Genomic DNA, 72,089 nt, shown 5'->3' on the forward strand with positions numbered 1-72,089 from the left:
ACTCCTTTGTTTCAGCAGATAGGTTCATGAATTTTGAATACGCATATTTGCTTAGTGTTTTTTGAGCTCCTAATAAACTAGCTCAGAGAAAGAACACATGACCAGCTTTGAAGTAGATCCCATATCTGCTGGATTGTACTGATTTACACTGTTTGCTATATGCATTACTCTGCTCTCGCTGTATTATTTTATGTTTACGTAACACTGTTTACTGCACTGGGTGTCTAATTTCATGCTTTGTTTCAGATTTCTCTTATACTAGCACTCTCATGTTACACGTGAGATGTCAGGTTGTTGATTTCACTGTGTAAGGTGCTCTGAGGATCAGTGAGAAAGGTGGACAAGAAAAACCAACACTGGGTTTGTCTAGTGTCAGCAGAAGGTGCCAACACTCAACAGAACTTTCCTACTTTTACCTCTCCCCAGCAGTCCATTCTGACTGTTTACTCTCAGGGTTGCAGGTCCCTGTGGACAGAGCCCCATGAGCTGTGAGGCAGGAATGCGAAGAGAAAAGGGGCAAGATTGCATGACTACGACAAGTGGAAGAGGCAAAAGGGAGGGTGAAGAGGAGTGAAACTGCCATTTCTTCCTCTTTATTTCATAGGTTTGTGATTTGGCCATCATACCACCACAGCCTCCCAATCTGCATGACTATTAACTAGCGATATCCAGGTGGGACTTGGGGATCCCCCAAGATGACACTTCATCGACAAACTAGACAGCAGTTCTACTGGAGAAAATGGATGATTTGGAGAGTGAACTCTAAGGCATTAAACCCCACTGAGGTCACTGTCCTCCCCAAATCTCCAAGAGTTTCCCAACCTGGAATTGGCAACCCTATCCCTAATGGTGGCTAGAGGGGACCTGGCAACCTAATTATTAACTGACTTGGTCATGCAACCCTAGGAATAAATATTCCCAGAGTTGAAAAAGAATGCCTACTAGGGGGAAGAGAATGCAGGAAGGATCTATGATCTTTGTAACTGTGGAGATCTGACTAAACATTAGTTAGACCAATATTCAGACTGTATAAAATCGATTCTTTTGTCAAATAAATATGCCAAATTCATTGTGATTCTTAGAATGGAAGCAGCAAGTTGCAGCCAACTTTTGTCCACAATTATTTTACTTGTTTAAAAAAAATCTAAACTTTTTTAAAATGAAGGATTTGTATTAAATTCAGACCTTAGCCAAACATTGCATTCAAATGAAGAATTTAACATGTTAGTTTTAAAATGACATTTTTCAAGATGTATTGCAGAGTTACTATATACATCCTAAGCTTATTTGGTACAATAGGCTATTACATTGCAGTAAATTATGACCATTAGTCAAAACGGGGGTTTCCAGGTACCCCCTGGCAGGTACCCTTGGACAACTGGCAGGGGAGGGGCAGGTGGGGGTTGTCTTAGCAGTCTCACCAATGACATAGTTGGGCAATAACTCTATAATACAACTGTTTTTACCATAGAGTTTTGCCCAAATACCAGAGCTTCACTCCTGTCGTCAGTGATGTGATAGCACCACTTCTGGTAATGACATCAATGCACTGACAGCATTCAGGCCTAGGTCTCAATTTATGCCTGTAAGATCCCTGCTGACTGACTACCCAGTGCTGGGGGAGGCGTCCCAAAGTGGGGAGCTCCTGCCCCCAGACAGAAGAGAATATTTTTGCTCAGTAATTATTCTTTCCCTTGTTTCAAGGATGTTGTAGGCACTTGAGCCACAATCTAGCACAAACTCTTCTTTACTGTGTTATTGCCCTTAACATGATTTTGCTTTATATCTTTGCACTTGAAGAGAAAGTCAGAGAAGTCAGTTTATTTTACAGTTGCTCCTTCCTATGGTCACTAGAGACCATCATGCAAGGCTGCTTAGTCTGTGCTCTTCAATCTTACTTTAATTGCAAACTAGATAGGTTTTAACCATTACAAATTAATATGTACTCTTGTTCAGCAAAGACATGAAATATATTAAAAACTTGCTTTAAAGTTGCTGATTTATTTCAATATAATCACTCTAATGCTGCTTCAAATTACAAGTTAATATTCTGTAACACCCTGGAAAAATATATGATTGACAGAAAACTGAAGCCCATTTTCTGGAAAGACACCTTGTCTATCAAAGTTCAAATCAACCACACTTATGTTTGGAGCCACTGCAAACATCCAAAGCTAAGATCAGTATGAAGATGGACCATAAGTGTTTGGATATTAAAGTTTATTCCCTCCCAAAAAACACACACATAGTTTCCACAGTTAGCAGACCTCCTTTAAATATCATTAAAGAAGAACAACAGTGTGGTAAGGGTCCACTGAAATAAGTGGGCTTAAACTGTAAGTGCATAGGGCTGAACTGTAAACAACACAAACTGGAAGTCTGGTCTTCCCAGTTCTTGGGACGACTAAAAGGACTTCACACATGCATGAAATTGGCTCCCATTACATTAAGCAACATTAACTGCAGAAAAGATTGCATTTTCCATTCTACCAGCAATACATCTTGGAAAGATTTACACAAATAAAATGTGGTTTTAAATCATTGGAATTTTTAGTCAGCAACATGATATTTGAACAGAGAGGGAAGTCTTCTTCCTGTTCTTCCTCCAGAGCACATGCTTTTATAGATTGCCAAAAGAATAAATAGAACAGCTGCTCACTAATGTGGCTTAAAAGTTCCTCCAGAACTTGCAAACCTAAGGCATCAATGTATTCTCATGAAATGACAAACCTCAGTGGATCATGTACAGCCTCAGCCATATAAAGCCAGCTCAGTCAAGTCAAAGTCCCTTTGGGCCTGCTGTGGATGCTTGACTTCCCCAAATACGTTGAACATACAAGCCCAAGGCTGAATGCAAGATTGCTGAGATCAGGGCTATTCTAGGGCAGACAAGTTATGTACTGCTGATAGGGGAGGATTAATGAGCTGGTCTGCTCATCTGTTGCAATTAGAAACAACATTTGAGCTACTCTGGTGCTATTTCTACGCTGAGAATCTGAACTGTAGCTTATCAGAGCCCTGGCCACTTGTAGAAGTCTTCTGGATAAATGAGGACTGGTTATATAGGATAATAAAACCTGGGGCAGTATCACACAGACTGCTCTTCTTTTAGGAGATGGCAAAGGAATATTTGCTCACAGGCAGCAGTTTTCATAAAGGGTGGAATCCGTATTAGTGAAATGTCAACCTAGTTTTAATGAAGCTGAGCTGGTTCAAGTTTTACATTCATAAAGTAAGATCCTAGTCCAGCTTCTATTACTATTAGTGATAGAAAGTGCCATCAAGTTGCAGACAACTTGCAGCTACTGCATACGATTTTCAAGAAAATAGATGAACAGATGTGGGCCGAATCCCCGCTGAAAATTAAATACAGATACAACCAGGTTTCAAAAGAAACAGCACCTTTTCATTGAGGTTTCACCCTCCTCACCGCGGCGTGTGTGTGATGAGGACAGCCATCTCAATCACACTTTCAAACAGTGCAGCAATCCCCACTACCGCACGATCAAACGCACGATCTGCTCAGTGGCTCTTCCTTCCTCGTCCTGATTGGCTGTCATGCCGTGTTGGGGCAGGAACTTTTTTTTGTATGAAAAAAAATATGCTAACATTGAAGTGAGTACTGTTCTTTTGTGCACACATTTAAGCGAGTAATGTTCTCTCGTGCACACATTTCAGCGGAAAAATGGGTCACAAAAGAACATACAAACAGGGATGGAAAAGGAGGGGGAAGAAGCAAATTGTTCTTTCCATTCTCTTTAGTTTGGAGAGAAGATGTCTGAGGCGGGATATGATTGAAGTCTATAAAATTATGTATGGGATAGAAAATGTTAACAGAGAGAATTTTTTCTCTCTCACAATATTAAAACCAGGGTGGCATACATTGAAAATGCTGGGGGGAAGAATTAGGACTAATAAAAGGAAACATTTCTTCACGCAATGTGTGATTGGTGTTTGGAATATGCCCCAAGTTTGCTTGGGAGGGGCAAATGCTGTGGGAACCCAGTTGAAGGTGAACCTGATGCCCACAGAATGAGTGCCCAGCCATCCAAACTTTAGCAAAGTTGGCTGGTTCCTTTCAGGAGACTCACACCGGCAGCCCTGCAGGAAATTAGATGCCCATACTCAGAACACCACCACCCCCAAATCTCCAGCACAGAGCCAGCTGGGTATAATATCAGGCTGCACATATTTTTGAAGATAGAGGCACCAGACTTTCAAGGTGGCTCCAGGAGGCCCTCCTGGTAATAGCACCCAGGCTTGGTGAACTTTGCTTCTGGGGGCCGTGGGGGAGTGTTAGGGTAAATTGATTACATGAAAATGTATTAATGTATGGACTGCTATCTTGTGCAGATTTCTGTGATGGAAGCTCAACAAATGACCTCATGCTACCTAACAGGACTGTTGTAATAGCCCTGGCCCTTGTGGAGGCCAGCCTGATTGCTTTAGGGCCAGGGATCACCAGACAGACATGACTGTGGTGTCAACCCCTTATAGTATGATCCTATGCAGAATTATTCCAAACTAAGCCCACTGACATCAGTAGGGTTAATCTGAAGTAGCGCAGGGTTGCAGTGTTAACTGGATAAATTCTTCATCTGTGGTTTACATGAGGCTACCAGAACAGTTCACTACATACCACCAATCCATTTTGAGTAATAGCTGAAGAAATCAAAAGCACACACACACAGGGCAATTTCCAAAACAGTTTTCATTTTTATAATCAAACTTTTTTTTTACATGAACAGAAACACACCGGTATTTTGTGCGAAAAAATATTTTAAATAAATTTTGCTTATTTTTGATCTTTGTACATTCTGATATACATATGTAACAAGGTTTATGGCACTATAACCAGAATCAGAAAAGGGGGAAAAATAATTGCTTTTGTTGCATTCCTTCTTTGAAATCAAGCCAGCCCACTTTTGCACTTGAAAAAAATATTACTGGGCAGCCAGCTATCACTGGTTTATTCTCTCTCTTCCCCTTAACTGTTATTGCACAAGAAGCCAGTAAAGGCATATGGCATAAAATGGTCAAGTCCCTTGGTGTTAAAACTGCCTTACACACCCACCCTCCCGTAAATAGAAAAATAGTACCAGAAGATGAAACAACAAATAAAAAGATTCTGTAGTCAGGAGGGTGAGAAGTGCTTTTGCAGATAGTTTAAGCTGCTCTGATCTTCTTTGCACTGGCAAGCATTTTGCTTAGGTTTTCTTTAGCAAAGCCTTTGCAAACTCAAGGCCCATGGATTTAGTTGTCTTTTTGCTTTTGTTTTGGCTGGTTGTATTCTGTTTTCTCCAAACATAGTTGTCTTCGGTCTATGAACCTGCACAGACTACTTAGTCATAATCTCTACAAGTAACTAAATCACCAAAAAGGGAAGGGGGGGGGGGGAGGAAACTACAGTCCAGTTTGTCTCTCTCACACATAGACTTCTTTTAAAAACTGGTTTCTGTTCTCTAAGTATCCCTCCTTCAGTCATTTTTGGAGAAGGAATTTGCTATGGCATTCTGCTCAACATTGTGAAGTTCTTGTATTTTTAAAAACCTTTTCCCCCCAAAAAAAGGTTTGTTCAGAGTTTATCATAGAATAGCCCCCCTCCCCAAGTAAAGCTAAAAAGGAAAACCCAGGCCTCCCAATCTGTGTCAAGTGAAGAATATAATAGTCTGTCATGCGATTCCTTGTTGTCACACAACTGTCTCCACCCCGATTAGCTTTGGCGTAAGAATTCGTGGTGTGACTCCATTGTTTAGATCTTCTTCAAACTCCAATAATTGCCCCATAAAATTAAGATTAGGAGAAATGATTGGTCGCTTGCCTTTGACAAATTTATAGGCATCAGTCATGGTCATTCGCGTGTGCTTCATTAGGTAAGCAATGACGATGGTGGCAGAGCGGGACACGCCAGCCTGGCAGTGAATAAGAAGACCTTTCCCACACTGGTGAGCTTCCTCTGAAAAGGACGGAAATAAGTGTCATCATTCCCTTCACATGAATGGAGGTTTTCAAAAGAATTCAAGATATGCAATATTACAGTGCTTCCCATAACACAAGCAGCCAACTTCTATTCATTTGTTTCATTTACAGCAAACACAATACCAAAAAAAGTGTCTACATATCATCTGAACACAAATTTGTTTCACTCCTACTTCCTAGAAAGTTAAGATTCACAACTGCATAAATTCATATACTGTGCTGAGATATTAATTTATTGTTACTGTTTGGTTAATGTATTGATATATTGCTAATGTATTGAATTATTAATGTATTGATATAGTGCTGCTGTTGTTGTAACTGACTAACGCTAGGTTTGATGTGTTAAGTCGCCATCTGAAACTTTTTTATTTTACAGTTTTATGTATGTTATTTTATAAGTTTGTATTCTATTTAATGTATACTGTTATATTATGTTGTTTGCTGCCCTGAGCTTTACGGGGATAAGCAGGGTATACATCTAAAAATGAATTAATTAATGAATTAATTAATGGTTTTCATAGTTTCAATGACAAAACTGCCAAGAGTCTGTTCAGAAGTCTCCTTTTCCATGCCTTCAGATTATTCTTGCTACATTTCCACAGAAATACATTAGGAAAGTGGTGTTGACAAGCAAATGGAACATCCAAAAATGATTCTGGGTTCCTACACTTTCCATTGATAGGAGGAAAAGATATTGAGACTTGAGCTAGATTATGTATTCTTCAGCATTCATTCAGATGACCCAAAGTAAATTTAGGCCACCATCTTGAACACTGAATAAGCCAAGGGAGCAAAGCTATGTACTGTAACCAATCTCAAGATCAAATTTCAAAAACAACATAGTAGGCCTATAGAAAGATCCATTATATTCTACATAATGCACAGTGGGGTATAGCTTGGAATTCTACTGAATTTTCAAGTCTGATGTATTTAAATAGAGCGTTTCAAGAAGTCTCAATCTAGATTTTAAATATGACTAAGACTCTCTCATCATCTACTGGATTTGGCCGTGCAGTCGCAGAGGACACTGATAGGCACAACTTAACAGAACTATATATTTTGAAGTTCATTCTAGCAACAGTAGACCTTACCTTGAGCACATTTTGGCATAGCTGGACTACAAAAATCACAGAGGATGCACCTAGACATCATGCCCAAATTAACAGCACAAACAGAATTTTGTACATTGCCTGGTAAATGTGCAGTGTTTCCAAGATACAACTGTCACAGTTTTCAGTGAATGTAGATAAATGCACAAATGAGAACTATGCAAAACATTTGGGGGATAAGGGATGCAGTGCTTCATTTATACTGCCAAAAGTGGCCTGCCTTTCTTGCATGCATTTCATTGAACTCACATTGCACTATGCTGTAAAAAAAAGCCATTCAAATTTGTTCACGAAGAACAGGTATATCGTATAAGCTGGCAGAAAGAACAAAAATGAGAGCTGCATTACAGATTCAAGATTAGTTATATAAGATGACTTGAGATGTGGGCTGTTCTGCATATTAGAGGAGCAACTGACCCAACTCTCCTCCCCAACCTTTCTGAGGTGGGAAAGGAAGAGCTCCTTCTCATTATTTGAACCTGCTGACATGGCTCATGGCCCTTATCTCTAGGCTAGCTACAAATTCCATGACATCACTGCAGCCAGATTTGTGACCTTTTATGCTTATGGCAGTCTAACCCGCAGTTTGAAATTTTGTCTGAAGATGTTGGCCATTCTATCGCCTGCGGTTTAGAGGGTGCTTCGGCTGGCAGTTGCTGGGCTCCGACCAATGACACACCTAACAGAAAGCACACCTGGGTTTGCCACAAAATGTGAATTCAACAGCAAGTGGTAGCCAAGCCATGGTTGCCTGATGTATGTACCTTAAAAAGTGATGTAAAAAAATTGTGACCTGGCATAGCTATCATCACCTTTTGCGTGTGTGTATGCTTTCTCAGCGAAGATTTCTGAGGACTTAGAATAGTCAGCATTTACTTTTGCAAAGGCTGTGACTATACACATTGTTTCTGCATACAGACATTCTATCTTTGTTTTAACCTTCATAAAACCCAGCAGTGGAAGAAATAATCTATTTAAGACAGTCCAGATCTTTTCAGATCCAATTTAAACTGTCCCCAGGGCAAAGCTAAGTCCTGATTAGTTACTTAACAGAATATTTATCCTACTAAGAAGTCAAGATGAAGACATATTTGTTTATCCAACCAACTCTCAGGCATAGCTCTAGACTGAAGTTATCAAAATAAAGGGAAAAAAGCATTTAGCAATAGGATCACTTCCAGTACACAGCCCTAAGTGGTCTCTGCAGTGGGAAGACACAGTGTACAAAGAAGTGGTCAACCTGGCACTAGACAATTATTTAAATTCTGACCTCCATTTCACCGTCCTCCCATAGTAGGAAGAAAAGTGAGGTTCCATTAATCCCTGTGCATGTCTCAAACTGTATTTCTGCATGTATACTAGAAAGGTACAGATGCAAACTGAATTTGAAAAGGGTACTGTCACTGAATAGCATGAACAGTTGTCCTAGATGGGAGTTTGTATTGATTGTACAAAAACTATTTCTGGTTTTGGTGGGTTTTCCGGGCTGTGTGGCTGTGGTCTGGTGGATTTTGTTCCTAACGTTTTGCCTGCATCTGTGGCTGGCATCTTCAGAGGTGTATCACAGAGGGAAGTCTGTTTCACACTTTGTCTAAGTGAGAAGGGGAGGTTTAGTGGGGTATATTGTCTATGTCCCAGGGTGGGGAACCATCACCGCCCAGAGCCCTACGGGGGTGGAGCGGTCAATAAATCCAATAAATCCAATAAATCCAATAGATAGATAGATAGATAGATAGATAGATAGATAGATAGATAGATAGATAGATAGATAGATAGATAGATAGATAGATAGATAGATAGATAGATAGATAGATAGATAGATAGATAGATAGATTATTTCATTCCACAAGAATTAGAATGCCCCAGTGTCAGTCATGCTGGCTTCTTGTTGGCACAACTCAGCTGATTATGAATCCCTATCACCAAGTTCAGGTGCGCTCACCATTAACTAACTATTCAAATGGTCCTTTCATTTACAACTCCAATGTCAACCCACCACTATAACTCTCATTCTAATACATCAAACTTTAATGGCACATAGAAGCATACTATCACTTGCTTTATTAATCCCTGACTGCTTTCATATTACTCAAGCTGAATCGAGATACATTTAGCTAGTGTTCCTTGGGTGGACAGCTCATGAATTGAGCAAAATCCTTCAAATTCATTTCTGGTGGGGTAAAGTTACAAAAGTGTGCCACTCTGACAACTATATTCAACATGGACACAACTGGGGATTATTTCTTTCGTGCATTTTTATCCTTCTTTTTGTCCAAGGAGCTCAAGCAGTGCTGGATTTAGACAAAGAAATGTCCCAGGCTATTCCACTTGAGGGACCCTTTCCAATCTCCCACCCTCGTGACTAAAGACAGAAGAGTGTTTTAAACAAAATTGAGTAAAACTGAAGATGATGCCAGGGGTTTAAAATTCCACAATTCACAATTCCTCCTCTAAAGGACGTAAGATATTCTTGTTATATACCATAGTTATTGGGGGGGAGTGTTAAAATTATTATTATTATTATTATTATTATTATTATTATTATTATTATTATTATTATTATTATATTGATACAAAAACAGTTATACACAGCAAACAAGATCAAAATGCTGGATTTTGTATTACATCACACGTTGGACACTTCCCAAGCATCTAGGACTGTGTGATGTATCGACGAATGATGCATGCAGATTGAGGTAGGGTGTTTTCCTCTTTGTAGCTGACATGCAGTGATTTTGTCAGTTTGGATTGTTTTTAAGTGCAATCCAAGGTTATCTTTAGGCACTGCATCACTACTACTACTACTACTACTTCACTACTACTACCACTACTACTACTACCACTACTATCAATGCATCTAACACTATGAAAAACTTTTACCATAAGCAAATTTTGTAAACATATATTATACACCTTGGCTGGAGGCTGCCTATCTTTTGAGGTCCTAGGCTTCAGCCTGCCATTAAGCCTAGGAAAGTCAGGAATCCCATGCCTTCAGATAATGAGACCATATTCTATCAGTTCTACGGCCAATCAATACGCTGACAGAGGCTGATGGGAATTGTAGTTCCTGAACATCTGGAGAGCCGCAGGTTCCCTACCCCTGCTATAGGTAAATTCAGCACTGAGCACAGGGTAACATACATCGGTCTCCCCACCTCCATTCATCCTCACAACAGCACAGTGAGGTATGGTAGGCTGAAAGAAAGTGACTGGCTCAAGATCACCCAGTTACATTTCATGGCAAGTGGGTATTTGAAGCCAAGAGACCCTGGTCCTAACACAACATTCTAATAACTACACCACGCTGGGGCTGTATATTCTAAGAGGTTTCTTTGTTTCTTCTCTGAAACAAATACTACCAATAACTGGTATTCATTAGAATACCAGAATGTGAAGGCTGGAGAGCTACATACATCCAACTTCAGAATCTCTAGAAAATGCTACAAAATCGATTTCCAAAAATAAAGTAGAGTGTACCATGGACTTAAGTTGCTCTTGGCATTGCACTTCATAGATTGTCCCTGCCTGAGAATGACACTCATGACTCAGAAGTATACAATATTCCTGCATAATATAGGGATGGAAAAGACTTTCAGAAATAGAGGAATTAACTGATTCCAAATCCCTAACTATTTATAAACCATCCAGCTTCCCCAGAATTCACCTCCACCTAGAGTGGCTTGAGATCTGCCAGTTCTCTCTGTTCCCCCTTTCCTATTAACAGTTTTAGTGAAAAATGGTATGAGGAAAGCTAGTGTGTGTATAAAGTGATGTTAAGTCACAGCTGATGTATGACAACACTGTATAAGATTTTCAAGACAAGAGACTATTAAAGGTGATGTGCAATCACCTTCCCACAACTGAAGTTCAAGGGGACAGCTTTGGCCAAGCCACATCGAAGTTTGCTGATAAAAACTTGTAGAAGTGTCAGTTTTCAAAAATTCTTCCTGACACATTATCCAAAAGAAAAAAAGCAATATTACAGTCCTCAGAGTTCCATCTGTAGAAGAGCAGCTAGGCATGCTCAGAATTAATCTTGATTGCTTACTGTGAAGGTTCCTTCTGCTCTAAAGAAGGGAGGGAATCTTCAAATGTGGGTTATTTCCATTGGTCACTCGGGGAGGCAGGACTAAGCTTCTGCTTCTTATCCCCATTAGGCTATTGCTAGCCAGTTTAAAACTTTCCAAGCTATAGAGGTTAATGAGAACATAACTCTTGTCACTTAGAATCCAATTATATAACTATTAGAAACTATATAGATCTCTCTGTTTATAGAAGCAGAGGACTGTTTGGGATAATATAGCAGGAGAGAAATTGTCTGTGATTTTGCTAGCGTGCAGTGGCTGCTTTCACTTCTCTCCTGCTGTTTTCTCTGATGTGAAGTTTGTCCAGCAGTGGCGTAGCAGCTAAGAGCAGGTGCACGCTGATCTGAAGGAACCAGGTTTGATTCCCAGCTCTGCCGCTTGAATTGTGGAGGCTTATCTGGGGAATTCAGATTAGCCTGCATACTCCCACACATTTCAGCTGGGCAACCTTGGGCTAGTCACAGCTTTCTGGAGCTCTCTCAGCCCCACCCACCTCACAGGGTGTTTGTTGTGAGGGGGGAAGGGAAATGAGATTGTCAGCCCCTCTCTCCTACAGGAGAGGAAGGGGGGATATAAATTCAAACTCTTCTTCTTCTTCTTTGGTCCTTGTTGCTGTTTATTCATTAGTCTTTTCACAGTATACATAAGCCAGATGCCCTCCCTTCCTCAGAACAGGAGGAACCTTCATGGTAAGTAATCAAGGTTCATTCTGCTCTTGACTGAATAATTGAGGTTCCATAACTTGTCTCTTTTCAGGATGATGTCATGTTGGAAAGGGCAGAGGAACCCCTGTAAGTAGTGGCCTGGCATAGAGGCATGCCCACTGATCGGAATCTATGCAAGTGATCATCAGGTCCTGAAGGCATTTCATGCTGGTAGGGGCTGATGGGAATTGTAGTTCCTGAACATCTGGAGAGCCGCAGGTTCCCTACCCCTGCTTTAGATAAAAAAAATCCCCTTAGGCTTAGACCCTTCGCCTTTGTTCCCTTCTGAGCTGCCTGACTGTCAGTTTGAGGGCAGTTACAGCTTTTGTTCTCCCCTTTGAAAAGTCTGGTGGGCTGTTCTGCTGATGGTTCTTCCTCCTCCAATGAGGAAAATTCTGTCTCCTCCTTTTCATCCTCTGAGAAGGAAGAGATACAGTGAGCTGTTTCTTCGGGCCCCTGGTAGGATCCTGATGAGGCAGCCTTTCTGGCTGCCTTGGTGGGCCAGCATTGTAAATGTCTTCTATGGGTGGCAAAATCCTCTTCTGAGTCTAATATTTCTGATGTTATAGGCAAGAGAGACCTATGGCCGCCTATGACAGGATTGGATGGTGCATAGCTGGCCTGGGTGGGGGTGTAGCATTTCCTCCGCTGCCCTCGGTATTAACTGGGAGAGATCTCAAGGACAAGATGGCAGCCTGACTCCAAATTGGGAAGGGAGTGCTGGTACTCTACCCCTAGGAGGTGATCTGGTGCTCCCCATTAAGGATGAGGCTTTCTAGGGCTCTGACAAGCCATTGTTGCCTCTCAGGGCTGAATTGGAGGGGCGCCCTTACCACAACAGCTTTTTTTGCAGCTGTTTTAGCCTGCGCTACTTCCTGCTTTCATTTTCATGATTCATCTTGCCACATTTCCTTGAGCTGCACATGGTCGCCTCTTGGCTAACAAGTTGTGCTCCAGCTGCTGTGCCTGCAGCAGACCCAGATTTGTATCCTCCTCTGAAAAGAATCCCTCTTCAGGGCTTTCAGCCTTCCCGTGTTCCTGTGCCATGTTGCCTGGCTCCACGGGAGAAACGGTGGAAACAAGAAGGGGATTTGAGGAATGAAAAAGTACTAAGATTAGGATAGGTTTTTTTTTTTAATAGGCAAGCTTAGGTGTCAAAGTAAGTTTGAGAAGGGAAAAAAGCAGAACAGCAATGGAAAGAGAATGATTATCTAGAGGCTGAAGGAAGTGCTCACTAAGCTGCTCTTCCTATGTGAGGCAAGAAACTAAAGTGGCTAGCAACAGCCCAACAAGGAGAACATAAGAACTAGCCTGCTGGATCAGACCAGAGTCCATCTAGTCCAGCATTCTGCTACTTGCAGTGGCCCACCAGGTGCCTTTGGGAGCTCATGTGCAGGATGTGAAAGCAGTGGCCTTCTGCTGCTGCTCCTGCTCCTGAGCACCTGGTCTGCTAAGGCATTTGCAATCTGAGATCAAGGAGGATCAAGATTGGTAGCCATAGATCGACTTCTCCTCCATAAATCTATCCAAGCCCTTTTTAAAGCTATCCAGGTTAGTGGCCATCACCACCTCCTGTGGCAGCATATTCCAAACACCAATCACACATTGTGTGAAGAAGTGTTTCCTTTTATTAGTCCTAATTCTTCCCCCCAGCATTTTCAATGTATGCCCCCTGGTTCTAGTATTGTGAGAAAGAGAGAAAAATTTCTCTCTGTCAACATTTTCTCCCCCATGCATAATTTTATAGACTTCAATCATATCCCCCCTCAGATGTCTCCTCTCCAAACTAAAGAGTCCCAAACGCTGCAGCCTCTCCTCATAAGGAAGGTGCTCCAACCCTTCAATCATCCTCGTTGCCCTTCTCTGCACTTTTTCTATCTCTTCGATATCCTTTTTGAGATGTGGCGACCAGAACTGAACACAGTACTCCAAGTGCGGTTGCACCATGGCTTTATATAAGGGCATGACAATCCTTGCAGTTTTATTATCAACTCCTTTCCTAATTATCCCCAGCATAGAGTTTGCCTTTTTCACAGCTGCCATGCATTGAGTTGACATTCCCATGGAACTATCAACTAAGACGCCCAAATCCCTTTCCTGGTCTGTGACTGATAGCACTGAACCTTGTAGTCTGTATGTGAAGTTTGGATTTTTTGCTCCTATGTGCATCACTTTGCATTTTGCTACATTGAACTGCATTTGCCATTTCTTAGCCCACTCACCTAATTTATCAAGGTCCGCTTGGAGCTCTTCGCAATCCTTTATGGTTCTCACCACCCTACATAATTTGGTATCATCTACAAACTTGGCCACCACGCTACCCACCCCTACTTCCAGGTCATTTATGAATAGGTTAAAGAGCACTGGTCCCAATACGGATCCTTGGGGGACACCACTCCTTACATCTCTCCATTGTGAGAACTTCCCATTTATACCCACCCTTTGTTTCCTGTTCCTCAACCAGTTTTTAATCCATAGGAGGACTTCCCCTCTTATTCCTTCATTGCTGAGTTTTCTCAACAGTCTCTGGTGAGAAACTTTGTCAAAAGCCTTTTGGAAATCCAAGTAGACAATGTCCACTGGTTCCCCCTTATCCACATGCCTGTTTACATCCTCAAAGAACTCTAGTAAGTTTGTAAGACAGGACTTGCCTCTGCAAAAGCCATGCTGACTCTTCCTCAGCAGGTCTTGCTTTTCTACATGTTTAACAATTTTATCTTTAATGATAGATTCGACTAATTTACCAGGAACAGATGTCAAACTGACTAGCCTGTAATTTCCTGTGTCCCCCCTAGATCCTTTCTTAAAGATTGGTGTGACATTGGCCATCTTCCAGTCTTCAGGGATGGAGGCAGATTTCAGGGATAAGTTGCATATTAATGTGAGAAGATCAGCAATTTCATGCTTGAACTCTTTAAGAACTCTTGGATGAATGCAATCAGGGCCAAGGAATTGGTAGCATTTAGTTTATCAATGGCTGCCAGAACGTCTTCTTTGTCTACTACTATCTTCACTAATTCCTCGGATTCACCTCCTAAGAAGGTGAAGGAGGATAAAAAGGAGCTTAGTCCTGCTTCCCTGAGCAGCCCATGGGAATAACCCATGCCTGAAGATGGCCTCCCTCTCAGAGCAAGAATACATCGTTACGAAGATCTGAAAAACTATGAGCATCAGATGTTTGCCACTGCCAATCAACAATGTGTTCAGTTTGGGAAAGTAAAAAGTAGAAGTTGACAGATGAGTTAGGTGGCAACCGTAGAGAATTGCCTCACATTTGGTCTTTCTGAACTTCAAGGACTACTTATAGACAGCCAGGGCTTCAAAAAAACTTGAAAAGACCCAACATATTCCTAATGGAGATGGGCCAGTTTTCTTCATTACTGCTCACTATGAGATTCATAACTATCAAATGGCAGGATTACAGGAAGAATGGATAATTAATTCAGCAATCAAAGCCACACAGAATCGCAAGCAATAGAACAAGTTTAAAGAAAGTTAGATTTGTGTATACTGATTGCATTTACTTAACATAGAGATTTTTATAATGAACTTGGCTGGTGTACAACTGCAGCTGGAGAACACACTGTACCTGTACCAAAGTGCTTTTATTCTAAAATTGTTTATCCTCAAGTACTTTTTATTCTAAAACTGTTTATCCTCAAGTTGCGTAAAACAGAGTCACATTGCTAGTGTGCTTTAATTAATCTTAACAACAAAAAGGGAAAAGTAATTCGGGTAAAGTCTATCTACTTATCTCCTTTTAGTTGTAGAGTTGCTACTCTATTTTCAAAATGTCTCTTCATAAATTAAACTAGAAATGTAGGAGACAAATGTCATGGTATCTTCACAAAGTCTTTGGGACAGAGTGGGCTACAAATTTTGAACAGTCATGGGGGTCAAGAGCTAGCTCCTTGGGCTCAGATAATCAGCTCTACCCTCTGAAGACGCCAGCCACAGATGCAGGCGAAACGTCAGGAGAGAATGCTGCTAGAACACGGCCATACAGCCCGGAAACCACACAGCACCCCAATCAGCTCTATACCTGTCAACTTTGCATTAAATGCAGTTAAGCCATGAAATCAGAAATTATAGCAGTTTATTAGGAAAGAGAATCTCCAGCAGAGATAATTACCAATGAACTCAAAAGCCTCTTCGAAGTACTGCCTGAGATTCTGCTTGTTGCTGTCTGTGGCAGGGAGTCGTTTGTAGTTGAACAAACCTTTCTCATAATGATAGAGGGGCAGGTGAGTGGTTACATTGATTATATAGCCTATGTTCAACCTCTGCATCTTCTCCAAGTCCTGAGCATCATGCTCATTTCCAAGGAACAGGAAAGGCAAGATGGGAGTGAGCTCAGCATTTTCGATGTCTGGAGTGGTGGGGATTGACTGAGGTAGCGTAGATGTCACTGCCATGGCACCACCTCCTCCTCCTCCTCCTTCAGAGCACTCTTGGAGTTGGAGGGAGTTGTCACAGAGGTTTTCATGGTTCTGTTTAAAACTGCTGAGTCCACCTGCATTGGAAGGAAATTAGAGACTTTTTCAGAAATATGACCAAGATCTAAACTGTGGAACATTCACAATGCAATGAGCACCTAAGCTTACAGAAGCTGCAGTTCTCAATATACTTCCTCCAGAGCAATCCAGCTAAAACTTGCAGGGTCGCACATACTACACTTAGAACTATTTACTCACCACTTACTCTCACTTTTGTTGGCAATAACAAACAGGAGACAGAGTTCAAATGGACTATTTTGTGCAGCTGCTGTGAAGCAGATACAAAGTTAGCATGGACAAATGCATATATTATTTGTTACATAATTAAGAACATAATTACTACCATCTCCTAAACCATACCACACAATTTTCCAAGGACAATTTCCCAGGGAATAATTAATTACTTTGATTATCTAAAACAGATTGCTTCAATGTGTATGGCAACATATCCTTTATCTATAAACTTTGCTAAATATTTTCAGTATTTGTCTCTACAAACTAAAAAAAAAACTTATTCCACGAATACATATATAGTTATTTTACACAAGTAATTTAAGTCCTCTCGCTTCCTGGATAAGATTTCTGGTTTCAGATGGGGACAGGGGAGAACACCCAGCTTATAAGGTTGAGAGGACCATACAGCATTTTGCTTTCATCTTGAGGAAACAATTATATTTTCCTTTACTTATTTAAATGAAATCTTGTATAACAAATTGTTCACAATGCTTCGAAGAGCCTAAAAAATATTCCAGGACAGAATAATTTGAAGAAGGAAGGCGCAATGAAACAAAGAAGATACATGATCTCACATGCTATTTTGTTTTCCAAAGACACTTCAGGATTTTTCAGATTATTTTCTAAACTGATAGTCCAACAACAATAACAACCAAAAACTGGAGAGATGCTTAGAAAACTTTTCTACACCTCGCTCCCAAGATGACATCAGCTCAGACTCCCCCACCTGCCTGGTTTCCATGGCAATTACACAAAGACATACAATGACATCAGCTTGGCATGACATCAGCTTTTTGAGTGCAAACAATGCAAGAAGAGCTACTTTGTTTGAGGCCTTTTGGTACAACTATATTCCTAGGAGCCAGTGATGTAATGCTAACAGGTGGTTGGGCCTGCTTCTGCTCTGTATACATATAAGATTACAACTTAAGCTTTTACTAAATGCATATGGAATAGTGCATTCAATCAGAGAAGAGTATCTAATGTGAACTGCGCAAAAAAGAGTCAAGAATGAGATATTTTATAGAAAGTGGCATGATCTGGCTATTGAGAAAGAAAGTTGTCATACTATAAACACTATTTATTCTGCTGAAAGGCAGAGGTTAAAATGGCAACACAGAAATAGTTATGATTACAGACCAAGTTCTTCATATTGGTAGACATTTATTTAGTCTATGAAAAAAGGAAGATAGATAGATTCAGACTGTCTCAATAATATGATATCAATTTTACCTTTTAATCAGATATTATTATTATTATTATTAACAATAATAACAATAATAACAATAATAACAATAATAACAATAATAATAATAATAATAATAATAATAATAATAATAATAATAATAATATTTATAAACCGCCCTCCCCCGGAGGGCTCAGGGCGGTGAACAAAACAGATAGATAGAGCACAAATATGTGTTGCCCCACTGAAAACACCCAGTGTTCTATAATTTAAAAGGGGGGATTGGGTATTATAAGTAAAAAAGAGACTGAATTAACCATTTTGAATACCATGAATGCGTGGTTTTGATAAGAGAAAAGTTTTCATGAGTCTATTATATGACCAGCAAAAACATCCCAAAAAATCAAACTCTAGAAATAACACAAAAAAGCTTTTTTGACCTCGTTATATAAATAATTTCAAAAAAATTAAAAGGAACAGGCATAACCTAATTCCTTAAACCCCCACCCCCACTCAAAATTATTGTTACTGTCTCCAAGGTGGAGAAAGTCATTATTCATTACATAAGAGACACAGGCATCAATAGGTTTCAAGGTTGGCCATAGTCAAAGCAGAAAGCAAGCTTCTTTTTCATAACTCCCCAATGCCCTTTCTATATACTTGGTCATTAATTTAAGGTCTCCTATTTTTTTCCTTTTTTTAATAGTAGTGATATTCTTTCCTCTCAAACACTCACAGCTGAGACTGTGCCTTTACTAGCTGGATTACAGACAAAATTCAATCAATGCACACTCTCATGCACAAGACAGAAACATACATGTGGAATTTCTGCATGCTGCCCAAATGCTATAGACACAATCAATTTGTCGGGGGGGGGGGGGGGGGGGGGAAGAGAGAGAAATAGTGAAGCTGGAATTGCACTTAAACATATAAATGGGGTAATCATGAATTTAGATCATTCAAGCAGTCACTGGGAGAGTTGAAGACACATCCATGATTTCATTGTGTGAGTAGCTCCCGTTATCCAGAGTCAGCTTTTAGGTTCATCAACACATGCTTTTATGCCATTTTGTTTCATTTGCTTGATCACTAACTACCCCCACCCCACCCCCATCGCAACATTAAACAGGCCTATATTATGATCATCACTATTTTGGTGTGGAGGTGGTGACAGGGAAGAGAACATGACTGAACCTGCAGCTGAATTGGTTTTCTTTCATATGTTACATAAGTTTCTAGGGTATTTGGAATCTCACAGACTTTTACTGAGTGGTATTGAACATCATCTAAACTTACATAGGATGGTCACAAAAACATTTCTTTAGATTTGGAAGTGGGGAGAGAAAGATGATAACTCTAGTTTTTGAAACATGCAAGATTTTTTTCCACGATTTATATTCACTAACATTATTTCTTGGCAAAATGTGATAAAAATGGACAGAATTAAGCAGTACAGTGTTTTAGACGTTTAATAATAAGAAAATCATGCAATTATGCCCAGTGTTACTTTTCTAGTTTGTCTGGGAGATATATACAATTTAGATCATCATTCTGCATAAACAAAACTAACTATATATAATGAAATATAAACAGAGGTAAACACAGAAATCACAATCCAGAACTTATGGGCCAAAGTACACATTTTTGTCCAATAATTCCAACATTAATAAAAATATTTGCTATTTTTTCCATGTTCACTGCATCCCAGATCTAAGCCTGTATTTTATGTATGCTCAATACAAAATACAAAATTTATCTTGAATCAGAACTAAAAAATATATTCATGAATGTCAGTTGTGACACACTATGTATAAACTTGTTTGATAAGCGATACAGCTTCTAAATTTAAAATTCTGCCATTTGAAGTAATCATCTGGCTGAAGCAGATAGATTCTCCATTCCAGGAAGGTCCTATCAGATAATGAAAAATTTTTTTGAATCCAGTAGATGTGTATATAATGGAATTAGGCAAACAGGAACACGTGAACAAGAAATCTGAACTAGCAAAAGTAGATACTTAAATTCAGCACTGAAATAGAACTATTAAGCTTTGCCATGTTTGATTTTGCTTTATGGTTTTCTAACTAGTTATGTTCTTAGCTAGAGAACTGACCAAATGTATGGCCTGTTTGACATTTTAAAAATATGACTGATCCTTTCAGCAAGTTCTAGCTCTAGCACTACTTAAGTAAATGTCTGGATGAGTACATGCAAAGAGCAGCAAATGTCCCCAGTTCCTAATCGATAGTAATGCCTACCGGTCCAATCTATCATAGGAGCAAAGACCACTGAGAGGGGGCTGCTGTGCAAATGTTATTTCTCAAACATGATTTTGGCATCCAGACTGCAAAACATACCTTTATGAATGACACTTTGTGAAATTTATATTTGAATCCTTCCCTATTTATGAAGATCTTGGGGCTTGTATCTAGAATTGCCAAAGCCACTTTGAACCAAGAAGAAAGGCAGGATATAAATGTTCTAATAAAAATAAATAAAGAAGTCCTGAAAAATCTTCATAACCTCTCATTTCTACCATTCATGCCCCCATCATCAGCCAGCCATATCTGGAGATTATGAAAGATACTCGTCTATATCTATACTGGCAAATAACCAGAGTCAGTTTCATAATGTTAGGGGGCTGAGAAAAGGCTACCTTCAGTAATGGAATGTATCAACTGAACATTCTTTCATGCATGCTTCCAAAGTTAAAATGATGACATTATCAGGCAATTATCTTTTTGCCAATTTCTTAGCCATATCTGACCACCCTCAGGCACTGGCATGCATAATTACAGAAACCCATTTTTAAAGTAACTTGCTATACAAAATTTTGATGTGACCCAGACATGGGTTGTCTCTGCACAGTCCAAATATCCCAGGTTGAGCAAAGGAAATATCCCAGTTTGACCAAGAGGTTCACATGGTTCCCAAACCTAAAGTGGGCTTGCCCCACGATATTTTCCTCATCCTAGGATTTTCAAAAATTGCCACTTTGGTGATTCTTTAAAAAATAATCCTGTGGTGAACCCGCTACTGTGCAAACATCACAGGAGCTGAACCAGTTTATTTTTCCTGCCCAGTTGCCTGATCTCCCCACCCCTCCACCCTGATCTCCCCACCTGGTGTCATGTCAGTTTTCAACTGTGATGAGCCCCTGACCATTGCAGCTTCCTGGTCTTCACTTGATTCCTTCACAGAAATGGGCAGCAATGCGAAGGGATAAAATAGACCCAGATTGTAAGATACCGATTGTAACCCGGTATAATTGTGCCGTGCAGAACCTGAAAAATACTTCTGATTTATCCATTTTCTATTCATGAATTATTACAGAAGGCTATATGGATTACTGTATAATACACTTTTCCCTTTCTAATAATTTTTAAATCCTTCTGAAGGCTAGGCTCTCTACCCAAAGGATTAAGATATTTCAAAGGCTCTCAAGTTTTCCCAGACTTATAGAAGTCTTTAACATATACACAGAGAGTACATCAAATGTACTGTCTGGACACTGAGCGGCACACTTCAATCTGCCAAGAGAGTTATTCAGAATGAAGAGATCTCCAACTGCAGTTCTTGTGGTTAAAACAAACAAAACCAAAACTACTGTGTATAATTTGTACTGATAGCCTCCAAAATACATCTGTTTCCTCCAGCTACAAAGCTTTTTAACATGACAATTTGTTCATGAAAGCCATGCTTATTTTATTTTTAGAAGTACCCCTAGAATATGACATTTCTATGCATCTGTAAGTCAGGATAATATCACAGAGTACTGGACTTGGGGAAAGATGGGACCTAGTATACATTCGGCCCTGAAGATTAGCTCAAAGCCACCTTCTCTTACACAGCCCAACTATCATGATAATAGCAGGGATAAAACTGAGAATAAGTGACTATGTTAGCTATCCTGAACTCTTGGGAAGAAAGTCAGGATGAAAAGGCCCTGAATAAAACATAACACCTATTGAAAACACATCACCAAAACAAAACTAATCAGATGCAACAAAATTAAGACCACAAATCTGAGTGCCATGCTTTCAGATCTCACACAGTTTTGGTGGAAGAGGATCAGAGAGAGTCAATGGTGTATCTGGGAGGGGGGACAGATGACCCAGGCACCACTTTTAATTGTGATGTGAGGGGCACATTCAGCCAGGTCCCTCCCTCCAGGAGCAAGCAGAGCCCCATGGGCAGGGGTCTGCAACCCGCGGCTCCGGAGCCGTATGCGGCTCTTTTAACCTTATACTTTGGCTCCACGTGGCCTGGAGGTTGGAGGGTAGCGTGGGCGTATCCCTCCAGAGCAGCCACCATCCCCCTTTTGCCATTCCTGCAGCCGCCATCCCCCCTCTGCCTGGCGCCACTGCCTCCTGCAGTGCGAGAGGTGGGGGCACTGGGCAGGCCATGGCCACCATCACCCCTATGCCCCATGGAGTAGGCGGCTGCCTGCTCCGTCGGGCAGAGGGGTTTCTCTGCCTGGCGCTGTTGCCTCCCGCAGTGCGAGAGGTGGCAGCACCGGGCAAGCCACAGCCGCCACCCCCCTTCTGCCCCACGAAGCAGGTGGCTGACTGCTCCATCGAGCAGAGGGGGTTTCCCTTCCCGGCGCCTCCGCCTCCCAGCGCTGGAAGGAAAGGTGAGTGGAGGGGCCGAACCGGAGGTGGCTCTGTGCAGAGCCACCTTTCCAGCTCAGTAGATCTTCGCGGCCATGGAAAATGGGTCCAAATGGCTCTTTGGGCGGTAAAGGTTGCTGACCCCTGCCCATGGGGCAGTGACAGGAGCAAGGCACCCACCCGCTTGGCCCGGCAGCAGCCCACTCCCCCATGAGCAAGCAGGGCCCCACGGGCAGCAAGGCACCCTCCAGCTCAGCTTGGCAAGTGCAGCAGCACAGCCCTTAATTCTAAGAGCAAGCACAGGGCCACTGTGTTGCTCCATGTCCCATGTGCCAAACCATCCAAGCTCACCCAGTCCACTTGCTGCTCATCAGAGGTTGCAAAGAGGGGGCACAGTTTTGGGGGAGGGCACAATTTGGGGGGCACAGTTTCACTACTTGCCCCAGGCACCAATTACTGATGGTACACCACTAGAGACAGTGAAATTTGAACACTTCCCCTCCCTCCCAATCCCTACAGCTTGTAGATCAGGTCAAAATCATTGAGGGGTATGTATGTGTGAGTAAAGGGCAATTAAAGTTGCAGCGAACTTATGGTGACCTCCTAGAGTTTTCAAGGTAATTAAAGAGAGGTATTTTGCCATTTTGCCATTGCCTTTCTCTGCAAAGGCCTCTCAGGCAATCTCACATTCAAGTATCAAACCTGCTCAGCTTCTGCTCCTCCCTGACAAGATCAGGTTACTGTTGGGCTCACTTACACTATAAATATACTGACTTTTATAATGACTGGACTATTGTTATACTGACTGGGGATTGTTTGGCTAACGTTCTGCCAGAGCCTTGCCTTCCCTCCAAGGACATAGGCAGGGAGGGGGTTCTCAGGTTCAACACCCCCATTGCATGTCTGAAGCTCTGCCCCTCGTTTGTGGGTTTTTTGTATTTTTAGTGTTTTTTCTGTTTTTGGCCTGCAGGGGGCGCAATTTTTAAGCTGGCAGCACCAACATTTCAGGGATGTTTTGGGAGACTCTTCTGATGATTCTACCCAGGTTTGGTGAAGTTTGGTTCAGGGGGTCCAAAGTTATGGACTCCCAAAGGGGGTGCCCCCATCCCTCATTGTTTCCAATGGGAGCTAATAGAAGATGGGGGCTACACATTTGAGGGTCCATAACTTTGGCCCCCATAAACCAAACTTCACCAAACCTGGGAGGGATCATCAGGAGAGTCTCTTACTAATACCACCCAGGTTTTGTGAAGTTTGGTCCAGGAGGTAAAAAGCTATGGACTCCCAAAGGGGGTGCCTCCATCCAATGGGAGCTAATAGACGATGGGGGCTACACCTTTAAAAGAAGAAGTTGGGCTCCCTAGCTGAAACACCATTGAAAGTGATGCTGTTTGGGGGTGAATTCCAGCATCACAGTGGCTACCCATGGCGGTGGGGAGAGCACGCAAAACTCAGATTTTGCACCGGGCTCCATTTTCCCTAGCTATGCCTCTATCCATAGGGAGGGCAGAAGGGGCTGCCGGCTGCTGGTTGGGAGCCCAGCTGGTGGGGGGCGGGGGGGCGGGGCAGGGGAGTCTGCTGTCTCAGGAGACAGCACTGGGGGCAGGGCTTGGGAAGGCATGGCCATGCCCCAGGGGCGGGTGGGGGCGGACCCTGCCCCCAACCCCCCCCATAAAAAATCTATACCTACATTCCTGCTTCCCTCTATACTCACAGAACTCTAGTGGCTTCAAGTCTGTTTAAGTCTCTGATGCAGAATTTGCTTGCAGGCATAAATAAGTAAGATCATTTAACAAAGATTGAAGAAGGGAGGGAATCCTGTCCGAATGTATATTTTCCCTTGAAAGGGAATTTTAGATTCAACTCACTGTGAAGTTAAGCTTTAATATATAGTTTCAGTAGCTGAGAAATATGGATGATAGACACAGGATGGTATAGATTGGTTTAATGAAGACATTAAGGATTTACAAGCCTTTGAATGACAGAAAATTATATGTCCCAACTGAAGATATAAGCCCATAGTGTTTTATTTCTAAGTTAATAGCAAACAAGAGATATTTGCACCTGTAATCCAACTTCTACGTACATGTATAGTATTTGAAAGCATACTGTGCAATTTTGCAAGTACAGCCTGTTGGTTTAAAAACTGTGACCTCATTTATTTATATTGCTGCAGATAGCCTGGCCAAAGCAACAGCTGATGACAGCCTTATGTATTTTTCCACTAAGACAACAATTAAAGGGCTTTTGTGTTTTTAATGAACAGAGGACATTATGTCAAACCAATTCAAAGCACGAGATGGTTGAAGGATAAAGCAATGTCATTTAAACTACACAACACAGAGAAAGAGCAGGGATATAACTGTACTGTGGAAGCAGCAGCAGCAAGCCTTTATTGGCATAGACAACAGTACAACAATAGTAAAAATTATAACTGTACTGGCTGATCTTGGGACCTTATTTAGCTAAAGTTGAGATGCTTCTCTACTTCTCTTTAATAACAAATATGAAATTTAACAAGAGGGGGAAAGAGGTCAGTGTTTATTTTCCAATAGATTTTTTTTTAAAAAAATATTATTTATTAAGTTTATAATACTGCCTACCCCCGAAGGGCTCTGGTGAACAGAATAATCAAACATTAAAATCACAACAACCATAAAACTGTAATTAAACATAAAAACAGAACAAGATTAGAGATGGCGATAAAAATCCCATCAGAAACAATTGAATTCAGCTCCTTATCATGGAGGTGGTCCAATGATGGGAAAATATGGGTGGCAATCAACGGTTACTCTCCCCCAAATGCTCGGCGGAACAGCTCAGTATTTAGAGCCCCACGAAACTGGCCAAGTTCCTGCAGGGCCCTAATGGTTGGTGGAAGAGTGTTCCACCACATTGGGGCCAAGTCACTGAAAGCTCTGCCCCGGTGGAGGCTAACCGAATCATGGAGGATGTAGGGACTACCAGCAAATTGGCCTCTGCAGAACACAGAGGCCAGGTGGGGACATAGGGGGAAAGATGGTTCTTGAGGTATGAGGGCTAGCCTAAGTGTTAATAACAACTAAAACAAGCCATACAATAAAAGAATCATAACCCATCAGAACTAAAACAGAACAGCTCAATACCAGAGGAAAAAGAAAGGGAACGGGAACGGCAGAGGAGGTAAGGAGCCTCGAAGAATCAGGGCCACATTGGGCTACCATCCTGAATCAAGGCTTTTAGTCTCACCTCAACATCTCAGAACCAGGGATCTACTGGTTCTCTCTCTGCCAGCAGATACTTGCAAGGGTGTCAGTATTGGTGTTGCCTACAGAAAAATAAGTCAATTTAGAGACCCCATGACCTGACAAAATAGACAATACTGTGTTATTTTGTTACAAAGCTCTAACACAGCTACCTGTGGAAATTACTAGGCAAGATATATTTGGAGGTAGTTTGCAATCTCCTGACTGTGTGAGCTGAGAGAGTTCTGAGAGAACTGTGACTGACCCAAGGTCACCTGGCAGGCTTCATGTGGAGGAGTGGGGAATCAAACCCAGTTCTCCAGATTAGACCCATTGCTATTAACCACTATACCATGCTGGCTCCCAAGCTATGGCAAGTTTTTTTTTTAAATACTCCTTTCTCCAGAGCAGTGGTTCTCAACCTTCCTAATGCTGGGACCCTTTAATACAGTTCCGCATGTTGTGGTGACCCCCAACCCTAACATTTATCCATTTTACATATGGAGAACAGTGATGCAGAGAGTCTTAGGCGACCTCTGTGAAAGGGTCGTTTGACCCCCAAAGGGGTCATGACCCACAGGTTGAGAACCACTCCTCCAGAGGGACAGTCTCCTCCAACCTTGACAGCAAACATTCTTGTTGAATGTCATGGACAGTTAAAATTGTCCATCAGTCTTAGTATTTTTGTATCATAAAGGTGAAACTAGAAGAGGCTTTTCTTGTCTGCCTCCATATCATAAGCATAAGCATAAGCATAAGCATTTTATTGTCATTGTGCACGCACAACGAAATTTACAGCAGCATTCCTCGATGCACACAATTTCAGACTCATACATCATCCTCACTATCCCCTTCCTCCCCATATCATATCATATCATATCATCCTCAGAAACAAGGTACAATGGAGAGACTATTGGTATACAGTGAACGCACCAGCAAGATTATCAAGGACGGGACATTTGTCTTGCAAGTGCAAGAAAAGGAGAAAACAACAGAGGCACTATTTAAAAGCAAATCCACCCAATGCAAATCAGCTTTATTATGCCTTCAGAGCTCTTCCACACAATAGGGCTTAATCCATTAATGTTAAGGAGAAGTTATCCCAGAGGCAATTAAAATTGTAGCCCTTAACTAAAGCAAACAAATTGTGTCAGTATAGGTTACAGTTTTATTGTTTTAAACAATATCATCACCAAGTGGAAAAAATAGATAGATCTTCAGGACCACAGCTAATTACAATTCTTCTTTGTCCTTGTTCTAATCCAGGTAGTGGACATCCTGCTCCTCAGGAGGCAGGAATTGTTTGAGAACTGGGCATTTTCTGCTCTGTTCACAGGTAAAAGGAGTTTTTTTTCAGTTGAAGTATGACTTGCTTCTAGATGTACAATTTGTCTTCAAGATTAGAAGTTCCAAGGAACATAGGAGCACCTCTCTACTTCATGTGCAATTCTGAGGTGAATTGGAGAAAAATAATGTCATCTACTTTTAAGATAAGTGTTGGCAGGGACAATCCAAATCTGGCTTTCATAAGGCTCTCACAATCATCAGTGACAGAATTCATCCCTGAATTTTGGATCCTGAAAAAATGTTACATCTTTGCTTTCATTGAGCAATGCTTTTGACTAATTCTTTAAAGAGACAAAAAAAAAGCTGGCAGTCCTGTTGTCCATAGCAAAAATCAAAAAACAAACTGCATATTTTTACATCATTTTTATCAATTACATTGCGCAAGCTTCCGAGTTCTCTAGAATTCTTCCTCAAGCTGGATTTTAAGGGTATGGGAAATCATTTCGGCAATGATGTTAAATTCTCTTTCAGTGCAATCCTATGCAGATTTATGTCAGTTTATTTCAGTGAGTTTAGACTGGTGTAAGTCTACATAGGGTTGCATTGTTAGCCTACTTACTGTGAGTTTAGTGGGCCACATAGGACATAACATGTTTATGCATACCCTGCTTTTCTCCCCAGTGAGAACCCTAAACAGATCACTATTCACCTCTTTGTTCTCACAACATCCCTAACATGTAAGTTAGGCTGTGCTGTGTAGCTGGTATGAGATTGCATCCATAGTACGCTAGGAAGAAACCAGTCAGTTGAAAATATTTTTCTCTCCATATCCACCCCCACCCCCCTTTTAAACACCAAACCTGATGACAAGTTTTGGATAACTCTAAAGGTTTCACACTTTGGTGTTGTAAAATGGATTACGAAATTTTGTTTTTGGATAATGTCCTCATTTTGAAACATTTACAAGTAATAGTTCAGAAAACAAGAGCATCTGATTAGTAAAACTAGTCATTCTGAAAGCAGTGATATTTCTCCAATGTTCTGATGGAACTCCATCAGTCCATTTCCTTCCTACTGATTATAAATTGTTCCACAATATCCCCTCTATAGGCATGTCTCACCAACTGGTCAGTGGGAGACATGAGGATGGGGACAAGGAGAGTGCCTGTCAGTAACAGCTTTACCAGAGACTTTCCAGCAATTCAAAGAAAGGTGCAACATCATTTGTGAATTCCTTCAGAAGTGACATCAAGCTGTTACTAACAGTGTTTTAAAATTTTCTTCTGTTTTAGCCTAGATAGCTGGCATTTAAGGTCCATTGGGGTCGGGCTTCTCCTGTCCTGAACAGGGGTATGTCAACCCTAAACTGATCCCCAGGTAAGCATGCTTAGGAATGCAGCCTTACATATATTGTTGCTGTCTCCTATCAGATGAGAAATCACACAGAAACTGTTGTGTTATGTTTCTTTCTCAGTATTTATGATGGAGGGTGGTCTAAGTAACAGCATTCTAGTCACTGCTGTTTATTAAAATTGGGGAAACCACATGCTCCAACACTCAAAAGTTTGAATATGCACCTTGAAAAGAACTCCAGTGACAGGAAATCATAGTTTCTACTGCTGGAGGAAGTGGGTGCTGCTGCAGGTTTTCACACCAAAGAACATCCATATTTGTGTACATGCCTCACAACACACAGAGCTCAACATCTGCAGTGGGGAAGCATTTGCCTCTTAAATACAAAAAAACACCCTCAGGATGTTATGTAGTGATCTGCAGTAGTTATACCTCACATCATTGGCATCACAGTTGCAATCCAATTAGGGGGAGGAAAGGCGCTGTAGTATAGAGTGATCTCATCAGACCTCAGACACTAAACAGGGTCAGTCCTTGGAAGGGAAACCACCAAGGCAGACTCTGCAGAGAAAGGCAATGGCAAACCATCTCTGTTTCTCAAGTGCCTTGAAAGCCCCTCCCTGGGGTTACCAAAAAGTCAGTTGCAACTTGATGGCACTTCATACTAGCACACACGCAATTATGTTCCCAACTTACTGAACTACAATTCATAACCTTATACTGATGACCACAAACCATCACCAAGTAAAATCTTCCCTTTGCCCCAGAACTATCTGAATTCTTCAAATATGCAATTCCCCCACTAGGAGAAGCATCACCTTGAGAACAGGTATCTGGATCCTTCTCATGGAGAAAAAAATTGTGCACTTAGTGCTTGAAATAAAATAGAAGTTGAGAGATTCCTGGAGTCCCTACTGATGCTCTAGCAACAAGAAATCTCATAAAGCTGCCATGAGCATCTCTTGAGCCTCTAAACAAGCAAAAAAATGGCCAGCAACTAAAAGAACAGTTCACAAAAGATACATGAATATCAGAGCTGTGCAAGGGGTGGACTTGTGCCAGGCTATTTTCCTTTTATCTGTCAGAAAAGTTTCCTCATCAGAACTCTTTCTTTTATTTTCAGATACATACACACAAATACAAACTACATGCATTGTCAAGTGTGTGGGACACGCATGCACAGGATTTTATTTCCCTTATTTCTGCATTAAAGAGGCTCTATACACATGGATACACATTTGTCACATTTCAAACAAGGTGGGGGGGGGACATGCTTTGGAATCCCAATGAAATAATTCAGACACACAAATGGTTAGGCAACATGCAAGAACTTCTGCACCAAAAGTTTTCATGAATGAACTTCCCTTTTCATTGCATATAATCAAATATACAATACCTGGTCCCTTTCAGCATTTCTGTAAGAGACTCAGTGTTCAACCTTTTCAGGCAATGCCTTACTTTCAGCACATATAGATAATGTTCCTGGTTATCAGTGAAAACCCTGTTTCCTTCACTGCCTAACTGAACAATGGCTAAACGGTATGAAGCAGAAAATCCCACCAACACTTTGGCTTGCTATGTTTCTGGAATGCTGATGGTTATTAGGCAAATTTCATGTCCCACATAGATCAGGAAGAGGGGGAAGTCTTGTTTTCTGCTATTTCTAAGACCGGTGTATTGAATAATAGGGGGAAATGGTAGGCTTAAGAGGAATGCTTAACCTTTCCTCCCCAGCCACTTTCCCCCTCAGATTGGGACATATTTAAGCACAATGCTGCCTCCTGGTTCTGCTTTGCATAGAAGTAGCAGGGGCTTGAAGAGAAGGTGGTAGCAAAACATAGTTCCACAAAGGGGAAATCCTGATTTTTTTAAATACTCACCTTTCCTAATATTCTTTATCTTTCTTATTTTGAGAACAACTGAGAGAATGAATGCCAGAGGTAAGTTTACTTCTGGATCACAAAACCAGTCTTGTGCTAGCCTTTAGTTCACCGAGCACCTCATATGAGTCATGCTTTCTCTAGGAATTTTGCTGTTTTGTGGAGGGCAAATGTAATCCTAGCTTAGGAAAGAGATTTGAAAAAAAAGTCTACAACATTGTTTCTATAACATCAACTGTTATATCCTCTCACAATTGTCCCTGTATTGGCTGTCAAGATATACAAATTCTGCTCTTGTGCTCGATCCGAAAATGGCCATTTCATACATTCAGTTGATCACAAGATGTGGCAGTCACAGCAGTGCACTGATGCATGAACTCATTGACACACTTACTTAGACCTCAGTATGTGGCAAGAAACACACAAACAAATAGAATGGAATGTTTCCATAAACGCAGGACAGTTTAAAATGTTTATTTCCCTTCCCCTTTGCCACCTATCAGTGTATTCCCAGCATGTAATGCAGAGTGGCCAACAAAGCTGGCAAGGTTGCCAACTCCAGCTTTGGAATTTCTTAGAGATTTGAAAGTTCTCCTTATGGAGGTGGGGGAGCTCAGTACACCATCCAGAACAGATATTTTCTCTGAGGGAACCATCTCTGTAGTCTGGAGATCAGTTATAGGTCGTGCTTTTTTCAAAGGAAGGAAGGTAAAGGGAAGGTAAACGAAAGGAAAAGAAGGTGCCCTTATTTTTAAATGAAGGAGTGAAAATTGGTGGAAGACATCAACAATTTGAGATACGCAGATGACACCATATTACTGGCAGAAAACACTAGTGACTTGAAATGACTGAGGAAGGTTAAAGCAGAAAGTGTCACAGCACAAAGCTGAATATCAAGGAGACAAAAGTAACAACTACGAGGAATTACACAACTTAAAGGTTGATAATGAAGAAGCTGAAATGGTTCAAGATTTTTCTATTCACTGGCTCCATTATCAACTAAAAGAGAGACTGCAACCAAGTACTCCAATGGAGACTGAGACTGGGAAGGGCAGCCATGAAAGAGCTACAAAAGATCCTTAAGTTAAACCAAGATCAAAATAATTTATACTATAGTATTCCCCATTATTATGTATGGATGTGAAAACTGGACAGTGAAGAAGGCTGACAGGAAGAAGGTTGATTCATTTGAAATGTGGTGTTAGAGAAGAGGGGTTTTTTTATATACTATAGATCACCAAAAAGACAAATCGGTGGGTTCTAGATCAGATCAAGCCATAAATCACAAAGAAGCTAAAATGATCAAACTGGAGCTATCATATTTTAATTATATGATGAGAAGACAAGAATCCCTGCAAAATACAATAATGCTAAGAAAAGTGGAAGACAAAGAGGAAGACCCAACACAAGATGGACTGACTCTATAAAAGAAGCTAAAGCCCTCAGTTTGCAAGACCTGAGAAGGGCTGCAAAAAATAGGATACTTTGGAGGTCTTGGATTGATAGGGTCACCATAAGTCCAAAGTGATGGCATTAACATCCACACTCATATACAAGGTTGCACCAATTTCTGCCAGTTCCCTCTGTATATCCCAATTATTCTATTCCTGAGGGTCCAACTCTCTCTATTTCTGTGGCTGAGTGGGTCAGACCTGTGCTGGGGAATAAAAACTTGGCAGTCTCCCCCAAAAACATAGATATCAGTATTCACTACCTGTGAATAGTATCACACACAACAACAACAACCACCTGGTTAAAACTTCTCCAGGGAGAACTCCAGGACCCACCTTGAGGTTGGTTCCCTCTATATGACACAGTATTGAGAACTCAAAGGGGCACAGTTTCCCCGCCCCCCAGGCTTTGGAAAAGGGAAGCAAAAAAAGACAGCCACAGACAGCTGTACTGTTTAGAGATGTTATTTCTGAAGTACAGAAAATCCTGAGCTCAAAAATGTAAGTTAAACCTAGCTGCAAGCCTTGTGCTGCAAAGTTCTTAAAGGCAAAGCACAGCAAAAATTCCTTTTCCTTCAAAACCACTAAACTTCTAAAAAACATGAGCCTCTCTGCTATTCTCCCATTATATGAAAAAGCCTTATCTGGCAAACAGACAGAAAGGGGGAAAGGCGGGGAAACAGCCATGAAGTGGGAAACTGGTCAGTTGACAACCCAAATGCAAACTTAACTATCCAAAGCCTGGATAGAAACCTTTTCTCTTTGGCTAAACATTTATCACTCATCAGAGAGCTGTTATCTGTACTATCTGGCCAAAGAAGGCTTTCAATTCTCATGGCTGAAACTGGTGGATAAAAAATTACATAAACTGAGCTCTTCCCTTGAAATTCTCAAACAAATGGATCTGTATTCCACATGCAAACAAATCCACCTTAGTATCTTGCAGTTTGATAAATGGAGCGTGAAAAGTATGCTCCCTACATTATATGGCCCTCTCAACCTTGAAGATTCGACCTGCGTACTGTACATTTCTAACGTTTCCCAAATATAGAATACTACTGTGTAAGGCAGGACTAAATGCCCTGCCATTAGGGGAACTTACAAGCAAACTCCAAGGGATCCCCTTTTCTAAACAGATTTGTGACTGCAAATCAGGGGATTTAGATACCATCTGGCATTTCTTTATAAACTGCAAGAAATATAATGTGAAAAATGGATTAATACGATATATTCAGAAATGGAACCATGTTGCAAAACAGGATATTGATCCTAATGTGATCTTATCAGTTGCTCCTGTCTATGGCACTGGTACTGGGGGGGGGGGGCACAGAACATGGGGGAGAGACCCTACACATTTTTTGCTTTCTTGAATGGAACTGGAAGGAGCAACACCTAGAAAAGCCTATATCATTTTCTTTGTCCATAGCATATCCAATGCCACAAGGAGAATTGTCCCTTAAAATACACAAAAAAACAGAACATTCCATAAAGTTGTAAAATCGGTTTTCTGCTCTCCCCCCATATTCAAGTTACTTAGCCAAACTCATCCCAGTGTACCTCACGAGTGGCTTGGAATGCAATGAAGTCTCCTACTTCCCTAGAATCTCTACCATGAGCAGGTAATGTAAACAGAAAGGTTGTAATTGCCCCTTACTCAGACTCACTGTTCATGGAGGCAGTCTTCTGTAAAGGTACAACACTTGTTGCTCCATTAATAGAAGACAATTTGTAATTATCACTTGAATAATCCTAGAGCATTGACACATTTTACATTTTTACCATTTATACATTTCTTATTTAAAACATTTGTATGCCATGTTTCCACTCTTCAAAGTGGTGAATATAAATCCTTCTGTTGAATCCCATCAGCATTTCTGCTCCTATTTGCCTCCTTAGTATAGGCAAATACCCATGTAACTTTTGCCTGCACAGGGCTTGCATAGCTTTTCCAATGGTCAAAAAATGTCCCTACATCCTTCATCGCTGAGAAAACATCCCCATACAATTGTTATGTAAGTTCTAACTAAACACAATTCATATTTTAAGAACTCTGGAGTTTGAAAGTATTGCATATATTTAGAAGAAGAAGAGTTGGCTTTTTTACGTCACTGTTTTCTACTTAAAGGAGTCTCAAGTTGCTTATAATCACCCTACACACACACAACAGACACCTTGTAAGGCAAATGGGGCTGAGAGAGTTCTGAGAGAACTGTGGTCCATTATGCATGGAGAGCTTACCATGGTCAGAAGGAGCAATCACCACACAGTCTTTCTTTTGGGGCATGTTTGCTGTTATTACCAATTCACTTCTTGTCCTGTCTGACATTACCTTTCACCCAACCCTGGGGTTTGGTGGCATTTCTTGTTGGTGGGCTGAATGGTATCATGTTCATTGGATTGACAGCTCTGCCCTGTTCAGTCCAGCTGGCTTTTTAGAGGCATGCATGGTTCCCTCCCTTCCCAGGAACACCTCCCCCCCACCCCATCTAAGTAGTTCAATAGCTATAATAATTAAAATATGTTATGTCAAACTGGGTGTATTACAATTTATATTGCAATTTTGCTACTGATTTTTTGGAGGGGAGTGCTCTTTTCACCAATGGGGTGGGGAGGACTCCAACACAAGTGCTTATCTGACCATAGCAGGAGACATCCTTGTGCAATAATGTTGGTGCTTTTTTGATGGGGGGGGGAAAGCCTCTGGGGGGACACCACCACAATTTGCTGGTACTACTGTAGCCCAGCATTCATGATTCATTTTGATGATTTTAGGATTTTCCCCTTGGCCAGTAACTGTTTTTTTGGGGGGAACCCTTTTCTTTTTTATGGCAATGATCTGTCCAGGTGATGGTGATCTCCTCATTTTCACAGGTCTTCAACTGCACACACATGCTTTTGTAACTCCCTTTGGATCCTACAGATAGACATTCCCTCTCTGCTTGTTGATAAATGTAAGGGCTGACTGAGGAGTCCCCACAAGGATTTTCCATTGTACTGTTGCCCCCCCTCCCCACTGGTTAGGAGTGTAGGATGAAGGTGGGAAATTCCCTCTGAGGGGGACATTCAGTTCAGTCAATAAGGAAACCTTGCAAGGGCACACTGACACCCCCTCCTGGCCAAGTTTGCCCTATCCATAGTGATGCCATGCTTGGTTTATCCATGGTGAAGACAAGTTGTTCAAATTCAAAAGAAAATGATGCAACCCCAGAATCCCCTCATTACAGAGCCCCCCTCCGAGCCCAATCTAGGCTGCGAGGGAAGGGATTCCCACCCCCCTTGCACAAATGGGGAAACAAGGGTGTACTTATATGGAGGGGGTGTGTGGAAGGCAAATCAGACCTGGGGGAGCAAGCATAAATGCAAACCCAAAGCAATAAACATTTCTCTGTTCTGCATGCTAATATTGCATATGTGAATGGGGATGGGGCGGTCTAGAAGCCCAAAGTATAAATAAATAAATAAATAAATAAGGATTGCTGTGGTGTGGTTCAGCTCGTGTGGTTCAGCCTCTTTTCTGCCTACCACTGACTGGCTAGCTGCATAAAGATGCCTTGCTATAGGGGTAGTCAAAAAATATGGTGGTCCTCCTGGGGACTGCTAAGTAGGCTGGCAGATGTCCAGGGCAAATCTGTGCTCACTGGCAAATCACCACTGCCCTACCAGCGAAGAAAATTGGAGTGGTGATTAAAGTGGTGTTGCTTGGTGTGGGGAGACTGGAAAGTGAAAGTAGGGCACAGGGAAATATACCTGTACAAGAAATCTTTGCCCCAATGGACATAAGGCAAAGACCTTGTGCATCATGTGCCTGTGACTAGCCCAAGATCATCAAACATGTGGAGGAGAGGGGATTGGATCCTGCTGCTCATATGGTTGAGCAGGAAATCAAACCCAGTTCACCAGATTCGAGTCTGCTGCTCTTAATCACTATGCCACTCTGGCTCTCATATATTTAATTAATATTTTGGGGAAAATATTTAATTAAATTGGAAATACCCGTTTTTCCTCCTGACTTCCATGTTTCAAGAAATCATTTAGAAGAATGGGTTACAATAGTCATCTTTCTTAAAACTGTTGCTCAATGTTATAAATAATAATGGCATTTCTATCTACCACCACACACACAGTTAGACCTTCACAGACAACAATAACATACAGCTAGCATACCAGGCACTTCTATAACAATACCAATTAACTGTACCTCAGTTATACATTGTTTTTCAGCTTACCACACATTGTTCTAAAGATTTTTGATAGCTCCCACATCCTAGCCTTCCTCCACTGAATTCCTTCCAACACTGCTCTTAAACATCAACCCTGACTGGCATTCAACCTTCTACACCCCCAAGGGCAGATGACATTAGCACCTTGCAGCAAAACAAAGTGAAATCAAATTCTTGATATAGACCAAGATTACCTGCACAGGTTTAGCCCAAGTTCCTAACTTTCAAACCAAGTGAAAGTTTACGGAAACTCCCCATAGCTTTAAAAAAATGCTCAAGCAATTTCACTCCTTGAAATAGTGATGCAGTTCTTTTTACTAAAGAAATCTACATAATGAGATTCTGTGCCTTGAACCCAGGTATGCTATGCCTCTATTCTTCCTTCTCATTTTTCCAGGGAAAAGAGTATGTTTTCCTTGAAGCCCCATCCCTACCAGCAGTGGTGAATGAGCAAGTGTGCATCCCACTCCTTACCTACAGAGACTGGAGACTCTATTGAAGATGCATCTAGGGCAGCCTTTGATTCCCAATAAGCATGTGCTCATCCATTCACCACAGCTGGTAGGAAGGGGGGGGGGGTGAAAACATACTCTTTCCCCTCCTTCACACAAATGCATGCATGTGTAAGTGGCTGAAGGCCAATGGAGGCAGAGCCACTTAAATAGAAGGAAAGCTCCTGAGAAAGGAGGAAGGCTGGATGCCTGGTTGTTCAAAGCAAAAAACTGAAGTAACCACAAAATTTCACCTAAAGTGTAACTGAAAGTGAATTTGGAGCACTTCAAATAAGGTTTAAGAAATTTAAAATAACTTTGAGAAGTTAGGAAGAATTTTGATAAAAGAAGAACATTTCCCAGTGAAGGTTATCCTCCCTGCAAACTGAGTAATCTTCAAAACTTAAATTCCAACCAGTAGGTGCATCTCTCCAAGAAGTGGAAAGTAGTAATGGGTCTGATCAACTGAACTATATTCAAAGGATAGCGAGGGCTTAAATTATTTGAAGGTTTCCATTCAGAGAAGTGAAGCTTGAGAATGTACATGATAAAAGCCTTCCATTTGCCTTGAGAAAATTTTCATAAATTTTCATAAAAGGCCTTACGCGGTCTGGGACCTTCGTACCTTCGGGACCGTCTCACCCCATATGTCCCTTCGCGGCCTCTGCTTTCGGCAGAGGCCAACTTGCTGGTTGTCCCTAGCCCCTCGATGATGCGGTTGGCCTCTACCCGGGCCAGGGCCTTCACAGCCCTGGCCCCTGCCTGGTGGAACACTTTACCACCAGCTATTCGGGCCCTGCGGGACCTTGGAGAGTTCCGCAGGGCCTGTAAGACCGAATTGTTCCACCGGGCGTTTGGGGGGGCCGACCGCTGATGTGCGCCCTCCCGCTCCTCCTTCTCCCCTCCTTCTTACGCTCTGGGCCTTTAATTCTTACGGGGCCCTCAGCCTTTTGGGTTTGCTTTCCAGGGTGGGTGAAGTTTTATGAAGTTGTCGGATGCCGCTGTAATTTTATTTAATCTGCTGTTTTAATCGGGGTTTTAATATTATTGCTGTTATTACTCTGTTGTTCACCGCCCAGAGCCCTTCGGGGGAGGGGCGGTATATAAAATTAATTATAAATAAAATAAATAAAATAAATAAGAGAGATGTGCAGTAGTGAGACAAAGGCCAATCGTAAACACCAGAGAAATGTATCAATACTTGGAGGATACAAAATGCCCTCCATGGCCTCCATTATCAAAAATCTAACTGCAGGAAAGGGTCTCGTTTAGGAATGCATTATCAAATCAAACTTTGGAATAACCTATTCTGATGCATTTTGGACAGAAGGGTTTCCCAGAAGACTCTTCTTTCCTTCTCCATCCTTCTTTCCACCCCAACTGTAGCACAGATCAATCTCTCCCCCCTCCCACCCAGCTTCTCCTTCCTACCATGTGGGCTGCAAGAAAATTGTTGAGGAGTTGGATATGGTGACAAAATCAATGAGCAACCCAAGGAAATGTTTGCATGAACTACAGGCAAGTTATTATTATTTATTGTATTTCATAGACCGCCCAATCCCCAAGGGATTCTACTATGTGAAATGTGTGTTGTGTTAAGTGTTGTCAAGTCTCTTTCAAATCATGGTGACCTATTGTTATAGCTTTGCTCAGGCCTTGAAAACTGAGGGCCATGCCTTCCTTTACATGAAATGTAAAATAAAGAGGACTAATTTTAAAATCACCTAGAAATAATGTTGGGGTGGGGGTAGAGTACAGATTCAAAGAACAAACAACACACATGAACAAATTGGTGCTATCTTAGCCCATACTTTGTCAGCACATGTCTGCACTGAGACTTATATGAAGGAGACTTATATGAAATATCAATCTGCCCATTTGGGGATTTGATTGCTGATGCCTTTCATCTATAGCAAGCACAATACTGGGTTCTAATGCAACACTGACTGCCCTTCACTTCAGCCTTCAAACTGAAACCAAACTAGCAGCTGCTGCATGCATATGGAGAATTCGATGAGTGATACACCCCATGATGAAGAGTAGTAAGCTGCAGTATTGCAGTGAAAAGCTCTGAGTTCGAGTTCAATAGGTGAGTTTTAGGTAGCCAGCTCAAAAATTACTTAGCCTTCCATCTTTTGGAAGACTACCCAGCTTCCTGAGGATAAAATATAGATGACTGGGGAAAGCAATGGCAAATCACCCCATAAACAATGTGACACCACTCCATGGGTCAATCACAACCCAGTGCTGGCAGGGGGGACTATCTTTACCTTTAGGAAAAAGGGCAACATCCAGAAGTTTGGAAAGAAAGCAAAATAATACCTGTGGATGGATTCAGAGGTCTGGAGGTCTTGAAAGATAGAGATTACAAGTTTTTGCTTAAATGGCTGGCTAAGGAAAGGGAGTAACTTTCCCTCAGCTCATTTAAATCCTTGACAATGTTCTTTACCCCAGAAGGAACATTCAGCTGGGACACCATTGTATACTGACAGCGGCATACTGCATATGCTATTTGATCTTGGGGAGGGGGGTGCCTGGCACCAGCCTAGTCCTTGCAGGACCCAGCCAATGCCTGGCAGCTCCCTCCATGCTGCTCAGGTGAGTGCCACGGCTGCAGGCCGGCTCCTGCCTCCCTACTGACCGGCTCCTGCCTCCCTACCCAGCCTCCCTACTGACAGGGATGCCAGTTGCACCCATGGTGCCTGTTTGAGCTGCCTGCTGTTGAGCCACAACTGCAGGCTGGCTCCTGCCTGTGAGCCAGTATCTCTGTTAGCAGGGAGGCCGGGGAGACAGGAGCCGGCCTCAAGTGCCTGCCTGAGCTATGAGCCGCGGCTGCAGGATGGCTCTCAGGCAGGAGCCGGCCTGAGGCCCCGGCTCAATAGCAAGGGGGCTCAGGGGGGTAGGGGGCTCTGCCAGCTGAAGGAGCAGCCTGGCAGGGGCTGGGCCGAGGGGCAGCCCAAGGAAGGTCCCAGCCCAGCTGCTCCGGCCCACCAGGCACTCCTTGGCCCGGCTTCACCAGGCTGCTCTTTCAGCTGGCAGAGCCTCCGCTGGCTGAAAGAGAAACCTGGTAAGGCCAGGCCAAGCGGCGCCCAGTGATGGTCCAGCCAGACCCAGCCCTGCCACGCTGCCCAGGACCACCACTGCCAGAGCAGCCGCCAGGACCCCCACCGCTGGAGCAGCCACTGGGACTATCACCTCTGGAGTAAGCACCATCTAGGGTAAATTGGGCGTGGTGGTGGGGACCCAGAGCAGGTGTTGCCCGTGGGCACTATTTCACCCCCTTACTCCTCTGTATACTGAACTGCTGGAAAAGAGATCCTTCTGCACAGCTACAAAACATACCAGGTTACTGCACACAAAGTGAATACGTTGGCTTGTAGACAGGGGAAATGTTGCTCACTAGCTATCTGGGCGATTTTTTATTTTGCGGAGTTACAGACACACTCCCCAATTCTCATTCCAGTACTGGGGCAGAACATCCTACCCTACCCCTCTGCGGCAGAATCACTATCAAAGCTACCTGGAGTTGCTAGCTGAGCACTTATGATGTGGCCCAACTTGCTGGGGCAGTCTTAGCAACAGCTCTATAACCTAACATAATAATGTTTTGTTAAATATTGTATAGCTTAGCAAATCATCAAGTGAAGCTTTAATGACGCTAGAGGTGAGCATTGTCTGATATCTGCTGATCCACAGAAGCAGGTACTACTCAGAGGCTGGTAACCCAACTGGTAAAGCAGCCCCACCCAGACCCCTGGGCAGCCAGGGATGGCACCACCCTGCTGTCTCCAGAGGGCTTTTGGGCAGCGTGGGGAGGGAGAAATTTTTTTGGAAAAAAAAACCCTATCGCCTGAAAGCCATTTATTGGGCTCAATGGCATATGGCACCAAAAGGGTGGCATAATTACAAGGGTCAGGTCCCTGCACTCCAGGTTCCAAATCCTGGGCACAAGCCAACCAAGGTTGGCTCCATCCTGGGGATGCCCCCAGAATGCCCCGTTATGCTGTGTCAGTGTCCTGCACTGCCAGGGCTGGAACATGGTGACAACTTCCGGGGGCAGAGGCTGTGGAGCCATAAGCTACCAGGTGTCCATGTCTCTGCCTTCTCTGCTGGTGCATTTTTCACTTGTGCTGCTGTGGTGGACACCTGTGTCAGTGCAAGGCTGCACTGGCTCCAGAGGTAGGTTTAGTTCCCCCCCCCCCCCGCCCGGATTGGGCTCTCAAAATTGTAAAGTATGACATTCAAAATATCTACCTATTTCCGTACCTGCCCACCGGCAGAAAAGCACAAATGTTGCTATTTTGATGTTTTTCAGTACATTTATTGTAGCCAAATGTTTAATTCTAGAGATCCTTCTCATGGTTGAGGCTTAGTGTATGACCTAACAATGCCCACAAATGTTTCTGCTTGAAAACATGAGCAAAGGGAAACAATGCCAGGAGCAGATAAATCACAGGTTTATGTATCTGGGTCAGGTTTTGAATGTGGAATTGAAGAACAGTGTTACGTATTCTTTAAAGCCTTAACAAAACTTCTGTTCAACCACTTACATGCCTAATAATTATTGTAATTTTAATATACCATATATAGAAGAAACTTCAATCAACCAATATTTTTCCAAATCCTAAATTACACAAAATACATCCTTAAAATGCACTCATGTCACATGTAGGATTTCAGTTTTTACTAAGGTGGTGGCCATCCAAAGCTAAAAACAAAATTATGGGTCATTTTCCATATGTAACATATAGCTCAACCAGTGCTTGTAAAGGCATATGAACTATTATCAAAAATTGTCTTTACCAAAATGGATATTTTAATGCAAAATATTTAGTAGTAGATGTAGAATATTTGCATCATAGAGTTGGAAGAGATCATCAGAAATATACAATCAAATTACCCCTGGCAGATGGCCATCCAGCCTCTTTTTAAAAACCTCCAAAGAAGGAGATTCCACTACACTCTGTGTATTCCACTACTGAACAGCTCTTACTGTCAGGATGTTCTTCCTAATTTTTAGGTGGAATCTCTTTTCCTGTACTTTGAATCCATTACTCTTTGTCCTACTCTCTGGAGCAGCAAAAAAACAAGCTTGCTCCATGGCATCCCTTCAAATGTTTAAACATGGCTATCGTGTCACCCCTTAACCTTCTGTTCTCCAGACTAAACACAGCTCCCTAAGCTGTTCCTCATATGGCACCCAATCCAGACCTTTCACCATTTTGGTTGCCCTCCTCTGGACTTGCTCCAGCTTATCAATATCCTTCTTGAGTTGTGATGTCCAGAACTGGATTCCTGCTGGCTTCTCAGAGAACTTAACCAGAAAATCCACACGGATGATAGATCACAGCGTAGGTCTCATTCTTAGGTTAAAGGAGTCCCATTAGAATTAATATAGCACCATCTTAGGAAAAGAGGTATGCAGTCCAGTTACTTCCCCTGCTGATGTCAAACCTATGCCTATCATTCATTGCCTCCCCCTCCTCTACTTGGTGCAACCTCCCAGATCCTTCTCTTGCTTTTTAACTATCACTCAGCATCATTAAGGCTAACCAAGTTTCTTTTAAAATCAAAATGTACAAAATCGGGTTAAGGATATAAAAAACATGTTGTTCTGGCCTTCTCCCACCCCTTCCTCAGGCTAGAATGCTTGGGTCTTCCCTCCATTTTATTCCTGCAACTTTATGAGATAGGTCAGGCAGGGAAAGAAAGTTGGACTGGCCCAGATCGTTGCGTCTCATGACTGTCTGAGGTCTCCCCAATTCTAGACCACCACTTTGACAGCCAATGTGGCATCATGGTTATGGTTAACATTAAGCATGATGACATCAACAAGCATGCAATGTTAAACTGAAGGCTGAACAAAATATGAGGATGCAGTTTGTATCACAGAGACAAAAAGATGGAAGGAGAATACACCCCAGTCCTCACTCCATAACCATAGGTAAGAGACTGACAGTATTACTGATGGATTTAGACTGGAACAACCCTATGTAAGGTTCACAAGTCACATTCTTAACCTTGCTTGAAGTTCCTGATCATATTTGAGAAGACAACTCCCTACTAGAAAACATGTTTAGAAAGCATACCTGGGTAGAACACATTATCATTTTACAAGCACTCTCTCAGAGAATGTTCTGTATCTAGACTATGGCAAAGCCTATAATGTTCAAAGAAAGGAATCCACTAGAAAAACTTGTTCTTTCTTTTTGGTTTTCAGAACCACATTTGTCTACTTATAGTATGAGGGTTTCAGCTAGTGGATCCACTCTCCCACCAGTCCAGGAGCAGAAATGACATGGCACTCTGCAGGCTTTGATCCTTCTCAAGGGTGGTAGACCTATCCTCCATGGTCCCAATGCTTTTCAATGGCAGTTCTCCAAGTGGCTAAGATTCTCTTGTGAATGTCTGTGCATCTTCAAAGATAGTGTCTAGAATTTTTTTTAAGTAGGAAAATTATATTGCCAGAATCAGAAGGACCAGCTAGGTACAACTATGTACTGTTCGGGCTGAAATGGTGCCTAGGATCAGAGACTTCAGAGCAAATGCCCTGGAGCAACCTTCAGCAAATTGAGGCAAAGAGAATCCCTTCACTTGCACACAAAATGTCCAACGCAAGTGGAGGATGACCAGAGAGCAAAATAGCTGCTTGTAAAACAGCTGGGTGTGAAACAGCCTCTTTTCCCCTCTGACACCTTTGCTGTCTGGAAAGCACACCAGGAGCGGTCTCTTTTTAAGATGTGATCTGGACATCTTATTTTGGGTGTGCTGAGTGAAAAGAGGCACTTGCCTCTTTTTAAGACCTCTCACAGACATCTTTTTTGTGTTGTGCAGAATGGACCAGTGACAGCCTTTCAAATACTTAGCAATCATATCCCGTCTCAACCACCTCTTCTCCAGATTAAACATTCCCAAGTTCCTCAGCCTTTCCTTATAGGGCTTAGTCTCCAGCCCCCTGATTATCCTCATCACTCTCCTCTGCACCCACTCCATTCTGTGCATATTCTTTTCAAAAGGAGGTCTCCAGAACTGTGCCGAACACTCCAGATGCAGCCTGACCAATGCAGTGCACAGTGGGACTATAACATCTTGTAATTTGAATGTTATGCCTCTGATTCACCCCAAGATCGTATTAGCCTTCTTTGTGGCTGCATCACACAGGCTAGCTTACATTTAACTTATGATCCACCTGCACCTCAAGATCTTGTTCACACACTGCTACCCAGAAATGTATCCCCCATCCAGAATGTGTGCGCCTCATTTTTGTTCACTAGAAGTAGAACTCAGCACTTATCCTTGCTGAATTGCATCTGGTTCACATGAACCCACTTTTCAAGTGAGTTCAGATCTTGTTGAATTTTCTGATGGGTTCACTGCTCTTCCCAATCGGCAAATTCAGTGAGTAGTCCCTCCACACACTCATCCAGATTATTTATAAAAATAATGAAAAGTACAGGACCCAGAACTGAGTCCTGTGGCTCCTCCCTGGACATCTTTCTCAATTCAGATGAAATGGCATTGACAACTACTCTTTGAGGGTGGCTCTCCAACCAGCTCCCTATCCACCAAACTATCTTAGAGACAGTCCTCTAGTTTATATATCAGATCATCATTGGGACCCCTATCAAAAGCTTTACTGAGACAACCTTGATGGCTTTCCCTCAATCCAGTAAACTCATAGATCAAAGAAGAAAACAAGGTTAGTCTGACAGGATCACCAAGTTCAGATGCTCAGACTGATCCCTTTAAAATCTGTTCCAGTATCCTTTCTGAAACAGAGGCCAAACTAACTGATCTGTAGCTCCCTGGGTAATCCCTCCTCCCCTTTTTAAACATTGGGATAACCTTTGGCCTCATCCAGTCTTATGACATGTTTCTCATCTCCAAAAAGTCTGGAGGGTGATGGTCAATTTAGCAGGCATTCTCTTTGTAGTTTTCAATGGTCCTATCACACAGTTGCTATGGAAGGCTGGTTTTATTTGTTTGAAACATTTGTAACACCTTCTCCTTTTCTATTATCATACCTTCAATGCAGCTTACAAAACCAGTAAAGCATGTTACAGTACATTTCAGATACAGACAGTCCAAAACAAACTATGTTGTTAAACAGTAGCAACAAAGTAACAAAAGTGTTATCTCACTTACCAAATGCACTGAAAAGAAAGAATTTAAATGTGATACAAGAAGGGCAGGTATTAAGTGAACATTTTCACAGAATTCAAGAAAAGGCTCTGACCTTGATCTCTACAGGAGGAAGGAAGAAACACCTCAAACTTATACTTGAGTTATGTCTGAATGAACTGGAAAATTCAGGTAGATAGTTTCAGAACCAGGGAGGGGGATATTTCATCAGCACTTGAAAAATTATCACATTTTAACCACTTCTTGCTGGTTCAAGAAACCAAGGGCTACATACCATGTGTCTTCCTCATCCTTCACTTTATGCTTATGTGATGAATAAAAACACTTAAACACATTCAGGCAAGTCAAATGTTGAGAGCCCAAGGGGTACAAGAGGAACTCCATGGGATTGGGTGGGGAGAACTAGAGAGAGTCCTCTAGCCAGCACACAGGGAGTCCTTGAGTAAAGTTCATGTGAGTCAGAGATCTGAGTGCAGAACTTGGTATTTGAGTTCTGTTTTCTATCAGAGCAGGTTGAACAGTGGAAAAGGTGAAGTTCTTTGTTCTTTGGCTAAGTCCAGGAAGCTCTGGGAAGGAGGGGTTAGAACAGTCAGACAAAGCCTTTTGTACTCTATCCCTGGTTTAACATCAACACAAAAGCTGACACGGAGTTTAGAGTTTGAGGTTCTCAGGGAAAGACCCACTCTGGGGACATAAGTGAAGATTACTTATGAAAACGGTGTTCCAAATAGAAGAGATTTTAGTTTCTGTCAGGGAGAGAGAATTTGAAAGCAAATCCATCTCAATCTGAGGTCAGGACAGGATTGTCCTTATGAGTGGGGAAGAAAAGCAGTCTAGTGAAAGTCTTATAAGAAAAAGAAGCACAAGTGTTTACATTATTTTGAAACATCTTTATTTCTTGAACCATCTTTACTAGGAAGCCTGTGAATGTATCTTTTGAAAGACGCTAAATTCCAGCAAAGAAACTAATCTGTATCTAGCACATCCTTAAGCAGCAGCCTGTACTGAAGTTGAAAATATCTGATAACTTGTGTGTGTGGTTACCTTGTTAACTTCTTGTTTAGTTTCTGTAAATAAAACTGTTGCTTGTTTATATATTTTTAACAGTACAATGCCTCTTGTGCCTTAATTTCAGGAAAGAAAAGGGATATTGGTCTTTGATGTACAGAACGCACTCCTCTATCATTATAGCAGGGAATAGGGAATCCTTGATCCAGATGTTCAGGAACACCCTATCAAAGCTCTCTGTCAGCATGACCAATTGGCCATGCTGGTAGGGGCTGATGGGAATTGTAGTTCCTGAACATCTGGAGAGCCGCAGGTTCCCTACCCCTGTTATAGAGCAATTTATTATTCTTTTAGTTATTATTAGTTTTTAATTTAAACAAAAGTGGGTAAATAAACTACACTACCTCAGTGTTAACAACAGTGGGGAACTGCTCAGTGAGCCCTCACAGTGACAGCTGTAATTCTGGCAGGGAAACTCCTGGGAGCACCTCAGCAGGGCTGAGGAACAGAGGAAGTCATTGTCATACCTTACAGCCTTATGTTGTCAATTAGGTTTGAAGCATGCTATTAGCCTTAAGCCATACAGCGGGCTACAAGGCTGAAGGACAAGTCAACACTACAAAGGCATGTTTAGTTGCTGATCCAATTTGCATCAGAATGGCACCATTCAAAGAAATGGTCCTTCAGCACCCATCCAACACTCCCATATGGTTTTCCCAACCTGAGATGGTCAGAAAAGGCAGTGTTTGTTATAAGGCCACACAAATTTCTCCAGAAGGCAAATAGTAGTTCTTTGTGACTGATCTTTTTTGAGGGGGGGGGGAACAGGGGAGGGAAGCATTGAGAGCATTCCAAGCAGATCTACTGTGAACGCTACTCAGGTCTATACAAGGCCTAGATAAGGTAGCAATTGTCAAATGCTAGGGGATTCTGATGGCACTGCCTAAGGAGGACATAACCAGTTCCAGATGATGATCTGGGAATTTTCCGTAATTTCTATATACTATAGAGCTATGAGGAAATCACTATGGAGGTCACTTTCCAGAATTTTTTCTCATGCTCCTCAATTTCTAGAGAGCAAAGAATGAGACTGAGGGCAAGGATTTAGACACTGTGGGGAGGCCAATGGTGAACCTATCAGTGGGGCTTACTCACAGGAAAGCTTTCATAGGATTGTACAGTTAAGCCATGCTTTCTCTGTAGCCCTAATGCAAACTGGGCCCACATGTGGCTGAACCTCTGCAACGTGCAAATGGAGATCTGAGCCCCTCTCTTCCCAATTCCATTTTATTTAGGATCTTCATGGCATCCTCTCCATTTTAAAACATCCTCAAAGGTCCTATAGCCACTACACTGTCATGACCTCTTAGCTGTACACCAGCTTGCTAATATGCAACTCCTTTGGACTGAGAACATTTTCTATGCACTCATCTCCACTCAGGTAACACTCTGTACATTATAAATGGTTTACAAGTTTTCATGTATTCTGTTTGTACAATTATCTATCAGAAGTCCCCATTTTAGCTGAAACTTAGATGGGCAAGATCCAGGTTCCAATCCCTGCTCTATTGTGAATGACGTGGGACCAACAACTTTCTCTAAGTCTAGCCTACCTAATAGGGCTGTCAGTTTCTTAGAGGAAGCACAGAATTTAATTGTATTGTATCTGTCAACCAGCAACTTCAAGTCTCTACTTGAGAATAAAATGCATTTTATCAACAGGGAAGTCTGGCCATCTATTAGGGATTGCTATATTTCTGTTCACTTTCTAAAGATTAAAAAAGCACCAGACGTCTAGCACAGGAATATATATTTTGATTGAGGTCACCAGCCAGAACTGTAAATTAAGCTAGTAATTCAATCCCTGGAGGCAAAGGCTCTCTGATCAGTTTCTCCTCTGTATGACACTGTAGCACTGAAATGGCAACAGAGCTGCCAGTCTGACAGGCCGCACCAAACATGGAAAACATGGCACCGGATCAGGGGGGAGGGGGAGGAGGCAAACTTGGATGGGGCAGTTAGCAACCAGTGTTTACAAACATAAACCAGGAGGATCAGATGGGCCAGCAATAAATTATGACCGGATCGCAGTCAGACAAGAGCCTCCACTCCACATAAAAAGCAAAGAGGCTTTGTAGCCTGGCTTCAGTTTTAGTTAAATCCCTAAAAACAAAAATTGCATCACATGCACGGTATTAGAAGCTACTAAGGCATGATGGAAAAAATCCCATCTGACAAGTGAAATTGAATAACAGACACTTCTCCTTTCATGTTGCAAGCACAGATGCTGAAGCAGAGTCTTATTAAAGTTACATTTATATATATACGTGTGTGTGTGTGTGTGTGCGTGTGTGTGTGTATTCCTCTCTCTCTTCTGAACTTCCAGAATAAGAAAGGAGAAAGTTGTTTGTTTCTGTGAGTATTGGTATTTTCTACTGAACATATGGTGCTGTTTCATTCCCTTTTCTGCTTCTGTTCATTCTCTTACTCTTGTTGGGTTTTTCTGGGCCACCATTTAGTAAAAAGCTGCAATATTAATTCCTTGATCTTTACTTGCAATTCTTCCTGGCTGACAGACAGGGGAAAGGAACAAAATAATCTTTTCTTGTAAAGCTTCTTTAGATAAAGCTGTTAAGTGCTTTCAGCTAAATTTAAAACTCCTGACTTCAGAGCAGAACCAGAACCCCATTTCCCAAATGACACCGTGAGGATTCCATTGCCACTAAATGACAGTCAGCTGAGAGCCTAAAGATGAAGGCATATCTACATAGTTTCAGCAGTGAGCCTGGCTACTTTGGAAGCCATTAACTGCCACTGAGACACAGGTATTGACTTCTCACATGGACCAGACGAGGTGTGTGTGTGTGTGGGGAGGGGGGACCTGTTCTTCTGGTTTGCAGCAGAAACCAGATTTGCAGAGTGACTACAGGGGCCAGGCAATCATGTCCCAATCCTTATTGGGTAGCTATTCTGGCTTCCTCCCCCCTCCAAATAGATTTTGTAACATTTAAAAAGCACAATTGAAGGTACTAAATTTGAGATCAGGTAAATGTGCTGGCACTGAATTCAAATACAGAATACAATGCAGGCAGCCAACCTGAAGCACCCATGCAGGGAGGGGTGGTGGTGGTAAACAGGCATGTAAACAGAGCTCTCTCATAGCAGGAAAACCTGAACCTGTTCCGAAGTATGCCTGCCATCATCCTGAAAAGCAAATCAGATCTGAAGTTTCTGGCATTTGTCAAACTCCAAATTTGTAAGGGCATGGAACACTAGCTGCCTTCCAATTATCATGGATGAACTTCTTCTAAGATGTACATATAGATGACTGCTGAACCAGGGCTGAATTTCACAATGCAAACAGTTATGAGTTTTAAAGAAGCTTCCCCCCTCCCCCTCCCATTTCCAGACGGTCATAAAGTCTACATAATTCAACTGTCCCAATTTAACAGATACAGTCCCTCTTTTCTGTTGTTTTTGATTTTTAAAACCCTGCCCCTAATTTGACATTCTGGCAAATGCTGGGACATCCTTTACGAGTGATGTGCACACCAGGGTAGAGTTCCTCAGCTTTTAGGTCTCTAGAAGATAAAAGCTCTGATGGAGGGATGGCCCATCATTAGGCCTGCCAATCTCCAACCAGGGCTGGGAGTTCTCCCAGAATTACAACTGTTCTCCAGACAACAAAGATCGGACCCTCTGGAGAAAATGGCTGCTTTGGAGGGTAGCATTATACCCTACATATGTCTCTCTCCTATCCCTGGTCCCCTCAGGCGCCATCCCGAAAGGCCTAGGAATTTGCATCCTGGAAATGGCAACCCTACTAATCTGGACTCTGGAGGACGTGTCTGCAAATACATATCCAATCAACATCAGGGTCCTATTTGCTTTCCAGTCTCATAACCAGTCAATGCCATTGTCCATGCCTAGATTACAACTGATCTATAATAAATACCACTGTTTCTTTTGGTGGTAGGTTTGTTTCTAATATATTAGAAACATATATATATATATTAGAAACATATATATATTATAACATAATATATTAGAAACATATATATATTATAACATATTAAATAATATATTAGAAACAAACCTACCACTCTGGTATACTCACTTTACTGACACATCCTGCTCCAAAAGCCAATACAAAGATTTCAGGTTATTGAGGAATTGAAAACAATGTACAGCAAGCAAAGAAGACATTTCAGCAGTAGGTAGTAGGAAGGGAAAGCACAAACATGTGTCAGAATAAGATGTTAAAGACATTTCACCTCTGAAATGTTGGGAGGAAATGAAATTCCACAGACAGCTGTGGGACTCAGGAACAGGTCACTGTATTTAGGATAACAGTCAGAAAAAGTGGTTCCACAATGGATTTTTAAACAACTGTTTCATCCAAAATAGTGCATTACTAAAGGCAACACTGAATACAACAATATGCACTGATAAAACCCTACTATGAACCTTGGGGAATGGCCTCCTGTGCGGCAGAGAGTGTCAAGTCCATACTCCTTTGCGCCTTTTAAGGGCTATACTCATTCCTGTTCCCTGGTTCAATAGATTAAAGGGAAAAGTCAGAGGAAGGGAGAAGTGTGTTGATAAGTAGCACTCTGTTACACTTTGGACTTAATTTGTGGCACCTTTATTAAAATGGCTGACCACCACTCAATTAAGGAAATTGCTCTGGTAAATAATAGTTTGGAGATGATTAAAGAAAAACAGGATCTCAAGAAAATCACATCTGATATTTACAGCCCCAGGTTAGAGTACAAGACAGAATCAGTGCCCAAGTTACAGGAAAATGAGCACAACTTAAAACCATATAGTTTCACAGTGATTAAAATCACATTTGTTCAGAATCTCATAACAAGCTTTGAGAACCATTCTGGCTTGACTGCTTGTGCACTGTCTGCGGAAGAGTCAAATTCAGAACTTTCACACATCAATAGCTTTGTCCTTCTAAATGCCCTGGGGCTATCGTTCTTTTCAGGGTAAAACATAGAATACAAGAAATGTTCTGGTCAGCTCCAGATTTGGAAAAATCTTCCAAACATGTTCTAGAAGGCCATTCACATGCCATGTTCTATGGTACACACCTCTAAATCTCCAGTTTCTTACAGCAACACAGTTTGTGTGATGCATAATGAATTATAAGCAAAGCAGTGTATACTCAAATCCTTCTTAGCTTATAAAAATTGCTTTATGAAACAGAATTCATTCCACTCTGACCATTTTATAAACCTCTTCTTTCTTTAGGATATGTTTAAAAGCCAGTAACAGGTTTTGCACAAAAACTGCATAATCCCTTATGTCTTATTAACACTGTAATTAAAAATTTAAAAATGAAGATTAATAATTATTATAAGAAGTATCTCAGACCAATGGCACATTTCATCCAACACAGAATATCTCTGGAGTCTGGCAACAATTCTCCAAAGATTCAATCAGAAGTCTTTTCTATTCTTGCCACCAGAAACCATTTTTGCTAGAGGTGCCAAGGATGGAACATGGACCTAAAGATATGCAAATGTATGTGAGCTATCACTGAGCCATAACTTCTACCTAAAGAACACTGAAACCTCAGTAATTATACAACTCTATGATCCCAGTGTTTCAACCACTAAGAGGTAGAGCTACCCATCCTTATGCATGAGATTTGATTTGTTACCTACTCAGATATTTTGCTTTCTTGCATGGTCTTTTTACCTTTCTCCAACAGGTTTTCTAAAAGATCAACACCCAAGGACTCTATTACTTACATTTTAAAACTTTGATAAACCTCTAGCTCTCACAGCTCCCTAAAACAACTTACAGAGACAATCTATATTCTAAAGCTAGTAATGGATCAATAGAAGATACAGCAATTTGATTTACAGGTTAACCAATCTTAGTTAACTAAGTTTGTTGATCATCTTAGTTAACCAGTTTGTCTCACATTACCACCACAGAGAGAGCAACTAGTAAAAATAAACTGATAGAGCTGACAACCAAATTAACATATTAATAATTGCACCCCCACAAGGAACAATATTTATTTAAGTACAAAATATGCCCATGGTAGGTTATTTGTTATTAGGTGCATTCTATCACTTTTTGTTGAAGCATGTAATTAAGCACAAAGCATATGCCAATTAAAAAATGAAGTGGGGATCCTTCCATTTTTTATTCTACTATGGTGTGGGGGAGTGGAATTTGAGTGGAACTGAACATTTGAGTGGAAACCTGCACCTACTATGAGTCCATCTCGTGCATTCTGCTTTCACATTAAAAGGGAAGCAGAGGTACAGGAAACACAAGCCATTCACGTTTCCTCTTTCACCTCTCTTTATAACATGAGAAGCAGTTCCTAGATGTCATCTATGTTCAGATGCTATACCTAATGTACACTATTAAATTAATCTCCAGTAATGAGTATATGAGAACTACCATGTTTTTCCTTATCTTGTTTTCTGCTTACAAGAGATCCCAGTGAAGCAATCAAAGCTCAGGATAATCTTGAATAAATATTGATTTTCCAAAAAGACATCCTTCATTTGCTCCATTATTCAAGCATGCCTTCGATAGTTCAAAACCTTTTGAACAAGGTATGACTGTTACAGATCACGAGAGCTTTCTTCATGACAATCATAAAGCTGAAGAAATACAGGCAAGGATTATCATCGTACTCTCAACCTAAGACATCTTTTCCTGCTTTTCAACTACACTTCTTAAAACATGAACCCTTAATTTCAAAATAGCCCTATGAGACACAGAGTGCAAAACATGATCTGTACTAGTATTGCTTTACTCCCCTTGAATCCTAATTTCAATTGTTTGAAATAATGAATGGTATGCATTCAGCTGTGAATTTCCCTTGCACTGCTGTACCAAGCAACCCTCCATTTAAAAAAGGAAGAAAAAAGGAAAGGTTTTTAGGAAGCCTAGCATGAGAACTGCAACTTCACAACCACAAAGAAAAAGCAGCAGAACAGAGGTGAATACCTTTTAGAACCAGTGGCTCCTTGCCTTCTCGTTTGAGAGACTCCAGCACTATGTGCAATGGCTGGGAAGGTATTACTCTACTCGGTTCATTGGTATTCTCATCATAAACAACAATTTCTTTGGAAAAGATCCTCTTGAAGGAGTCCTTGCCTTCCCGGCAAGAGATCAGGTCCAAGACAGTAATCTTGCCCTGCTGCAACCTTCTCCTGCTAATCTTGTCAGAGCAATTAATGTGAACTGCCCCTTGGATGTGGCTTTTGTTGTACTCCATGAAAGGCCTGCAGTCAATGATGACCGGCCCTTGGTGGCTCTTGCTGCATTTGGTCATCTTCTTTGCCAGGTCATTGGGATAGATGATCTTGATGCTAGCCAACTGTTTTGTTGTGCCTGAGACTGGGCTCCCCACACTACTCGAGGGACTCAAAGGGCCAGAGTTCTCATTACTGTTGACCATTTGGTTAGCAGGACAAGGGCTGGAGGTTCCTACGTTGGCTGAGGTGCTGCTGGTGCTGGCTTGAGTTTGGGCCTGATTGTCCTTGTCGTATGTTGCCACACTGCAGCAACTGGCACTGCTGCATCCACAACTCAAGGAGCGAGCAGAGCTGTTGGATGAGGGCATATACGTCAGATTTGCAGCCTTGAGGGACACAACAGCTGAGCTGAGGAGACTCACGTGGCTCTCGCTGGTGGAAGAGGCAGATTCAAGGTAGCTGGCGTCTAAGCAAAGGTTGAGATCCTGAGGTCTGACAGGCCTGGAGAGTGCCACTACTACCCTGTCGTCTAGTGGAGATGGAGGCATGAGGAGGCTGAGAATGGCAAGTCAAAAGGAACTCAAGCTCTCTCTGTTGAAAGAAAAATAAGAAGAGATTATCAAGTATCCCATCATGCACTGGATTTCATTCCAACATCTGAAGTTGTACAAAGTTTTTACAGACCAATGAAACTGAGAATTTATGAGTAGCTGCAACAATTTACATATAAACTCAGACCCGTTCTGAATATTCTTCAGAAATGCGATGTAGATGCACAGGGCTGCAAGGGAGTTAAAACTTCATTTGTTCCAACACTTCTCCCAAGACAGGAAATAAACAGACATCAGACAGCTGGAGAGTAGGGCTTTAAGTACCCTGCAGTTTCATGGGTACATGAGAAAAGTGCAGAGAAGCTACAGAATTCGTTAGCGCGAGCATCTGAGCTCTTCATTTAAAGGGGGGAAGCAACTTTCTAATCCCTTATGATTTTTTTAAAAAGTTTAAGTAGGCAATACTTGGTGAAATCAGAAACCAAGGAGCTGCTTAACAAGACTTCCACTGAGCAGAGATGCAAAGCCCTGCTGAGTACTTTGCCTGCTTCCTTCAACCAGCAGAATGTAAATATTGTACCATAAATCATGATGAATAGACATGCAGATTTCAGCCAGCATAATTTACACAAGTCACATAATTTATTAGTATAATTTAGAGTCCCTTCATGCAGAACTTCAGCGTGTGTGTGTCATGGCAGAGTACACAAAGCCATGTTAACTTAAATAATCCAGATCATAGCAGGCACCACATACCTGCAAAGCAGATGCAAGTGAGCCAAGTCATATGCTCCAAAGCAAGTCAGCTCCAGCTGCACTCCCTCATTTTCCTACCAATTAAGCTGACAAAGGCCTGATAGATGAAAATGATGCAGGACAGTCAATCTGCCTTGGGAGCATGTTAACCCAAGCAGTTTGCTCGGGAAAGAACTACCTTTTGTGTGTATGCATGTGCCTAAAATACTTCAAGAAACTTGCCAGAAATCCAAATATATACTTGAAGAAAGAAACTATTGGAGTGACACTTTAGACAATGGCTAATATAACACTCATATCATGATAGCTCTGGAATTATCAAACATTGTGTATTAATCCGCCATGAGGGGGGGAAGGGGGAGAGAAAGACTTTTCATCCCCATCCGACTCCTTCCTAAATTCGGAGTCCTTCAACCACTTAAAAAATAATCAGCATTATGATACTATATAGGGACCAAATGCACTGGCATAATTCATTGTGTTCAGCTACAGGCATATCAGAATGGTTATTTTCTTATTCTAATTTTTTTGAGGGGGAGTGAAGAATTCAGAACTTTAATGAAAATCCTACATTTAAAAAGCTGAAAATCTAAGTATAAAAAACTGCCCCAAGGACTTACTTTCCCAGAGGCAGTTTCATGATTGCCCAGGAAATAATCCTATGTATCATCCTGTAGTGTGGACAGCTGCTTTTACTCCCCTCAGAATGGTACAGTGCCCCCATTTGGAACAGAATCATCTAAAACTAAAGAACATTGTGAAAGTGACTCAAGTGCTCTGTAATCCCCTCCCTGCTTTTCCACATTACATGTCCTATAACTGGATGAAGTCCCTGTTTTTTCCCCATTTGGATGGGACAATACACCAATGCAACAAGCAGTGAAAAAGCCATTCTATCACCTACTGAAAGAAATACTCTTTGCAGGATGAATTTAAGGAATCACCACACTGGAAGAGGAAAAGAGACAATTTATTAGTTCTAAGGGTTCCCTGCATGGAGGCAAGAGATCTGAAATACAGAAGGATAAACCTTAACAAAATGAGTCTTCTGCAGTTCCCTTTGCCAGTTCTCTTATTTTTTGAGCAATCGCAACTACAAATGACATGTAGCATCCTGAATGCCAAGGAATGGGGAAGGAAGAAGGAAAGCTTTTTGGGTTAGTTACCAAAAAGGGGCAAGGAAAAACAAATAGTGCTCTCTTTTGATACAAAAGGCAGAAATAAGCTGTTAAGAGTGTACATAGATCACCTGTGGGTTCAGCAAGGTGATATTTTTCTATTCCTAATAAAAATAGCAGACAGTTCTGTTTCCTTCAGATTGCAAGGATATTGAGTAAGATCTGCATCTCTGCAGCAGAGGTAAGACATTTCCAGCCAAAGCATGAAGTCAGACTGGAGTTAAAAGATCCCAGCCAAAGGAGGCAGCTTCCCACCCTCACGAATTCACCGATCCCGAGTCCATCAGGACCAGACGAATAAGGAAAGAGGATTTTGCACAAGAGGGGGATGCCGATGCTGAGAACGTCTCGTGCACTCCGATCTCCCCTGCCCCCCTAAATACTGCAGCAATACCAGACGAGAAAAGCTTTCGTTTCTTCCGATCCAGGCGGCGATCGCTCGCAAAATACGCACCCGGGTCAGTAGAAGGGAACTCAGACCAGTAGGGGGAAAACGAAGAGTCTACCCTTATTTCCTATATCCTTTCCCATGTTAATCATACTACCCAAGATTTTTTTTTACACATCCCTCTTCTAACACAATATATATTTAAGAAAAAAATTCCATAACTCACGCAGAACTAAAGTCCTCCGCTTACTTCGTACACGAATATTTCCCTCCACCATCTGGCGCTTTCTTTTAGCTATCGATTTATGCATTAAGCCCCCATGCACATTGCTTCATTGATCTCCAGACGCAACATAGTTACTTTCTCTTTTGCTACACAGTAAATGTAAGGTTCGAAAGGGGCGTGGTAGGAGGCGGGATAGACGGCATGTTGACCCAATAGGGGTCCTCTTCAGTAGACAGCCTTATCCCCTTTACGGGGAAGCCAGTGATTGGCGGTGGGCGGGTAAATGGGTGGAGTCAAAGGCCGGACTCTAGTCTCTTAAGGGATGGTTTATTCACCGTTGCTTCGGGTCTTCTGTGTTATAACAACCGGGGGGAGGGGAGTGATGTCATTGGCAACCAATCAAAAGCTCCACTGGGCCAGCCTGACCGGAGAGGAGCAGCTGCTCTCTATTTACATGTAAACTTAACCAGGAGAACGAAGTTAACCCATCACTGCGCAGATTTGTCAATGACGCTATAATTGCCTTTCTCAGCATCTCTTGTATTTGATCTCCGTTTCCTTCCTGCTTAATTTCTTCATTCACAATCTCAATTTCTATGGCTTCTCTTTAAGCCCATTTTTTTTCAATGAATGAACGAGGGAATGAATGAATCCCACGTTCACTACATTCTTCTTACGAGTCGACAACACACGGAAGGCAGAAGCTGAATTACTACTCGCATTTGATTTGGCTAGCATTGCCAGCCTGTGGGCTGGAAGCACCACAGAACAAAATCTGCCAGAACTCTCAAATAGAGGTAGGGGCAGCTGCCCCCGTATGTTTTATTTGTAAGGGAAAGGGGGGGGGGATCACAGAACAGTTTATACTTAATAGTAAGATATACTCCCAGTCAAATATAAATGATCAAGGAACCAAGCATGTGGAGCTAGAGTCGAATTCATTAATACCACTTAATTCCTAATTGTGGATGTACCAGAAGGAATGGCAAGAAAGGATGGGGGGAAAGGATAGGCTTATAAGATATACTGGGAGTTGGGAATGCCAATAGACTTGCATGAGCTCCACTGAAAAACATTACAAGACAGAAACAATGCTGTGAAAATGCAAAACAGATTTTGAGAAACTTACACTGATCACGGAAAGACTCAAAGTGGAATGACAAACCCTGGGCCAAGATAAACTGCTTTGGGACTGGAACAACAGTCTCAAAATGAGACAGTAGTCCCTGGGATGAGAATCAGGGCTCTGGGATGGAATGACAGCCCCACAATGCCACTTCAATTAGCATAAGTATCTGGGATAGGACTGACAGTTTCCAGAATAGAATGACATTCCCTGGAATCATATACACTGCTGTGGTACTAAAATGAAGGAGGCATAATGCCCCCTGAGCCCAGATAAACTACCCTGGGACTGGAATGACCGCCTCAAATGTGGAACAGTGGTCCTTGGGATTGGTATAAGCATTATAGGACTGGAAGTTCAGCCCCAGAGTGTAATGACAACCCCAGGCGTAGCATAACTTTACTGGGACTAGAATGACAGGCCTCAGAGTGATTTGGTGGTCCCTGAAGCCAGAAAAAAAAATGTTCTGGGACTGAAATGATAGTCCCCAGAATGAGACAAGGGTCCCTGAGGGTCCTTATTCTTGGACAGCTCCTAGAATGGAATGAAAAGTCCTTGGGAGTGGCATGAGTGTTCTGGAACTTGAATGAGAGCATCCATGGTGGAAGAATGGTCCCCGGGCCAGGACTTGAAAAAATGCTTTGGGATTGACTAAAATGACAGTCCCTTTGCCCAAATTAAGGATGCCAGTCTCTAGATTTGACCTGGAGATCCCCGTAACTATATCTTATCTCCAGACTACACCAATCAGTTCCCTGTACCGACTGAGGTCCTTGTCCTCTCGAGGTTCCATACCCAAATCTAGAATTAAGTACCTAAAAAGTCAGGAAATAGTTAAAGGGGTCACTTAATATAAAACTCCTAAATATCAAAAATACGTATGAATGAATACAAATTTAAACAGACATGTTTTGACCAAAAACAACAAAGGAGGAGGAGGAGGAATTTGGATTTATATCCCCCTTTCTCTCCTGCAAAGAGACTCAAAGAGGCTTTCAATCTCCCCTCCCCCCTCCCCAAGGAACATCCCGTGAGGTTAGTAGGGCTGAGAGAGCTCTGAAGAACTGTGGCTAGCTCAAGGTAATCCAGCTGGCATGTGTTGGAGTGCACAAGCTAATCTGGTTGTCTAGATAAGCCTCCAAATGGCAGAGCAGGAAATCAAACCGGGTTCTCCAGATGAAAGTGCACCAGTTCTTAACCACTACACCACACTGGCTCTCAAGAAGAAGAAAAATTAACCAGTTTGATATAGCACTTCTCTTTTCTTCTTTTTTTCCCATTAGCAAATTATTTTTTTCTTCTTTTCCTTTTGTGCTTGATTTTGTTTATAAACAATTGGTTGCAGTCATAAAAATGTTATAATTGTAACTTGTAGTTTTAAAGCTAAACACTGTACTATTGTATTACTTTTGACCAACTGGAAGGCCAGTTGGCTGAAATGCCTCTGTTTTTAAGGGTATTGTTATTGAGATATTGTGTGTGTAAGGCAGGCTATCATGGGCCTTTTATAAACATAGATGACTTTAATTTGTAATAAATTTTATTTTGATACTTAGCAGATTTTTATTTAGTGGCCCCTTTAACTATTTCTTGACTTTTTGGGTACTGAATTCTAGCCTTTTACGGTTAAGCTTGTTCCCCCTTTTTTGTTTGTCCATCCCCAAATCTCCAAGAATTTCCCAAGCTGGGTATGACAACTCTACCCCTCCCTATCCTAATCCTTCTCTGGTGGCAGTGGTGGGATTCAGCAGGTTCACACCACTTCGGCAGAGCCGGTTGTTAAAATGCTGCTTGTAAGCAACCAGTTGTTAAATTATTTGAATCCCACCACTGACTGGTGGCCAGGGGGAACTTGGCAACCCCAGCCCAAATAAACTGTTCCCGGACTGTAATAACAGCCAACAGGGTGGAATGAGAGTCCCTGGGAGTAGCATGAAGTATTCTGGGACTTGAAGGGATGGAGTAAGGCCACAGCCCTAGGAAGAGCAGCAGTCCAGAGGCAGAGTTGAGAAGAGAGCCAAGTGGGGGTGGCAAGGGCTAGGGAGGAGCACCCAGTGCAAGCTCCCTATGGGGCAAAGACTCTCCTGTGATTACGGCCTCTGACAGAATGGACTTGCTCAGGAGCAGAGAAATGCCTTCCTCAGGATTGAGAGCAAGGAAACAGGAACTGGGAGTGACCAGGAGAAGGGATATAAAAATCTGTAGCTGAATAAGGTAAGGAGGCAGCTGGAAGTTGGGAATGAGGCAGGCAGCCTTTGCGGACTAGGGAGTGCCAAGCCTCCTGGGTACTCAGAAGGTGTTATTCCTGACTCAGAGAGAAGCCAGAAAAAGCATTTACTACCTAGGCAGGCCTTCTTTCACGCTGGCAGATGCAAGGGTCAGGAGCTGACTCAGAAAGGAGCAAAACAATTAAAGTGCCTCTGTTAATGCCTTTGACATCTTTCGATCAAAATCCCACATTCTAAAGATGGGCAAAGAGGCTTAGGGAAGTAACTCAATGTTTTTTGAAGACAAGGAATGAAAGAAGACTGCCTCTACTTTTATTGATGATACACTTTTGTTAGGCTGTCTAAAAACTCCCAGGAGGTTCTGCTCTTTGCTGGAAATGTGAAAAATATGAAGGCTCCCTAATGTTCCTATAATGGGAGTGCAAATCAGTTAGGAAAGTGTAGGTCACAGCACACAAAAGGCAGCAGAACTGGTTAGTTATACTTTTGCCCTTTCTATTATGATCTATCCATTGGGGGAATCTGTCTAAGAAGCTAGTGATTCAACTGGGAGTCTTATTGCAGTAAGGTGGGCAATAACCCATGTTTAGAGTTCAGTCAGTTTCAGGAGAACAGAGTGAATTAAGTGGAGCAAAGAAAAAATACTGGAAAGAAAAAAATTGCCCTTCAGGTGATCTGGCTATACTAAATCCATGGTTTTGAACCCGTGTTATGTACCATATGACGAACCACTGTAATGAACTTTCAAAACAACCTGGAAATAACAGCTGGTTCAAAATGTGATGATTCTCTTGTTAGGCTAGCTCAGGGGTCTGCAACCTGCGGCTCTCCAGATGTTCATGGACTATAATTCCCATCAGCCGCTGCCAGCATGACCTCATGTTGCATTCTATTTGTATACTTGATATTTTTAAGATTGCCCCCCACAACAAAAGAACAATCAGAGAAGTGCTGCAAATAAACAGGTGATGGAGAATTGAATGAACTCAGGATATGGTGCAGAGGAGGAAGTTCATGGAAGCAGAGAAGCATGGGAAACGTAAATAGAACGCACAGCAACTCAACATTTTCAAAATGTGTCAGCCAGAGAATTACTTTAAAATGGGATTTATTTATTTATTTTAAAAATGTGGAGGCTGGGAATAAAACATTTGGGGATAAAAACAATGCAGAACTCCACGGAGTTCCTGCCTCAAAACTTTTTAAATGGTTTGTGCAGAAATCTGTTTCTGTTTCAGTGTTTCAATTAGGAAGGTGTATTCCTTTCTCTTACTAAAATTATAATAGGGATTTCTTTCAGAATTAATGTATCCCTATTGTCTATTTGTAATCTTGAGCTGAAATGTTGCTGCAAAATTTTACCTCTGATCTTCTTCCTTATGAAATGGACCAGGGTGGCCCTTGGTACCTTCTTGTTACAATACATCTAGAATTTGTTCTGTAAACCTTGTCAACATCCTTCTCCATCTCTTCCCCTGCAATCTTCCAAAAGTTTGCCAAAGTTGTTAACAAAGTTGTTAAGCAATGGCCTGGAGTGCCTATCAGCACTCTGGCTGATTCACTAGTTTCGCCCTTATCTGGACAGAAGGGACCTGGTTATAGTACTGCCCTAGTAACCTACCGCCTTGATTACTGCAATTTTTTTCCTGATTGATGCCATATTAATTTACTTTCCAAAATATTAGAGGTCTTTATAATCTCAGAACTCATCATTCTCCTGCAACTGGAAGAAACAGTTCTATAGTTTAATTATCACATTCCAATAGTCATCATAGCAATATAATCTCAACACAACCATAGCAACACAGCCTCAGGACAGAATCTTTGTTCATTGTTCACAATGTTCCTTTATAGCAGACTAAATATCCATCCACATCCATGTTGTCTTCGAACAAATTTACTTTCATCAAAAAGCAAAAGAAAAAATCCTCCTTTCTTTCTTAATTCCAGAAATAATCAATAAAAACCAAAAAAGTTCCTTCTTACATTTTCTCTTTAATCCACTTTTTGCCAAATTTTCCTTTTTAAGTTCTTTAAACTTTCATTCTATTTTAATAGTTCCACAGATAAGAGGAATATCTCACCACAAGGCTTTTTATCTTTAGCACAAGCAAATTTTCTCTTTATACATAAAATTAATTATCCATCTATACTTGACACCAGAATTAGTCATACTTAGAGTCCAAAAATGGTTCCAATGCAGGCACAAGCAATAGATCTTCCCCTTGCCTCCTGACGTCTTCTACAGCATCTTCAACAGTTCACTCAAGAGGAAAGTTTCTTTTTAATAGTAATTTTATTGAGCTTTTAACAACTGCACTCTGCAACTAAAATGATACTCTACACAACTCTACAGTGAACCTATCACCCTGACAATGAAATCTACATGAAAAGCAAAATGTAACATAAAACCATGACTTCCCATTCAAAACTCATTGCTACATTTATCTTTAATACTGTGGTGTTAACATTAATATCCAAACCAACATTTTTTAAAAAAGAAAAAATATTCAATGACTATTTCATTTCTTATAAAATAGACATAGTGTATTGTCAAAGGCTTTCACAGCCAGATTCAACTGGTTCTGGTGGGTTTTCCGGGCTGTGTGGCTGTGGTCTGGTGGATCTTGTTCCTAACGTTTTGCCTGCATCTTCAGACGTGTATCACAGAGGGAAGTCTGTTACACCTTATGTCCAGAGAGAAGGGAATATTTGGGGTATATATTGTCTATGTCCCATGGTGGGGAACCAATCAGTATGTGTTTGGGTGCAATTTGTTATGCAATTTGTTATGCAATTTGTTATGCAAATTATATACTGTATATGGAATCCATGTTGTACACCGCCCAGAGCCCTTTGGGGATTGGGCGGTATAGAAATCCCATAAATAAATAAAATAAATATGTGGTTAATAGTATTGTATTGCGGGTGGGGCTTATCAGTCCAGGGAGTGATTCACATTTTTATGCCCTGCAGCATCAGCAGTATTAGTGAATGCAAATCCTGTGTTTGGGTGATGTTCATTGTTCATAAACTTAGCATACCCTTGGGGTTTGCTTTTGGTGTTTTTAAGTACTGGTAGCCAAGCTTTGTTAGAGTCTCTTTCCTGTTGAAGTTGTCTTGGTATTTGTGAATTTCAATGGCCTCCCTGTGCAGTCTGACAAAGTAACCTTCTGAACTGTCCAGACTTCCCTCTGTGATACACCTCTGAAGATGCCAGCCACAGATGCAGGCAAAACATTATAGACATAGTATATGTCTCTCTAACTTATTTCTCATATTTAAAGGAAATTTAAGTAAAGATTCTTTGATCCTTTCTTATCCTTCTAATCCACCAGATAAATGCTTAAGACTGATAGTTGATCATCCTCTTTTTAATAATATCTAGCATTCTACTCTGTTCTACTGACTTTTAACTACATTTCAACTGTTCTACTAGATGTTTTAAAGTACTTTAATGATTTTTATTTATAGAGTTATTTGGCACTTGCTGCAGAAGTGATTCTATGTAATTGTCCTTTGTAAGTAAAGAGGAGTCTTTCCCATTTGAGCCAAGTGAATCTTATTTGTTTCTTCCCTAGACCATCCACTAGAAAGTATAGTTTTCTCACTACTGCAGGACTCTTTGAGGGAATTTCCTTCATAATGATGGTCTTTGATAACCATCTTAAACACTGATTTAATGGACTTCCATAATTTGATCTGAATGATCTTTTCCATAAAAGAAGACAACAATATCTCTACACAGTTCCTGTGATTTGGGATTTTTGGAGTTTTCTCTATGTACTTTTTCAATCTTTGCAGCTATCTCTTCATCTAGTATCATAATAAATTTGGTCAAAGCTGAGGAAAGTTTTTATTTATTTATTTATTTATTTACTTACTTACTTACTTACTTACTTACTTACTTACTTACTTACTTACTTACTTACTTACTTACTTATTGTTTTCTATACCGCCCTATCCCCTGAAGGGCTCTTTTAAAGGGACTTGTTCCTCAGCAACTTTTCTCAGTCTTAACGCCTTCTCTCTATTCCAGTAGTTCAGATGAAGTATGGTTTGTTCATATGCTTTGGAGTCTGTTTGAACTGATTCTGTTTAACTCCTTTTTTCAAATCTTTAATTTCTTCCTTTACCACCTTTAAGTTCTACTCCAGCTGAACAAAAAATTTTGAGATCATTCTTTATTTCTTTAAATTCCTTCAATAATTCAACCATTGTTGCTGGTATGTTTCTTTGAACACTATTTTACAGAGTCCATTTCCGACTGTAGACTTTGTATACTTGTAGCCACAGTTTTGACATTGTTTGACAGCTGCTGAAATTCCAAAGACACTGATCACTTCCTTGTAATAGGCATCTCAGAGAATGTTTCAAATAATTAGATGTCACTGCACAACAGGCACCCACACTAGCAACAGAGTAACTGGAACCATCCTTTCAGTCTCACCATTCTCTGTGATTCAGTAAAACTTATTTCCTTTATAACATTTCTTTTCTGGTCTTAACCTGGCATTCTGCCAGCTCCAAAGAACAATCAGCTCAATCTTATTTTTATAGCCACAAAGCAGCTATTAAGCTCCAACGCTTTTACTTCCGAGAATCTCCCTTTAAAAGAGCCCTTCGGGGATAGGGCGGTGTAAAAGTTCAAAAATAAATAAATAAATAAATAAATAAAAAGTTTTATGTTTTCTTTTGTAAACTCTTGGTTTGCTATAAGTCTGTACCTTTTAGAGAGATCTTCTGCTTTTTGCTGAGCTTATCCACAACAGGTTTTGACTTCTTTCATTCATCTCCTTCTCATCCTCATTATGAACAAATGGAGCATGACTTGAATTTAGCCTTCCTTGGGGAAGGTGAAGACTCCAGTAGGGAATGGTAGCCATGCCACAGACTTGACTTCTCTATCCCAGCAAATCACTACAGTAAGCATACCTTTTCTGTGTGATCCCGATCAGGGGAGTCAGTTTTAAGAGTCTATGTGGCTTCCTCAGGTTCTCCCCTTAATCTGGGGGGGGGGCATGTGGCTCCCTTTGAACCACTGACTGGAGTTTTGGATCCTGGAACAAACCCAAGAACAACCATCTTATGTCATGACTAGACTAGAAGTTCAAGAGGAGAGCTTCTTGAAGCAATGTGGGTTATCTCCCATACCCTCTTTAATCCAGACTTGCTTAGTTGAAAACTGCCTTCCCCCCTGGTTTCTGCTGCTACAATGGTCCTCTGCAGCTCAGAGAGCTTATAAGGCATAAGCATGTCATAAATCTCTCACTGGAAGCCCACAATTTAAATTTCTTCATTGTCAGTCTTAAAATTTTGGGAAAGGAATTTATGCTGGCAAAGGGCAGGGTGAAAATGAATAAAATAAAATAATAAATAAACCTGTGTAATTGTCCAGTAGCTATTACTTTTGCCATCTTGATGTTCAGAGGTAATCCTGCTTTTGCACTTTCTGCTTTACCCTTCATCAGGAATAATTTCAAGTCATCACTATTTTCTGCCAGCATATCTGCATAGCTCAATTTTTAAATGTTCCTTCCATGAATTTTCACTTTATCTACCTATAAATTTAATCCAGCTTTCCTTATTATAATGTTTGTATATAGATTGAAGAGCTGAGGAGATAAAATACATCCCTGTCTGACACAACCTCTCGGGAAAAATCCCAACACCCCAATACCAAGGGTGTAAATCTTTGGCTATTTGACTGTCTACACATTTCTGGCTATTTGACTGTCTACACTTCTCTGAAGGGATTTATCTTTTAAAAAGAGGGAAACATAAAAAGCTATTATCTTGAATCTGCTAACAGCAGCTAGGCTGATCTATGCTAGATACTGGAAATGTGAAAATTTTGCTAAAATACAGTATTGGATTATAAAATAAATTTGACATTTGTTTTAATTAGGCTTATTGTGCTACAGAAAAAAATATGAATATTAATAAAGCAGATACTTTGAAGTACCCAGTTATAAGACCAATGGAGGTTTCAGAGGAACAAGATGCCTTCCTTATCAGACTTGGTTCTCATTCTTGGTATACCTAGTTTGTTAAGATAGGTGACTATTACTGTCACAGTGGCAAAGAAACCGAACTTGTACATAGAAGATATTAGCAAATGTGAAACTGTTTAGATTTATACAGTGAAAGCATTGGATTTGGTGTGCCTACTAAAATTCATTGTGTGTTTTGCCTCAATGAAAGCTGTGACGAATGCATTCATCCTGCATTCAGGTTACAGGGTGGAACCGCCCCTGAAAGAGTTAAGCCCTGGCCAGTCCTGATTGGCTAGAGAAAAAAACACGCATACTATAAATACTGTCAGCCTGAGTGCTGAAGGGTTCTTCTTTTTGGAGTCTTGGACTTTTTGGCTCTGTGTGAGCTTGTGTGCCTTCGGGTGCTTTTCTGTAGCAGCATGAGGGGAATCGGCCAGATCTCTCACGGCTGTTGATTAGGAATAGCTGAGGAAGCTATTAAGCCAACTAAAACCCTGAGTTTTGGAGGAGAGTGTCCGCCCTCAGGTGTTTTGTTTTGTTTTGAGGGAAACCTCTGTAACAGTCTAAAAGTCTGTCCCACAGTGAACATCAGTCTTGGGAGGCCCAGTCCCTTTGGCAGAGAGGCCAAATTTTGGGGAGTGTGGGAGAGGGAGGCTGTTATGCCTGAATCCCACTGGGCGTAGACTGGGTGTTTTTATTTTGTGGTGAGGAACAGCGGACTGAAAACTTTATTTTTTTTTATGAGAAAGTGTGAAAGCTCCAAAGCAACATCTTTAAAGAAACATCTTTTTTCTGAAACAAAACCTTAAGTAACGTGACACCTGCGAGTGTCCATTCTAAAAACTGAAGTAAAGTGACTGAAACCGTTAAGCTTAAAAACAAATTTACTCAGCAACCGTTAAGCTTAAACAAACCTCTCTCTGAAACCAATACGCTTATTTCCTCTCCAGTTTACCTGAGAAGCCTCTGTTAAAGCCAGCAATAAAAGTTTCAGTTTTTGTTCATCTTTTAAAACCGTTCCAGTCTTCATTATTTGTTTTGTCTGTGTCTGTGTATTCCCCAAACAAACAAAAGTGGTGTCCGTTTAAAATCAGTTTGAGTGGGCTATAGAGAAAATATATATATATATTTTGGTGGCAGCGAAAAGCAGAATATATAAGCGCCTTTTGTTATAAAAGCCTCCTTAGATTTTGCCATCTAGTGAAAATCAAGAGAACTGCTTGATTCAAACACCCCCCCCCCCCACACACACACACTCTAAATTGATGTACTTGAACCCATCTTTTCATTTGCAAAACCATTTGGAAGGCTTGCAAACTTTTTGGCAGCTTTACTGAACTATCCACTGTTGCACAGGGATTCCAGTAGAATGTAATAAAAAGCAAGGCTAAATTTAGGAAGCTACACTAGCCTGGAAGAAACAGAGTTACAACGTGCAGTACATTTGTTCTGCAGATTCACACCCATCCCCCACAGTTAGATTTGAGTTTGGTAACACCTTAGCAGCCAACCAAAGTTTCAGGAGATCAGTTTTCAAGAGTCAAAGCTCCCTTCATCAGATGCAGCAGAATAGAAATGATCCAAGTTCTTTCATCTCATCTCATCTCATCTCATCTCAGCTCAGCTCAGCTCAGCTCAGCTCAGCTCAGCTCAGCTCAGCGCTCTCTCTCTCTCTCTCTCTCTCTCTCTCTCTCTCTCTCTCTCTCTCTCTCTCTATCTATCTATCTATCTATCTATCTATCTATCTATCTATCTATCTATCTATCTATCTATCTATCTATCTATCTATCTATCTATCTGACTTTTATTCCATCCACCCCCAGAGGTGGGTGGGGGTATTGTAAAGAATGCTTGAAAAAGTTGCAAAGATACAATGTATACTGTAATCAGCTTGAAAGAGTACATTGTACCTCTGTATCCTTTAAATCTTTGCAACAACCCTTCCACATTCTGATTAGAATGAAAGGACTCAGATGTCCATTCCTATTCTATTGTGTCTGACAAATAGAGTTTTGACTCTCGAAAGCTTATACCTTGAAGCTCTTTTTGCTCTCTAAGGTGCTTTTTAGTTGTTTTTTTAGGCCCACACTTGAGCAAATTGGGAGAGCCAACCAGGTCCTTAGTTTAGCCCAGAGATACTTTTGTGAACATGGATCATGCATGGGTATAGATTTAGTACCCGCCTTTTGTCCTTTGAGTGGAAAGATGTTGTTGGTTATTGCTGGTCTGCGGTTCTTTGTGTATCTCTCTCTTCCTCTCTGATGGTGACGTTTTAGATTGGGTTAGTCTAAAAATCCTGCTTTGTTGTCTGTTAGTAGGTCTATGTTTCTTTAAGTGCTGGTTCCCAATGGCAAAATACATATCCCCATGGGGAGAAAGATGGTGAAGGCAGCTTAATAGTGAGTTGTAAGCTCTTCTACTCTAGAAACTGTAAAAAGCCTGAGCGTTTTTGGTTGCTGTTAGTATGATAGCATTGGGATTTTTCTAACAACAATTACTGACAGCTGAACTCGGAGTGAACTGTCTGCTTTACTTACATTCCTAAGTTTTGATACTAGGCTTGAGGTCTATGTTGCTTAGAATCAACTAATTGCTAATTGTTGGTGAGCTGTTAAGTTGAGAAGCCTCTTCCCTGTTTTTGTGAGGCTTTTTGCCTGTCATAAACTTCTGGATTCTATCTTTAATACATAATTTAAAGCTCATAATTCACAGAGACCCAATTGTAAATAATGGGAATAAAGAGACGATGGTTCTCCCCCAAAGTCACCAAGAGACTGTATTACAAAGCTACTAACAACTGAGAATGGATTACTTTTACACAGAACAACTGATGGATGAAAATCCTGTGAAATTTCTGACAGATTTAACAACCTTGATCATGAAAGAATTTGCTCTGCAAGTGATAAACAACAACATGAAATCATGGGGTCTAATGAGCATGTGAAACTAGGCACGGAGGCTGAGGTTGAAGCGGAGACTGTGGCTGAGATTTGGACAGAGAGCTACCCCACAAGGTTAATTGAAACAGCAGATACAAATGTGATACTATCTTCAATAAAAGAAAAGAATGGTAGCTCTAACTCCTTATTAGACATTCTAGCTAATGAAGCTTTTCTGACAGCCAAAACAATGGAGATGATATTAGCTCACTTATCAGTACTCAGTTCAGAAGTAAATAATCTTAAAAGAGCTAGCAAACAAGAGAAATTGTATTGTCGAAGGCTTTCACGGCCGGATTCAACTAGTTGTGGTGGGTTTTCCGGGCTGTGTGGCCATGGTCTGGTGGATCTCGTTCCTAACGTTTCACTTGCATCTGTGGCTGGCATCTTCAGAGGTGTATCACAGAGGGAAGTATGTTATACCTCTGAAGATGCCAGCCACGGATACAGGCAAAATGTTAGGAACAAGATCTACCAGACCACGGCCACACAGCCTGGAAAACCCACCACAACCAAGAGAAAAATTGCTCAGAGAAAGAGCAAAAAGGATATATTTTCCCCCAAGAACCCTATGAGCTAATTTTCAGAAATCACAAATAACAGTGATGATTGGAGACACTATTAGCCATAATAGGTGGATTAACTGGTGGACTATAAAACAGTCATTTGGAAGACCGACTAAACAATCCCCATCGGATCTCCAACTATTTTCTTTTGAATTCCTACCAAGATATGGCCAATATGAGAGAGAGCTTTTAATATTAAAACACCAAGGACTCTGGCTTTTCTGGTAGATGACAGGGCCTTTTATCATAATAAATATTACCTCATTTTTGTTAGAGTTTTTAAAAATACAATATTATGTAATTTAACTAGACAACCAGAAGGAACTTATATAGATGAGGATGTAAAGAGTTTAACTTTACTATCTACTACACACCTGAATCAAGTGAGTGCAAATTGGCAGCAGATTGCTGAAATGCTAAAAGGCTTTAAAACACACTGCAAAATGAACTGAAATGAACTGAAAATGCAGCCCCAGAAGAACATGAGATGAATACACAGGAGAAAATTAACTGAGAGAATAATATCCCATGAGAGGTTAATTCACAGAGGTGCCCCCAAAAAACTTTGCCCCCCCCAATGGCTTCATCAACTGTACAGTAGAACCTCAAAAATCGGTGCCTTCGACAATCGTCGATTTCAGAAATCAACAATTGCCAGGCGCTGATTTCCACCATCTAAAATGGTTGACTGCCTCGATTTTCAGTGGCCGCCGAGGTACACAAACTGTATTAGCAAACAGCCCCTCCAGGAGTTCATCTCTCAGAAAACCAACAATGACAACAGAAGTAGAAATGTCCACGCTTCCCTGTGTTGAAAATAAGAGAAACAGTGATTAATCTGACTTGATTAATAAAGAATTAGATCTTGATTTTTGCTCTGTGTGTGTTACAAGCAACACAGAGTATACCATTTGCGGAGAAAACATGGGCACAAGAACTGGAAGAATTGTCTGGAAAAATTGTTCACAACTCCTATGATGAATTGGCAATTGCCGAATTCCATTCCATTGAGAGGACTAAAGACCCTGAGGTGGTGATGACTAACTCCAATGTTGAACTGGATTTATGGAAGGGTTTGCAAGACCTCCCGACAGATTAACTTTTGGAAGTCACTGACAGATTAAAAGAGACTACCAAGAGCTTAATGCTATTAATGAACAACAATTTACCAACTACTCCTTAGTCAAAGATAAAAGACTTGCCCTCAAATGTGCTAGATTTTGCCCAAACCACGAATAATATGATTCCATCTATGATGAAGAAGGTTCCTGTAGAAGTGCATCAATGCCCACAGGAGTTACAAGTAGAAAACAACCCCAATATTAAAAGGAAATCAATTGATACCCATAGCTTGGGAACTGAAAAGAGCTCCAGTGAACTTTATAATGAATGTGTGCAAAATTTTAATTTGGGGATTGATACTGTAAATAAGAACAGCTGACTAGCCAAGAGATCATATATAAAGATACTCTCTTGGAATATTGCTGGTTGGCAAAACAAGACTTGCAATGTTAGTTTTTCCACATACCTGAAATCCTTCCCACAATATTATTACTCCAAGAAACATGGTTACCCTACAGAATATTCTTAGACGGGTATAAAGCATTTCATCTACCCACAACAACAACAAAAAGAAAAATTTGGTTGCCATCAGGGAGGTTTAGTTACTCTAGTTAGGATTATCTTTAAAGCTAAAGCACTCAGAAGTTGCCCTCTGTTTGCTCAAGCTACTTGGCTTATATTGGAGATATTAAATTGATATTAGTAAACCTATACATGCCTCCAATGGTTGAACAAGGGATGCTTCATATGAAATGGAATAAGCTATTATTCTATCTTGAAAGTTTAGAAAAATAATTTCCCTTGATAAAAATGATCATTGCAGGTGACATTAATGCTAGAGTGGGATCTAATGTTATAAATTACTTGTTAAAAGAGGGCTTTGAGGAAGAATTAGTATGTACTATACTTACACCTTCTGTCCGTACCTCCCAGGATAAATTAACAAACAAGGCTGGTATCCAAAAAGGCAATTAGTTTAAGCAAAAAATGTGGTTAAATGGTCTGAATACATTTGAAACAGCTAAGAATTATACCTATGTAGCTAAACAAGGGTGTAGCATGATCGACTACATATTAATTTAATCAGTGATGAGTAAACATATTTACTTTCATAAGTGACCACCTTCCCATGATATGTGAGTTTTCTGCTGAAATTCAAATGAGGTGAGTTGTTTATCCGAAGCACACCATATAACAGTGAGATGGCATCCTGAAATTCAACATGAAATTCTAACTATTTTGCACTCACCTGATGGCCTTGACTTAAGGAATGAAATAATTAATACCCAAAACCTCAATGAAGGAATAGAAGCATTTGAAAATCTCACTTAATTAATAACTAGTCATCTAAAATGCTATAAGACAACAAAAACCAAGGGGTTGGTACAGATCAATAAGCAAATTAGAGAACTTTATACCCTCTTTCTCATCTCCAATTTGCCCAGTATACTTAAAGATGTCGAATTAAAATCTGAGTTACAGCCATTTGGTGAGACAAAAAAAATCATGAATGAACCATCAGAGAGTAGAATCACTTGCTGAGAGCAGTTGAAACAAATAATATTAAATTGTTATGGGAACAATAAAACTGCATCATATGAGGAACCTATACCAGAACTAATAAAACTAGAAACTTGGCAAGCCTATTTCCTGAAGGTATTCCCAAGAAAACTTCAGTAGTGTATCTGCAGTAGTGTAGTAGTAGTGCAGTAGTGTAGCTGACAAAAAGGAAATTGACCCAATGATAAGTAATCTGAAAAAGAGAAAGGCCCCTGAACCTGATTTAATTATCTCGGAAATCCTAATAGTGAACCTGGAATGGTGGGCTCAAATTTTGGCCCCACTATTCACACAAATAAACCAATCTGGTATTATCCCTAAAGCATGACTTATTGTTGTTTTAATACCCATATATAAGAAACGTGATCAATAAGACCCTGACTAGCTTGTTATCAGTTTTTGGTAAAGTATATGCCAAATATCTACAGGCAAGATTGGAATCTTGGGTACGGAACAACTCTTTCCTATGGACTGAACCCATAGGGTTTGGGGGGAAAGTGCTCAATACACCATCTAGTAGCTAGATACACCATCAAAGTAACAAAAACATGAGCCCTTAGCGCCTCAAATGCGTTTCCATCATAAAAATGGTAATCAATACATCCCTGCTGCCATCAAACTGTTTAATACAAAAATTACCCCTCGTATGAAGCACCAATTTGGCTAGATGCAGTTGACTCCACACTAAATGTTCCCCATTCCAAAATTTTATGTAGACTAATGGGCTTCCCTACTTGTGCTCCATATGCACCATTATGCCTTGAAACAGGCCAGGTCCCTATGGAGGCTTTAGCTTTTGGAGAATCCTTAGTTATT

The 72,089-nt window shown here is 41.2% G+C and overlaps 1 protein-coding gene across 4 annotated transcripts; it reads right to left on the reverse strand.

Annotated features, from left to right (window-relative positions):
- Nucleotides 1-4,702: 4,702 nt before the first annotated feature.
- Nucleotides 4,703-55,957, reverse strand: DUSP10 (dual specificity phosphatase 10). 4 transcript variants are annotated; one of them, XM_048500839.1, is made up of 5 exons: nt 55,821-55,957; nt 54,909-54,952; nt 52,447-53,288; nt 16,013-16,393; nt 4,703-5,956 (listed from the first exon to the last, which is right to left on the reverse strand). In XM_048500839.1, the coding sequence occupies exons 3-5, from the start codon at nt 53,243-53,245 to the stop codon at nt 5,691-5,693; spliced, it is 1,446 nt and encodes a 481-aa protein (XP_048356796.1). In that variant the 5' UTR covers nt 53,246-53,288; nt 54,909-54,952; nt 55,821-55,957; the 3' UTR covers nt 4,703-5,690. The 4 variants fall into 4 exon arrangements, with proteins under 4 accessions (XP_048356796.1, XP_048356710.1, XP_048356622.1 ...); XM_048500753.1 differs by having other exon boundaries at nt 55,797-55,957; XM_048500665.1 differs by lacking the exon at nt 54,909-54,952.
- Between the last annotated feature and the right edge of the window lie 16,132 nt (nt 55,958-72,089).

The sequence above is a fragment of the Sphaerodactylus townsendi genome, linkage group LG01 (genome assembly GCF_021028975.2).
Source record: "Sphaerodactylus townsendi isolate TG3544 linkage group LG01, MPM_Stown_v2.3, whole genome shotgun sequence".
Taxonomy (NCBI): domain Eukaryota; kingdom Metazoa; phylum Chordata; class Lepidosauria; order Squamata; family Sphaerodactylidae; genus Sphaerodactylus; species Sphaerodactylus townsendi.

What these genes read in the sequence shown, in the direction of transcription:
- DUSP10 (XM_048500665.1), bottom strand. Translation starts at nt 53,245, where the DNA reads ATGCCTCCATCTCCACTAGACGACAGGGTAGTAGTGGCACTCTCCAGG. An exon ending in GGAGCCACTGGTTCTAAAAG is followed by an intron (nt 16,394 to 52,446) that starts GTATTCACCTCT and finishes CTTCCAATGCAG; the next exon opens with GTGGACTCAGCAGTTTTAAA. An exon ending in AGAGGCTTTTGAGTTCATTG is followed by an intron (nt 5,957 to 16,012) that starts GTAATTATCTCT and finishes CGTCCTTTTCAG; the next exon opens with AGGAAGCTCACCAGTGTGGG.